We start from the raw sequence: 72,089 nt of genomic DNA, 5'->3' as shown, positions 1-72,089 counted from the left end.
TTTTCAAAACCGGACCGGACCGGATGGTCAAACTGGAAAAATCGGGAACTGATCAAGTGACCGGTTCCGTTTTTCCCAAAAATCGGATTCCCCCCCAAAACCGTTGATTTTGGTCAGTGAACTGTTGAACCAGACGGTTAACCGTTCGAATGGTTTTGATTATTTTTTTATTTTTTGAAAATTTTTAATTTTTTTTTTTATTTTCTTGTCAGAACGGGCGGAGCATTCGGTTCTAACGGTCGGACCGTTCGACCTGGTAACCAGACCCCTGACCGATTCGATCACCGGGTCAGTTTTAAAAACCATGTTCCAAACTGAACATGGGTTTCTTTTGTCTTTGATAATGGATGTCTCAGGTTTAGTAGAAGTTGGGTTTGCTTAAATCACTACTCCTAATTTGTTTCTTAAACATCTTTAGGTTGTATTTGGATGCAGTGTAAATCAAGAACCGATGTAAATTTTACATCGGTTCGCTTTTGTACGTGCTTGGTAAAGGAGTGTAATTATTATTGACGTAAAACTACACTCCACACTACAGGAAGTAAGACATATACCGACAAATTAGATTCGTTAGTATAGTTAGAAAATCCGTCAGTATAACCCAATATGGGCTACCCCGACGGTCATTCCAATCGTCTAGTTTATTATATTCGGTACAGGGGTATACGGACGGATCGAATCCGCGGTGTAGGTATTAATGGCTATGCCAACGAATCTACAACCGTCGGTGAAGACATCCGTCAGTATATATAGAAAAGTCATGGTAGGTATATGTTTCTATACTGACGGTTCCTTTCATCACAATAAGAACTAGCAACCATCGGTATAAGTCTTGGGTTTAGCAACGATTTTGTTCGTCAGTATAGTGCCAATATATAGCTGTTGGTATAGGTAGTGTTTTTTTTTTCATCATAACCTTAAATTTGTTACTTGTTACAATTAATTCCCTTCCACCCTGTTCATCCAAATTGTCTAACACATGCATCACACCTATACATTAAAAAACTAAACCAAATCCAAAGGGTGAATAAAATACCATAACCTGAAATTCCATTCAAACCAATAAACTTCGTTCTTGTAACATTCATTGAGTTAGTAAAACACATGACCAACTTTGTAAGAGATAAATACATGTAAATATTGTCCAATTAAGCCACAACAGGCCTAAATAACATTATCCAAAGCAATAACTGGATAAACCTCCACTAACTTATTTGCTCCAATATGACATATATAACTAGTTGGAAGCATGCTTATGGCTTCAACTTATTATTCCGAACTCAAAGCATCCATCCAGGAATGACGCCATTCACATTCTGGGTTGGGGTTGTAACAGTTATTTGATCTGGTCCCACATATAGGCAAAATGAAAATTAAATAGAAAATTAGATGAATTCAGAAAGCCAACCTTGAAAAAAAACCTTAAGGATTTTACTTCTGATGAGCTTACCCAATTTGCAATGTTGAATTGCATTCCAATGGTTGGAAGAACCTCTCTGATTGAGCAGCCTGGCGGCTATATGAAATGCTTTGCCCACCAGCTTCCCATGTAAGCCAATAAAAAAATTATATCAGAAACCATTTTCAGTGATCTGCTTGAATTCTGTTAAGGCATTATAAAGTATATGTACGAGTTTTGAAAATTCAACTACTTGGCTTTATGGAGCCCAGTTAAACTCTTAAAGTCAACCTTAAACTGGTACCTGGACAGTTGTTTGAAGGAACTAAAATTGAACCTTCAAAAAATAGTAGTAAGAGTGCATGACTTAAGCCCCCAGAAAGCAGGATATTAGTGGATATAGTTACCCAGACACTTGGAACTTGGCATTAGAAATGCAGAGTAATGTGCTTACCCTAATTGGGCCCTAAAACATTGCTATGTGGAAGAATTAAAAAAATTAAAAAAACCTAGTTACCAGACAGATAGGCAAGTACATTCGGACCTGCACCTACACCCAAATTCTCAAGCATTTTTGTAAGTTGCTCACATTTAAAATGCTAAGGTGGTGATATTCCTTCCTTTTTAAGGTTTTGTTTGCTTCTTGGAGCATTTGTTCTTGCATTAGCACAACATTAGACAAACTTAGAAGACGAAAAGACGGAAATATAACAACATTAAATCCCAAGATAAGTAAGACCAGTTAATCACCTTTCTTTGAAGATCAAATAGCTAATCAAACATTAATTGGGTTTGCAAATCATTTAAAAAGGGATTAATTACTTTCTTAGCATAAGAAAGGACCCTCAGGCAAATGTATATAAGTTGTATTACTCAAATCCATCCACATATATTATTTTACAATTATGGCTCCAACAAAGGGCCAATTTGATGATAATAGGTCAGCTTATTGAATAAAAGGAAAACCCTATTACAACTGTGGTTTTGAAGCTGTATGGGTGATATCAGTTAGGCCCAGCTTGAGTGCTTCACCCAGACCTGTTTACTGGTTGGGCATACAGTATGACGTATCTTCCCGTTCTCCCTAAAAGTGGTTGGCACAAGGGACTGTAACTTGCACATTTTGATTTATTTCTCCTTCAAACATCAGGTTCAATCTAATTACAAGACTTCCAACAAATAGACTCACATTTTCCATACAATTTCAATGAAATTGAACAACAAATAAATATAACTGGAGTATCTCTTCTACAGAAAATATGACCAGATATCAGTCCTTTCAACAACGGATTAGAGTCTATCAAGAATCAAAATATCAATATGCTCAATAGCAACACGTGGGCATCAGTGTGCATTGATATGACCAATATTCTACCTTTTTTATTTTTTTTGATTTTTTTTAGCATTAGAGGTATGTCTTCTATCATCCCAAACTTTTAAACTTCAAAAACCTTGTGTACCATTGTCTCCATCGTCAACGATGCAGATATGATACTCCCAATATGGGGCATATCATATCGATATTTTGATAATTGGAGCCTACATAAATAAAACAAGAATGCAGATTGCAGATCACCTAACAAAATACATAAGGGTCTCAAGTTTTAAACCTCCATTCTCTTTATAAAAAGCAGTGTTGTTAGTTCTAAAAATGTGAGAAAAATTTATTTTCAGCCTCTACTTTGTAATGACTTGACACAGTTTTTGCAACAGCCACAAAGTTCAGAGTTGCATGGATTAAAGATTTAGGACTCCCATTGCTATGTTGAAAGATAAAAAATGGTTCTCAAGAAAGCCAATAAGAAACAAACTCCTCTACAACATTGATTCTCTCCCTTATACTGACAAACGTAAATACCTATCAAAGAGCAGGAAAAGAAAAAAACATTCATTACCATACCCTTCTTATCTAAAACTTAGGATATGATATGAATAAATCAATGCACAAGTACTTCCACATCATTGTCAGAAACAAAATGGTGTGGAGTGGGAGACTGCAAACAACTTATGAACTGTCCATTCACAACCAAGGTGTGAAGCAAAGTTCTTGATACTTTCAGCTGGGAGGGCTGCTTTCCTTAATCCACATGATCATTTTTGATAACCTGGAAGATATGCAGTTTGAATTAAAGGGGCTGCTTCCTATGATTGTTTTTTTGGTGCTTGTGGGGGGAGAAGAATGCTCAGCTTTTTGAGAACGACAGTGGCAATGATTAAGTAGTTTTGGGAAGAATTACAAGAAGGCTTTGCTCCTGCCTATCAGTTCTCAATGTATTCAGAATTTTTCATTATAACAGAAATACTGTACAGTCCCAACTCTACCTGGGAAAAAAACATGGCTTAAAAGAAACAATCTAGTCAACACTATCAAACCAAAGATTAGGTTTTAAAGTTACATTTGTTGATCTAATTTGTTTCAAGAACATTTCAAGCTGCTCAAGCTCTTTTGTAGTTAGTGGACCCAGGTCTTCCCCAAGAAGGTTTCTACATTAACATGATTAAAGAAGAATCCGGTTAATCACTTCCTTGTGTTAAACAAGCAGTATTATAAATTCACAAAATTAGGATAGCTATGAGATCAAAGAAAGAAAGTTGGATTGCATGATAAGAAACTTGCCTCTGAGAACGCTGTAAGACCTCAACTCTTGCTTTGAGTTTCAAGTATTCCTGGTAGCTGCTCTGCATGAGGTAATTGTAACAATAAAACCATGTCAGAAATTCGGATATCAAAACCAGGTCTCAGCCATATAGGACAAGTAGATAGATAGAAGATATTAACAAGAACTATGACAACTTGGTGATTAGAATCCAGCAGTGAAAAATTGAAAGAAGCAATCAATTTAAACTAAAAATTATATCCAAGACTTTTGTCCCGTTGAGTAAATACCATCTCAACAAAATTTTGGTTAGGAATGAGACATTCGAAGCTACTAGTGTCTCCTTGGCGGGTTGGCTGGTTTCCAATGCACCGTAACTGCATTTTTGGTAGCACTCGAGGGTCTTGAGCATGCTAAAGAAAACAAAGAAACGAGTGTCATAATGTGAAAATTCGCTTATTAGGATGGCGTGAACATGCACACAGGTAGATATTAGGGGTGTTCACGGGTCGGGTTGGGTTGGTTTCATGGGATTTTCCCAACCGACCCAACCTAGTCGGGTTACCAGAGGTGGGAACCGAAACCGATCCACTGATAGGCCAAACCGACCAGGTCGGTTTGAGTCGGGTTGGTCGGTTTGGGTCAGTTTCGGTTTTGCTCCTGTACAAAGCTGAATAAACTCTGAATTAGTTGAGGACTTGAGTTGAGGGGGGCGGACCAATCAAGTTAAGTTAGAGAATAGAAGATTTTAAGAGAAGACAAAAGTGGAATTAGAAGATTAGTAAGAAATTAGGAATTCTAATTGTAATTGCCTAATCTAGGTAAAAAACTAAAAAATGACACCTAATTAATTGAATTCTAATTGTAATTGCCTAATCTAGGTAAAAAACTAAAAAATGACACCTAATTAATTGAATTCTAATTGTAATCGCCTAATGGGCCTTCTATTTCTAGTAGAAGTCTAGAAGACTAGCAGGAATTAGAAAACTACTCAAACTAAGAAATAGGAACTACCAAACTAGTAGAAAAAATACTAGTTTGGTTCGGGTCGGGTCGGTTTCGGTTTTCACATAAGAAAACCGAAACCGACCCGAGATATCGGTTTTTGTATGTGCCCAACCCGAAACCGACCAGTACGAATGAAAACCCGACCGATTCGGGTTGGGTCGGTCTGGGTTGGTCGGTTTGGTCGGGTTGGGCATTCTTATGAACAGCCCTAGTAGATATTCCGCAAACCACCACAAAATCCCAGGGCACCCCAACTGATTATAGCAGATTTTGATTGTGGAATATGTTGGGTCCAGCCCATTATGGGATATTGACCCATGTTATAGCCCACTCTCCTTCAGCCCACTGTTTTTTGTTTTCAAAAATAAAAAAAAAAAAAAAAACAAAAAAACTAGGGTTAGACCTTTTTGCGCGCGGCGTGTTGAAGAGAGAGAGAAAAAGAGAGAAATCGAAATACTGTGCAGATTTCTCAGTGCGCAGAGTTCATCAAACGGCCGGAACTTTTTGATCCACCGTCCGATCGAGCTGAAATTTGGAAAGTAAGTGGATGATTCATTTTTCCTCATTCGGAACGGTTGGATCTATGATCGGAGCTCTAAATCGCCAGTTATTTGAGGTCGAACAGAAGCAACTCGTAGTTGGTCGGGAAAAGAAAACATCCCGCGGCAGTCTTCATCAATTACTCTGGTCAAGGGTCATTTTTGGTCTGATTTGGCTGAAGTTTGGTGGCCTGAACAGTAGCCGCGTTTGTGAGTTTTTCTGACTGTTTTTTTCACAACTTTTGGTATTCTCATGTGTATGTTTGAGAATCTGTATTTACTTAAGTTTGTGAGCATATTGTGGTGTTTGAGTTGCTGTAATTGTTACCTCAAGTTATTAGTGGAGATTTTTGGTTGAGTCTCCTTGGCCCCGTGGTTTTTACCTTTCACATTGGAGGGGTTTTCCACGTTAAATTGTGTCTCTCTTTGCTTGGCTTGTGATTGTTTTTTGTTGATATCTTGCTTGGAATTGTGCTAGTTGAATATCTACAAGTTTTTTATTTTGGGAGAGAAATAGTTTGTGGATAAACTTAGTTTCTTCCCAACAAAGTGGTATCAGAACTAGGTTATTTGATTGTGGATTTGTCTGACTGCAAGATGGAGCCTAATTATGGTAGAATGATTAGTTTGAATGGCACCAATTACCACAAGTGGAGAGGAAAAATGAAGGATCTACTTTTTGTGAAAAAGTTACACTTATCAGTTTTTTCTACTAAAAAACCTGAAAATAAATATGATGAAGAATGGGCTTTTGAGCATGAGATGATTTGTGGCTTTATTCGACAATGGGTAGATGATAATGTTTTGAATCATATTGCTAATGATTCACTTGCCAGAACCTTGTGGGATAAGCTTGAGACTTTGTATGCCTCTAAATCTAGGAACAATAAATTATTTCTGTTGAAACAGGCTATGAATTTGAGGTACAAGGAAGGTACTCCTATTTCCGATCACATAAGTGAATTTCAGGGGTGCTGATCAATTTTCCGACATGGGTATTAAATTTGAAGGTGAAATTTTGGGACTTTGGTTGCTTAATACTCTACCTGACTCTTGGGAAAATTTGCGCGTGACTTTGTCCAGTTCTGCTCTTAGTGGTGTAGTGACCTTGGAATATGTAAAAGTTGTTGTTTTGAATGAAGAAGTTAGACGACGAACTCAGCAAGCATCATCTTCTCAATCAGAGGTTTTGATTACTGAAAACAGGGGGAGAAGCAATGATAGAGACCGATGACAAGGTAGCAGAGGTAAAAGTAAGGCTAGAAGCAAATCAAGGTCTAAGTACAAAAACCTTGAATGCAACTATTGTGGTAGAAAGGGACATATCAAAAGATTTTGTTTTTAGCTGAAGAGGAAAATAAAGGTAACAAAGGTAAGCAACAAAGTAAAGATAATGACAATGATGATCGTGTTGCCACCACCACTGCAGGTGATCTTGTGATTGTCTATGATGAGAATTTGATTAATGTTGCTTGTGATGAGACAAATTGGGTTGTTGACAGTGGTGCCTGTTTTCATGTTACATCGAGAAATGATTTTTTCACATTTTATACTCCAGGTGATTATGGGGTTTTAAAGATGGGTAATAATGGTTTGTCAAAGGTGATTGGCATTAGCACTATTTGTCTAAAAACAAGTAATGAGACTGAATTGATTTTGAAAAATGTCAGACATGCACCAGACATTCGTTTGCATCTGATTTCTACCAGTGTTCTTAATGATGATGGTTATGTTAGTACCTTTGGTAATGGATAGTGGAAATTCTCTAAAGGTTCTTTGGTTGTGGCACGTGGAAAGAACTGTTCTGGTCTGTACAGGACCAAGACTTCAGTTTCCATTGATGGTGTGAATGTAGTTGAGTGTGATAACCCATCAGTGTTATAGCACAAGAGACTTAGCCACATTAGTGAGAAGGGACTTGATTGTTTGGCTAGGAAGAATCTACTTTCAGGTTTGAAATGTGCAAGGTTAGAAAAATGTGCTCATTACTTGGCTGGGAAACAAAATAGAGTCTCTTTCAAGAGCCATCCTCCCTCTAGGAAATCAGAGTTGCTTGAGTTGGTGCATTCAGATCTCTGTGGTCCGATGAAGACAAAAACATTTGGTGGTGCACTTTATTTTGTTACTTTTATTGATGATCATTCAAGGAAACTTTGGGTTTATGTTTTGAAGAGTAAAGACCAGGTACTTGGTGTCTTTAAGCAGTTTCAGGCTTTTGTTAAGAGGGAAACAAGGAAGAAACTGAAATGTATTCGCACTGATAATGGTGGTGAATGTTGTGGACCATTTGATGAGTATTGCAGGCAGCAGGGCATTAGACATCAGAAGACGCCTCCTAAGACTCCTCAGCTTAATGGCCTAGCAGAGCGGATGAACAGGACGTTGATGGAGAGAGTTAGATGTTTGCTTTCAGAAGCAAAGTTGCCTGAATCTTTTTGGGGTGAGGCTTTATATACTGCTGCACATGTTATTAATTTATCTCTTGTTGTTGCTTTGCAAGTTGATGTTCCTGATAGGGTGTGGTACGGAAAAGATATATCTTATGACCACTTATGTGTCTTTGGCTATAAAGCATTTGTGCATGTGTTAAAAGATGAAAGGTTCAAGTTAGATGTTAAGACAAGACAAGACAATGTATCTTCATTGGCTATGGTCATGATGAATTTGGCTATAGATTGTACGATCCAGTTGAAAAGAAGCTTGTAAGAACTCGTGATGTTATTTTTATGGAGGATCAGACCATTGAGGATATTGATAAGGCAGAGAAATCAGAATCTTTGAGTACTGATGGGTTGGTTGATCTTAATCCAGTTCCTGAGACATATATGCCCAGTGTAGCTGAGTTTGGTAATCATGATGATGGCCAGAATCATATTCATGATGATTTGGTTGAAGATAATGATGATGATGTTGCTGATGATATTGATGCTTTTGCCAGTGGTGCTATTGGTGAACCTGTTGCCCCACTTAGAAGGTCTTCTAGACAGCATATTCCCTCTACTCGCTATTCGTTTAATGAATATGTGCTTCTCACTGATGGGGAAGAACCTGATTGCTACAAAGAGGCTATGAAGTCTGAGCACAAGAAAGAATTGGTTGCCGCTATGAATGATGAGATGAAATCTTTGGTTGACAACCATACTTTTGAGCTAGTCAAGTTGCCTAAGGACAGAAAAGCTTTGCAAAATCGGTGGGTTTACAGGTTAAGCACTGAGGAGAATACTTCTAATCCATGATACAAAGCTAGATTAGTTGTCAAAGGCTATCGTCAGAAAAAGGGAATTGACTTTGAGGAGATTTTCTCGCCTGTTGTCAAAATGTCTTCTATCCGAGTTATTCTTGGTTTGGTAGCCGGTCTTGATTTAGAGGTTGAGTAGATGGATGTAAAAACTGCTTTCCTTCATGGTGATTTGGAGGAGGAAATTTACATGGAGCAACTAGAAGGTTTTGTGGTGAAGGGTAAAGAAGACTATATTTGCAGATTGAAGAAAAGTCTATATGGGTTGAAACAAGCCCCGAGGCAATGGTACAAGAAGTTTGAGTCTGTTATGATCCAGCAGGGTTTCAAGAAGACAACCTCAGACCATTGTGTTTTTGTGCAAAAGTTTTTTGATAATGACTTCATCATTTTATTGCTCTATGTTGATGACATGTTGATTGTTGGTTATAACTGTTCTAGAATTGACAAGTTGAAAAATGAGCTTAGTAAGTCTTTTGCAATGAAAGACTTGGTACTACCAAGACATATATTTGACATGCAGATTACTCGTGACAGAGAGACCAAGAAGTTGTGGTTATTTCAAGAGAAGTATATTGAGAAAATACTTCAGCGATTTCATATGGATAAAGCTAAAGTGGTAAGTACACCTCTTGCTTTACACTTTAAGCTTAGTACTAGACAAGCTCCTTCTAGTGATAAAGAAAAAGGAGAAATGCAACATATTCCTTATGCATCTGCAGTAGGAAGTTTAATGTATGCAATGGTTTGCACAAGGCCTGATATAGCTCATGCAGTTGGTGTTGTTAGTCGTTTTTTATCCAATCCAGGTAGAGAACATTGGACTATTGTGAAGTGGATATTGAGATATCTCCGGGGTACTTCTAGTTTAAAATTCTGTTTTGGAATTGGGAAACCTATTCTTTGCAGTTATACAGATTCAGACATGGTTGGGGATGTTGATTCTAGAAAGTCTACTTCTGGGGGAGCTGTGGCCTGGCAGTCTAGGTTGCAGAAGTGTGTTGCATTGTCTACGACTGAGGCTGAGTTCATCGCTATTACTGAAGCATGTAAGGAGTTGTTGTGGATGAAAAAGTTTGTGCATGAACTTGGTTTCACTCAACAGATGTATGTCTTATATTGTGATAGTTAGAGTGTTATTCATCTTGGTAAGAATCCAACATTTCATAATAGATCGAAGCATATTGATGTAAGATATCATTGGATTCGAGATGTTTTGAACTCCAAGTTGATTGAACTTGAAAAGATTCACACTGACAAAAATGCTGTTGACATGATGACAAAAGTGGTGCCTCGAGAGAAGCTTGAACTGTGTGCTGGAGCAGCCAGCCATAAACTTGCATAGTTGCCTTTTTTTGAAGTGTCTCCCTTCTCTCATGGGCTGGAGGGGGAAAATTGTTGGGTCCAGCCCATTATGGGATATTGACCCATGTTATAGCCCACTCTCCTTCAGCCCATTGTTTTTTGTTTTCAAAAAGAAAAAAAAAACAAAAAAAACTAGGGTTAGACCTTTTTGCGCACGGCGTGTTGAAGAGAGAGAGAAAAAGAGAGAAATCGAAATACTGTGCATATTTCTCAGTGCGCAGATTTTATCAAACGGCCTGAAATTTCCGATCCACCGTCCGATCGAGTTGAAATTTGGAAAGTAAGTGAATGACTCATTTTTCCTCATTCTGAACGGTTGAATCTTTGATCGGAGCTCTGAATCTCCGGTTATTTGAGGTCAAACAGAAGCAACTCGTAGTTGGTCAGGAAAAGAAAACATCTCGCAGCAATCTTCATCAATTAGTCTGATCAAGGGTCATTTTTGGTCCGATTTGGCTGAAGTTTGGTGGGCTTGTTCGAAACTCACAAACCTACGATCTGAACGGTGGAGATCTGATTCGGAGCAGTGGAGGTCTCCATGTTGTGGCCTAAACAGTAGCCGCATTTGTGAGTTTTTCTGACTGTTTTTTTCACAACTTTTGGTATTCTCGTGTGTATGTTTGAGAATCTGTATTTACTTAAGTTTGTGAGCATATTGTGGTGTTTGAGTTGCTGTAATTGTTACCTCAAGTTATTAGTGGAGATTTTTGGTTGGGTCTCCTTGGCCCTGTGGTTTTTACCCTTCACATTGGAGGGGTTTTCCACGTTAAATATCGTGTCTCTCTTTGTTTGGCTTGTGATTGTTTTTTGTTGATATCTTGCTTGGAATTGTGCTAGATGAATATTTACAAGTTTTTTATTTTGGAGAGAAATAGTTTGTGGATAAACTTAGTTTCTTCCCAACAGAATAAAATCAAATAGTTGAAGCTCACAAGAAAAGAGCATTAGAGTTGCTAACAACTTTTGCAATTACATAATAAATATGGATTCACACGACAGTTTGGCAACATAACCAGTAATAGCAGTGGAAGCGATAATTTCATTTCTTGATTGGTTAAGCCAGCCACTAAAAAATTGAATCCGACCCACCACCATTCCCATCCGCCCTCGCCCCCGTACCCCCTATCTCTCTCTTTCTCTCTCTTAAAAAATGAGAGACCATAGAATCATCTAGCCCTTTATGTTACCATCAACGTAGAACGATCTGATGGACTGCATGATCTCAATTCTTAATTATAAAGATGATGTGAACTCTGCTTGCCGTGTTGGGTTCTAGCCAAATGAAAAAAAAAACGACGCAAAGAAACCAAGTAGACAACCAGAATTCACTGTGTAGAGACATAGTCATGACGCTGCAAGGAGACTGGAGAACATCATCAAGCATCATATATGTCTTCAAATCAAAATGTTAGGGCATGGAAATGGCGTGACCTGTTGTGGTGATTGTCCTAGGGAGAAGGCAGAGGAAGGATAGGGTTTTAGTGGAGGAAGTGTGAAAGAGAATGAGAACAAACAAAAATCGGAGGGAGAAAGGAGAAGGGTGTAGAGAGAGGTGGATGGTCATATATACTTAAACATCTTTTTGCATCGATTTCAAAATACAATGGTCATATATACTTACGGTTCAATGTAGACCGTCATCAGTATTTTTTTACACTGATGACATTTTATGCCTCTTCCAAATGCAGCCTTACATATTTTTTTACACCATGTGAAAACTAGAATGCATTTATTATCCTCTTTCCCCATCCATACTCAAATAGTAGATACAAAACTAACAAACCTTCAAGCTGATAGTGGCTTAGTTGGTAGGATCTCTAACTGGTTGTAATAGAGACCTTGGCATCAAATCATATTGGAACAAGGATTGGGGGTGTTAAGGGGGGGGGGGGGGGGGGGGGGGGGACCTGATCTAATAGACACAATATAGTAAGCACGCTAAATGAGCATTTGATAAATATTCTGACAACTATCAAAAGTGGTTTTTAATATTTTTCAAGGATAGGTTATTTTAAGGGACATGTATTGTTTTACCAAAAATAAAAAAGGGATAGGTGTCAAAAAAAGAACATTTATAAGTGCTCATTAAATGTGCTAACAACATTATGCTTACCTGATTGGAACTAATTAAGAGGATGGGTTGTGTAGCCCCATGAAGCGAAAAAGAATAAAATAAACCACATGGACACAAACAAAGCTTGAATCCATAAAGGCTTAAAAAAATGTGTGAGTGAGCCCATAAAGTGGATCAAAATCAAACCAAGTGTTTTATCCTTTTTAACGCGTTTCTTTGTGTTAAGACTTCATGTGAACCGCCAGATCCCTGTACAAATACATAATTGGATCAAACCAGCATTGAAGCTTCTAAACATTAAGGCTATGTTTGATGACCTTATAAGGTAGGGAAACCTACCTTTACAAACCTTGAAGTCTGATGACAATCAATTAATTTCTTGATTGCTTTCATTGATCTCTTCAATGGTATTTGATGGTGCACGATCTAGATGCTTCTAACTAGAGGGTAGCTCGAACGTCGATTGCCTAGCTAGCTAGTCGAACTACAAGAAAGGAATGCTCAGAGAACCCGGGGTGGTTGTTCCGATGTTTACGTTAGTATCTTAATGTGTGTGAGCTGAAAGCTTGAGAGTAAGTAGGCTAGTGAGCAAATAATCGTGTGTACCTTGTATTGCTGGGGTCGATGCCCTTATATAGATGAGATGTGTGTCTCACAAATACCTCTGAGATCTCTGTGTGTGCTGTTAGGAATCCGTTTAACACCAGGAGGTAGACTTCACTCTAGTTGTTAAGGATTATCGAGTCCGTCCGATCCGGGGGGGATGAGGATAAGACCTAAAGACGTGCGACATGATGCCATGAAGCTCGGAGACAGGTAGGTAGTTTCTAGAGGTTGGCTACGTGTCCCTTTGGCGGGTTGGGCTACCACGAGCTACTCGGCCCTCGGTCTTGGCCGAGGTACCTGAGGTAACTCGAGGTGGCCTGGCCTACTGAGGTGGCACTGAGTGCCAAGTAGTTATCCAATCAACAGGTCACCTCCACATGTCCATGTGTGAATTGGTCGGGCCAAATCACCCCTCATCATTATCCACTTTCTAATTCAATACAGCAAAAATGATCCAAGTCTCCGTAGCTTCGCCTAAATCTCATACCTGTGAAATATAAATAAACAACTAGAATGAGATTAGACAACTGGAACAAGTCATGCAATTTGTATATTATTTCTTAAACGTCACTGAGAGATCAATATATATAATGTTAATGGTCTAATGGCGGATTTGCCCTCATGTTGTTATTACTTTTAGTTCTTAATTAATTTGAAGTTGTAAACTAAAACTGCAGTGGAAACAGACAAGATAGAAGCTAGAAGCATCAGATTTTCAAGTTAGGTGAGGCAAAGATACATAACTACCTTGAAAGTAAGCTTCAAGAGAGAATGGAGAAGAGAAAAAACATATTTTGGTGGAACCCAACTATCTCTTTTCTCCTTTCTTCTCCTTTCTTCTCACCCAACTATCTCTTTCCTTTCCTCTTCGTGTGCCACTCAATTAAGTTCTATCTAAAGTGGTTCCAATTTATGCATAGGTTTGATAAGAGTCCAAAATGTACGAACAAGACAATATAATGGCGCCAATTAAGATAAATGAACTGAAAACAAGAAAATAATTTGGGATCAAGAATAATTTTGATGGTGCTAAATACCATCAGACGTATGGTATTTATAGATGAGTTGTTTACACTGAAATGGAGATCTACAAGGACTGGGATAGTGTACAGATAAGAAGATAATCATAGAGTGGGATAGTTACAATAGGATTAGGATAGAGATTATCCTAAGTAGCAGATAGGGATTACCCTAGGTGGATAGATCTAAATCTCCACAGGACTCTTGATTCCCATTATCCTTAACATGCCCCCATAAGCGAAATGGCTTTGTGAAGACATGCAGCTTGGACTGAAGATGAAGAAACCGTGGTGTTGGAAGAGCCTTAGTCATGATGTCGGCTATCTGGTCTTTGGAGGAGATGAATTTCACCAGTAGTTTCTGTTTGAGAATTAAATCTCTCAAGAAATGAAAAATTGACCTCTATATGTGTTTAGTGCATGCCTGGAACACCGGGTGTAAAGCTAGGTGTGTAGCACCCACATTGTCGCACCAAGTAACTAGAGATGATGTGGATGAAAAACCCAGATCTGCAAGGAGGGACTAGATCCATATGAGTTTTGTCACCGAATCTGCAAGAGCTCGAATTTCTGCCTCTGTACTAGAACGAGCTACTATTGCTTGTTTCTTGGCACTCCACGCAATGAGATCGTTTCCAAAATATACACAATAGCCACCTGTGGATTTACGATCATCAGGGCATCCAGCCCAATTTGCATCACTAAACGCATGAAGCTGAAGAGAACTGGATTTGGTGAAATGGAGACCAACATCCAACGTGCCCTTTAAATAACCAAGAATCCGTTTGACAGCAGCCCAATGAGCATCTGTGGGAGCATGAAGAAATCTGCAAACCTTATTGACCGAGTAGGCTATATCTGGTCGAGTGATGGTCATGTACTGGAGGGCACCCACAATACTTCTATATTTAGATTGGTCCAGTAGAGCTACACCCTGGAGGGAAGACAATTTGCATGATGAAGCCATGGAAGTGGAGTAAGCTTCTATACCCAAGAACAAGTGTAGATTACCCAAGTCCTTTAGTGCAAAGGTCTCCGAGAGTGAGGAGATGATGCATGGGACAGCATGAGGAGAGGATCTAGTGATTAAGATGTCATCAACATAAACCAAAATAAATATGGAGACCTTACCTTGCCTGTATAGGAATAAGGATGGGTTATCCTGGGAGCATTGAAAATCAAGACTGAGGAGAGCAGAACTCAGGCGAGAAACCAAGCTCGTGGAGCTTGCTGTATAGTTCTTTGCGTAGTTTGTAGACATGAGTGGGCTTCGAAGGATCTTCAAATCCCTTGGGTTGTCGTACATAGATGTCCTCAGAAACAAATCCATTCAGGAAGGCATTGTTAATATAGAGCTGTCGGATATTCCACCCAAAGGATATGACCAAGGCAATGACTATACGGACTATAACGGGTTTAACCATGGGATTGAAAGTATTAGAAAAGTCAAGACCTGGTACTTGGCTGAATCCCTGTGCCACCAGGCAAGCTTTGTGACATTCAATAGGGCCTTCGGATTTACGTTTGATTTTGTAAATCCATTTTGTTCTAATTACATTCATACTGGGATGGTACGGAACAAGATCCTAAGTGTTATTGTCCATGCGGGCACGGTATTCTTATTGCATAGCGTGTTGCCAGTGTGGATGCTTGGCCGCACTAGAATAAGTGGCCGGTTCACATTGCTTTGGTGTGATGTCAACAAGAAGGGCAACCGGAATAGGATACCTGGTGGTAGTTGTCATAAGGGATGCTGTGGAGCTCATCGATCTAGTGACCATGGTATGAGTTCTCTGTGGAGGTGGATGATGAGACCAAAAAGAATCATATTTTTATCCTCTAATATTCACTCTTTTATATTTATTTAGCACTTAAATGGATTCATTACTCTTGTATTTCGATTCAGGGATATAAAGAAGGCAATTGGAAGAAAACAGGGCAAATCAGGTGATTTTGCACAGTTTCGGCAACAGTCAGTAATCTCGGCCCAACTCTCAATTCCGGACTCTGAATTGGACAATTCAAGAAGCATTAAAAAGATGAAAGGAAGATCCACAACTTTTGTGTTCTGGGTTTTGACAGATTTGGCCCGCATCAAGTATGAAAATGAGCTGAAGTCGGAGTAAGTTCGTAGCCAGGCCCATTTCACAACTTAAGCCCAACTCGCAGAGGTAGCTTGAAGTAGCCCAAGTTTTAAAGCAGCCCAACTCGAATTCAAGAGTCAAGAGTCCAAATCTCGAATGTAATCTCCAAAGAGAGAGTCTTATTAGATCTAAATTCTTGAATGTAATCCAAGAGAGATAAGAAGATTAAAATTAGATCATTAGGTAAGAGATAGGATAGGATTAGTTCAAAGAAGATCAAGACTCCCTAAAGATAAGATGATCTCCTAGAAGGAGTTGGAAAATAGCCCTCCCCTTTGACTATATAAAGAGGGGGGCGGACCAGCTCCAGCATCACTCATTCCAAGATCCAAGAGATCATCAAGAGGCCAAGAAGCTCAAGAAAGCAGTTCGACTATGGAGAAGAAAGGCATGGAGATTGCCTAGATCATGAGTAGCTAAGCTTCTTTTTCTGGTTTAAGGGGGGAGGTTCGATTGTGTCATTGTGAGATTCTGTAGTTAATTTATTTTCTTGCTTTTTAATTCAAGTATTTATTGATTCTTGAGCATATTTTTTATTGGATGTTAATGTTAATTAGTCTGACAAACTGAATTAATGTTGATTTTCCTACTGCTATCCATGATTTCGGTGATCCGTAATTGTCACGAATAGTGGTACAAGTAGCAATTAGGTTAATATCTTTCTGGGTCAATTGTTCGTGACAGCCTTTGACCAATGTATTTACATGGTTTAACCTAAAAGGAATCGATGGAACAAGATTCAATAATTGCAGCTATCTCAATTATTGTTGTTTTGGTTTAACTGTTTTCACAAATCTTAATGCTATCACTGTTTAACATGGAACGCTATCGTACCCAGTTGAGTGGTGAAAAGTGTTGATTGAATGCTGGGTTTGGTCAACTGAATTAGGAAAACACAAGGTTTATTATGGCTATCCTAAATAAATCTAAAGTTAAATGCTTGAATTGCGAGAATGTTGAAGTGTACCTAGGATCGATGGCCAATCGATTCAACCCGAACCCTTGAACCAGAATTCGGTAAGACTGATTTTCTCTTGTTTGTTTAAATTGCTATTTATTTTCTTTTCTTTTAATTTTAGTATTTAAATTCTCTCACTTAATCACATTACCCATTCGGCTAAGAGATTATTGATTTGCTCCCTGTGGGATTCGACCTAGAACCACTTTTACTGCAAATATTTTATTGTGGGACTAGTATTAATTTTGAGGGCTTCGACAAACCCATCAAAGTTACTAATACTCAGCAATTTCAGCAGGAAACAAGAGCCAGCATTCAGAATTTGGGGAATCAAATCAGCTAACTTGCCACTTCCATTAGCAAGTTGGAGGCGCAGAGCTCCAGGAAACTACCATCACAAACGGTAGTCAACCCCAAGGAGAATGTAAGTGCAGTGGTGTTGAGAAGCGAGAAGGAACTGCAACTAGAACCTACCTCACCAAGGAAGGCTGATAAAGGACAAGAGGAGGTACAAGACTCAAATGAGAACCCCATTAAGGTAGGAGTTGGAGAGAACGTTTCAGCCATGATCAAAAGGACCTTACCAGAAAAACATGCTGATCCAGGTATGTTCACCCTACCCTGTGTGATTGAAAATAAGTGAATCGAGCATGCCATGCTAGACTTAGGTGCATCCATCAATGTCATGCCATACTCGATTTACTATGCTTCGAGATTATGTCCTTTAAAGGAAACTAAAGTTGTTATCCAATTAGCTAATCGTTCTAACACCTACCCAGAAGGGATTGTTGAGAATGTAATGGTGCCAGTTAACGATTTAATTTTCCCAGCTGATTTTTACATTCTGAAGATGGAGGAGGACACGATCGAAAGTTCAGCCCCACTTTTATTAGGCAGGCCATTCATGAAAATGGCCAATACCAAAATAGATGTGAATGAGGGTACCCTCTCCGTCGAAATCGGCGGGGAGATTATTAAATTTAATATTTTTGAAGCTATGAAGTACCCAAATGAAGATCATTCGGTTGACACTATTGATCCAACTGTGTAGGAAATTTTTGAAAAAGACACGAATGAGGAGCTAGAATCGAGTGCACAATTGGATACGAAGGCCCCTATTCCAAATTTGAACCCGCCCATGATGGATGGAAGGAGAGCACACTGGAAGCTGCAACCACGAGAGTTAAAATAGCAAAGGAGGACGTCGAGCATAACGATGTTAAACAATTGCGCTTGTGGGAGGCAACCCATTGTGTTTAGTTAATTTTATTATTTTGTTTGAATTTTGTGTTTAGCAGGAACCTCACAAGGCGAATAGGGAAGTACCCCTGAATCCCTATACTTTATGCATAATCACATACATTGGGGACAATGTATAACTTAAGTGTGGGGGGATTAGGGAAATCTAATGGAAATTTGAATAACCCCAGCATGCTTCGATCATCACTTCTTGACCTTATCTTCTTGAAATTTCTGCTCCTTGGAAACTTATCCTTGAACTATTTCAACTTATCAGGAATCATGTGCTTAGGCTGAATAGACAAGATAGGATGCAAGCATGACTAACTGAATCTTTATTGGCTGCATATGGTACCTCATGATTTTAATCGATCAATAGGCAAGATGCATAAGGGTTTGATTGATTTTCTCATAATTATCTGTCAAACATGGTTTGATTATTCTAGAACTTGCTGTGTTAGGCATATTGAGACCACGATCAATGAATTCATGGATCAGGTGGAGAAACCCTGTGATTCTTGTGAAAAAAAAAATAAATGAAAATAAAATCGTGACTAATGTGAGATGGAGCATAAAATGCACTCATATTTAGAAACAAAAGCAAATGTGAGATGGAGCATAAAATGCACTCACATCTAGAGACAAAAACAAGTGTGAGATGGAGCATAAAATGCACTCACATCTAGAGACAAAAACAAGTGTGAGATGGAGCATAAAATGCACTCACATCTAGAAACAAAAACAAAGGTGAGATGGAGCATAAAATGCACTCACCCTAGAACCCCAACCCCATTCTCACCTTTAGATCCTAGGAATTCATACTAAGTGGTGGAGATGTGATACATAACAAGCTTATGGCAATAAGCACACCTTGTTTTGGCTTAAGAAACAAAGGAAGGTAAGTGAATCTGGCTGTATTGGTTTGTTAAAGCAATGAGTACCCATTCAGCCAATGATGTTTTCAGCCCTGGAAGGCTTGTCTCATTGACTATCGATTTAACTTGGGACCATGAGGAATGGTGATTTGCGATCACTCTTGGACAAGAAAAAGCGGAGAAAGAGATGAAAAGGGAAATGTTACAAAGTCTGAACTAAAGCATGAAATGAACCAGGCCTCATGTAGAGAAAAAGAAAGATTGAAAATCAATAGTTAGTCTCTCTTGTGTTACTTGAGTTTTTGCCTTGCCCGAGGACGGGCAAAGTTTAAGTGTGGGGGGATTTGATGAGACAAAAAAAAACCCTATTTTTATCCTCTAATATTCACTATTTTATATTTATTTAGCACTTAAATGGATTCATTACTCTTGTATTTCGATTCAGGGCAATAAAGAAGGCAATTGGAAGAAAACAGGGTAAATCGGGTGATTTTGCACAGTTTCGGCGACAGTCAGTAATCTGGGCCTAACTCTCAATTCCGGACTCCGAATTGGACAATTCAAGAAGCATTAAAAATTTGAAAGGAAGATCCACAACTTTTGTATTCTGGGTTTTGACAGATTCGGCCCGCATCGAGTACAAAAACGAGCCCAAAGTCGGAGCAAATTCGCAGCCAGGCCCATTTCACAACTTAAGCCCAACTCGTAGAGGTAGCTTGAAGCAGCCCGACTCGAATTCAAGAGTCAAGAGTCCAAATCTCGAATGTAATCTCCAAAGAGAGAGTCTTATCAGATCTAAATTATTGAATGTAATCCAAGAGAGATAAGAAGATTGAGATTAGATCATTAGATAAGAGATAGAATAGGATTAGTTCAAAGAAGATCAAGACTCCCTAAAGATAACATGATCTCCTAGAAGGAGTTGGAAAACAGCCATCTCCTTTGGCTATATAAAGAGGGGGGTGGACCAGCTCTAGCATCACTCATTCCAAGATCCAAGAGATCATCAAGAGGCCAAGAAGCTCAAGAAAGCAGTTCGGCTAAGGAGAAGAAAGGCATGGAGATTGCGCAGATCATGAGTAGCTAAACTTCTTTTTCTGGTTTAAGTGGGGAGGTTCGATTGTGTCATTGTGAGATTCTGTAGTTAATTTATTTTCTTGCTTTTTAATTCAAGTATTCATTGATTCTTGAGCATATTTTTTATTTGATGTTAATGTTAATTAGTCTGACAAACTGAATTAATGTTGATTTTCCTACTGCTATCCATGATTTCGGTGATCCGTAATTGTCACGAATAGTGGTACAAGTAGCAATTAGGTTAATATCTTTCCGGGTCAATTGTTCGTGACAGCCTTTGACCAATGTATTTACATGGTTTAACCTAAAAGGAATCGATGGAACAAGATTCAATAATTGCAGCTATCTCAATTATTGTTGTTTTGGTTTAACTATTTTCACAAATCTTAATGCTATCACTGTTTAACATGGAACGCTATCGTACCCAGTTGAGTGGTGAAAAGTGTTGATTGAATGCTGGGTTTGGTCAACTGAATTAGGAAAACACAAGGTTTATTATGGCTATCCTAAATAAATCTAAGGTTAAATGCTTGAATTGCGAGAATGCTGAAGTGTACCTAGGATCGATGGCCAATCGATTCAACCCGAACCCTTGAACCAGAATTCGGTAAGACTGATTTTCTCTTGTTTGTTTAAATTGCTATTTATTTTCTTTTCTTTTAATTTTAGTATTTAAATTCTCTCACTCAATCACATTACCCATTCGGCTAAGAGATTATTGATTTGCTCCCTGTGGGATTCAACCTAGAACCACTTTTACTGTAAATATTTTATTGTGGGACTAGTATTAATTTTGAGGGCTTCGACAAACCCATCAGTGGAGGTGCAACAGGAGTGGCATCAAGAAGCTCTTGAATTAGTCTGGTTCGACGAGGCAACTCAGATGCAGATGATGGATCATCACTGGGAGCAGACTCAGTTGATAGAGTCAGAGCAATAGGGGTCTCCGACGACACCAAGGGTTGTCAGTGGAGATCTGATGATGGAGAGGAGACGTCACCAGATGGAGGAAAGACGCCAACTGATGATGAAGCTGCTGATCACAGGTTCGGTGGACCTGTAACTGGTCCGATGGACCTGTAACTGGTCCGATGGGGGTACCTGAAGGAGAGGTGGTATTATCAGTATTGGAGCGGTTAACTGGGAAGAGTTGCATACCCAGAAACCGTGATTCATCAAAGATGACATGCCGACTGATGTATTCACGTCCACTGGAAGGATGCCAAGACCTGTAACCCTTATGAGTAGCACTATATCCCAGAAAAATACACCATTGTGACCGAAATTCAAATTTGTGACGATTATACAGTCATAGAAGAGGATAACAGGCACAACCAAAAATTTTGAGAAATGTGTAACCCGGGGTTCTTTGAAGCAGTACCTCATATGGAGAGCAAACGCGAAGTGTCTGAGTGGGAAGTCGATTGATCAGATATACTACCATATGTGCGGCGTCAGTCTAGAAGGAAAACGAGAGAGAGGCGGAAGCTAGTAGAGATAATGCGGACTCAACAATGTTTTAGTGCTTCCTTTCAACTGTACCATTTTGTTCATGAGTGTGTGGGCACGCTAGACGGTGATGAATTCCTTCAGAGTCGAGGTATTGGGAGAGAGAACGAAATTCCCCTCCCCAGTCAGATTGAAAGGTTTTTATTTTTGTGGACAATAAACATTCCACATGCCGTTTGAAGCTTATAAAAGCATCAATGATTTCAGATTTCTTTGTGAGTGGGTATAGCCAAGTGAATTTTGAAAAACCATCCACAAAAATAACATAATATCTGAAACCTTTATTAGAAATAGTTGGGGCTGGTCCCCATGCATCAAAATAAACAACTTCTAATGGTTGTGTTGTAGTAAATTGTGAAACTGGCAAATGTTGTCTATGACTCTAATAAGGTAAACCAAATTTTGAGATAATCTGACTCACTACTCTGAATGCAGCATGACCTAGCCGTTGATGCCATTCTGAAAAGATAGTGTGTTCTCCGATGAAGGCAGTTGCTTTATTGTTGACTTGAGTCCCTCTAGGAAATTGATAGAGCCCATCTCTACTGGTTCCTCTGATGAGAACCCTCCCTGTATAATCCTTCACAAGAAAGGAATCACGATGGAATTCAAGGTAAATATCATTGTCTTTGGTGAATTTGCTCACAGAAAGCAGATTCTTGGTGATGTGAGGAACATGATAAATGGAGTTGAGAGAAAATGTATGATTATTACGTGTCAATGATGAAGATCTGGAATGTAAAATTTGCAAACCTGATCCATTACCAACAGTAACCTGATCCGAACACATGTACTCAGACCGATTCTACAGATTGTCTACATCTGGAGTTAGATGATGAGTGGTGCCTGAATCTATATACCACGTGGGTCAAACTCATTCCCAACACTTGTGTGATACGCAACAGTGTTTGAAGGAGTTTGTTGTTCTCCCTGATATGATAAGTTATAGCGCCTCCTGTAGGTAAGAGCACCATGGTCTGGTTTGTTGCAGATGATTTGGGAAAAATTTCCTTTCCCATGGCTACCACCGTTATTTTCTGCCGCCATTATGCTGGTTAGGATAACCTCTGCGGTTGCGGTCACCGCCGCGACCTCTGCCATTGCCGGGAGAAAAACCACCCCCTCGATTTGTATTTTTGGAGTTCCAATTTTTTTTCCATGAGCGGCAAAATTTGCAAAAGGGGGTTATTAGTGGCGGGCTGATTGTGTTGTTCCAACCATGCCTCATGATTTAAGAGAAGTCCCAGTATATCATTAATAGTAAGAAAATCAAAATCAGTCCTATTGGTGATCACAGTGACTAAAGGGGGTTATCAGAAATAGCTGCTAGGCTGTCGGCAATTACCTTGGCACTCTTAACATACTCGGTTATCAATTCTGACCCTTTCTTGATGCTCTGCAGTTGTCGCTTTAGATGAAGAGCTCTCGTCCTTGAGATGGTGGAGTAGGTTGCAGATAGGGCCTTCCAGACTTTGGCTGATGTGGTCAAACCGATCACTTCTGTCACCACACTCTCAATGATAGAAGAAATGATCCACCCGAGAACAAGTTGATCCAGCTGCACCCAGTTATCATATTCTGGGTTCATCACTCTCTATCCATCAGGACCATCGATGTGGGTTGGAGGAGCTTGCATGGTTCCTTCTACGAGACCAAGCAATTTGTGAGTTCTGAGGACTGGAATCATCTGCGCCCTCCAAGGTAAGTTGTTGTCATGACTCAACTTGATGGGAAGTGAATGGGAGATGTTGGGGACGTTGATCACTGATGTTCCCAACACAAAACTCAAGAACTGTTTGGAGCTTCCTGTGTTTGAGCTTGCTGCCGAGTGCACACCATTATGAGCCATGGGTCTAATACAAAGTTGAGATAAAAGAACTGAAAACAAGAAAATAATTTGGGATCAAGAATAATGTCAATAATGTTAAATACAATCAGACGTATGGTATTTATAGATGAATTGTTTACACTGAAATGGAGTTCTACAAGGAATGAAATAATCACAGAGTGGGATAGTTACAATAGGATTAGGATAGAGATTATCCTAAGTAGTAGATAGGGATTATCCTAGGAAGATAGATCCGAATCTCCAGAGGACTCTTGATTCCCATTATCCTTAACAGCACCGAGCTTCTATTCTCTTGGATAGTCATTCAGATTAGCTAGGCACAGTTTGGAAAAAATACAAATACATACAAATATGTACAGTTCCAATACAAGGTTTTACACTATATTTTTATCTTTACTCCTTCCAAACTGAGTCTTAATTCCAAAATCACCTATCACAATTCACTAACTTAAGATCACGAGCCAGTAAAATACCCTTCCATGCATGTATGTGGCCTATATTGCATTTGAATCTGGCCATTTACAGTAATGACAAATTTAGCTAAATCAATTAATGTAATTAAGCATACATATATAATAACCTTGTTCCACCATCACAGTTAATATTAAAATAATTCAGTTTCTTGTTAGTTGGATGAAATATGAGAGCGTCCCCCTGGTTCATATCATGAGTAAGGCATCCGTATATATTGGCCCTGTCAAATGTCTGTCAGATGATAGAACACCAACCACCAACCAGTTAATAAATCGTGAAATCAATCAAGTGGATTAAAACTGGTATTATTGTATTAAGAACTAAAGTTCAGAGTCCAGAAACAAGAGATTTCCCGAGTTACCTCAAGAACTAAGTTTGCATGGACCGTTAGCTGGCAGCTTAGACTGATTCTCCTCAACCATTTTGATTTTCTTGTTTAATACAAAAATTAAAATTAATTTTTTGGTATGTGAAAAATTGTAACCGATTTCTTAGAAAATAATTCAACCTAAAAGTTTAACTGTTAGGTAAGATCCCTGAATAAGTTATTATATATTCATAATAGACTTATTTTAATTGATAAAGATATTGTAGTTATTTTGGGTTCTGATGAATACATGATAAGAAACAAACTATATATACTTCCAAAAAGACACGATACGTCGAACTGTACTTGATATATAGATATGTATGAAATGTTAATTTTAGCTGTCTGATAGCTAATTATCTGAAATTTCCCTTCTTTTTAAACTTAACCAGACTTTTGGATACCTCCAAAGGCCCCTCTCCCCAGGTCACACACTTTTATTTATGATAATCAAATACTTCCATTTATGATATGATATACAAACCTTTTGTCAAGTCAATATCAATGACCAACTAGTCCACGTGCCATTTTCATTTTTTTTCACAACAAAATTAACCTTGACCAGCTAGTCTGTAGACTCTATACCCTATTAACTAATTTTAATATGATATAATAATACCCTTGGTATATTTCTCTCCCCTATTTCATGCAATTAACTCATCTCCAAATCTACCAATAGTTCAATTTGAGTGAATGGATGTATTTTAGGATTTTGGTTCAAAGAATGCAAAATGAATAGAGGTGCACCGTTGTAATTAATTAATCTTGCAAATATTGTTGGTATTTTAATGACAACTGTTGAAAGAGGGGTCTTTTTTTTTTTTTTTGTAAGAAGGGGGGGGGGGGGGGGGGGGGGGGGGGGTTCTGGAGGTATTGAAAAGTGAGAGTAAATTTAAGAGAAAGAAAACAGAGGGGTGTTTCTGATAATAATTCAAAAATTAATCCATGGCCATCCCATAAAATATGCAACAACCACACCTACCATTTTGTTTAAGATCAATCTGATTTGGGCGGCTTTTTTTATTTAGGAAGTTAAATCAAATTTAATATGTAATTGACGATTTATTTCATCTAAAAAACAAGACCGCCACATCATCTTTGGTGAATCTTTTATTTGAATCAAGAAACTTTATTGTTAATATGATAAATAACCACTTGTCTAATGAGAATCTCTTCAATTTGGGTGCATCCAATGACATTTGTCTAATTTAAGAACTTGATTGCTAGTCATACCACCCAATACAAACTGTGGGCTTCTTTACATATAATTACTAGAAGAGACTCATGCTATATATGCATGGACTGGTGTTAAAGATACACATGTTTTCTAGGAGAATGAATACATTTAAGTTATGTTTGGTTTGAAGAAAAAGTAAGAAAAGAAAAGAAAAGTTAGGGAAACGTTCATAGGTTTTCTTACCTTTTCTTTATTTTTCTTACATTTTCCTTCAAACCAAACATAGCTTTAGTTTCTTTCCAAATAAAATAGAAACAAGGCTAGCTCTCACTTTTGAATTGAGCAGCTGCATACAAGGCGCATCAAAAATCTGTTAAATAGTTTTAGTTCCACATTTTTTGTTCATATAAATAGGGAACGAAACCTTGTTGCTCATACATTTGCTTACACAGTTTGTAAAGGCAATATAGCCTTAAGCTACTCATATAACAATGGAGCTCATGTCAAGTTTACTAGCATATAATAAATAAAGCTGATTCTTTTGACTACAAAAGATAAATAATAAAATAGAAACAGAATTTACCATAGGTGAATTTAAATAGCAATTTTTATATAGGAAAAATGTATGATGCCCCCAAATGTATGATGCAGGAAGAGTTTTGACCAATGAACCATGCATCCCTGTGAATTTTGATAAATACCACGTACATATCCATTAATACAAAAAATTCACAAAATTCCAAGGGATTGGGGAATTAATGTAAGTAAGCTGACGTGGAGAACTACATGTTAAGTATATATTGTATGGATAGAGAAAGGTTAATATGAAGGGCTATATACACAAAATATGATTTTTAATTTTTTCAAAGAAGAAATTTAATTAATATAATCTTAACAACGCAAATAGTGGTAGAAGGGGACCTCGTTTTTGAGCCTACCCAAATAAGTATTTGGGGAAAGTTACAACTTACAATACCTACCGACTTGGTCAAATCAAACCTGTTTTTCAAAGATTCAGCAAACTTTGAATCATCACCTACGATTATTGGACACAGAATTAACTTAAGGGACTACTAGCTAGAGATGCGATAAGACCGGCAGGTTTAATTTAGAGAACCTGTAAGATGCAACTATGAGTTGGATCAGTCTAACCCGGAAAAAAATTGGATTGGCTTTGTTTTGGGTTGAAAGTTGAAACCATTAACCCGATTCAACTTCAGATTGGATGGTTATTGAAAGCATGAAAATAGATTTAACTTTTACATATACACATATATCTGTATGTAAATGCTTGTATCTATGTCTAGATTTCAACAATTTTGAATTTATAGATAGGTATTTTTTAGGCTGATATTAAGAGACCATTTTCTAAAACATTGTTTTTTTATATGTGATACCTACATGACTCCGTTTTTACAGAAAGCGGCATCGATGCCAAACACCCACTTAAATTGTGTTAGGGTTGACCTTAACCAGACCCAACCCGGCTCAACTTGCACCCAGATATCGGAGGTGAACAAAGGCCGTTATTCTAGCTGCAATCATCTGCCCTAATAAAAATGAACAGGATGGAGGCAAGCAATAATCTCCAAATATTCTATTTTCTTTATAAATACTCACGCACACCAGCGCATACCGTTGTTTTAACATAAAATCCATCTACATCTCTACTAGCTTCCTTGCTCCACTAGCTGTTCCCACGACATGTCTCCCAATCACAGTGATCACTATATCCCATTTTGCTCTCCACCACCTTCGCCGCTGTCACATGATAACCCACCTCCTCAGTTGACCCCACCACAGCAGCCTCCTCCTGTGACACCACCAACACCATCTCCTTCTCCTCCTGTGGCATCACCCCCGCTTCCTCCACCTCCTGTGACACCACCACCACCATCTCCTTCTCCTCCTAAGACATCACCCCCGCCTCCTCCTCCTCCTCCTCCTAATAAGACATCACCCCCGCTTCCTCCTCCTGTGATACCACAACCACCACTTCCTCCTCATAAGACATCACCCCCGCCTCCTCCTCCTCCTCCTAATAAGACATCACCCCCGCTTCCTCCACCTCCTGTGACACCACCACCACCATCTCCTTCTCCTCCTAAGACATCACCCCCGCCTCCTCCTCCTCCTCCTCCTAATAAGACATCACCCCCGCTTCCTCCTCCTGTGATACCACAACCACCACTTCCTCCTCATAAGACATCACCCCCACTTCCTCCTGCTGTGATACCACCACCTCCTTCGTCTCCGGTAGCACCAGCACCACCCCCAGGAGATCATACCACAATCATTGTTGTTTGCGTCTCACTCGGTGGTGTCTTCTTCCTTGCATTTCTCGCAATAGGACTCTTTTGCTTATATAAGAAGAAGAAGCGGGAAATAGTGGAAGGAACCGAATGTGCAACCGTAGAGCAACACTTGGAGGTGCAGGAGGCTATTGTACCGGGGCCTCATGGTGCAGAAACAGTGATAGTTTCAGTTGAGGAGGACGTGCATATACAGAAAGGAATCGAGAGGGAAACAGTTGGCGAAAGGTCACAAATATAAGTAAGTAGCGCACACTGCACAGACGACGATTCTTGTGATACTTGATCGGGCCGGCCGGAACATCCTTACTCCTATCTGGTTCTGGTTATCATCATGCATATGCTTCCTGAGCACAAGAACATCCGATTGCAAATAATTTTACTTGTCACATATATGGTTAAGGCTGTCTAATTGGCTTTCCCTTTTAAAAGAAGATAGCATGGCATGGTTTGGTTTGATGTGGTGAAGTTTCATATTGTGTCTTGTGCTATTAATTTGGAAGTATATATACGTTTTTAATTCTTTTCTTTTTAGGATAATTGGAAGTGTAATTTGATACCATATATATCCGTCAATTATATATGTTGTTGTGGGACATTAATTGTTATATATGCTCATTTTCTTTATCCTAATAATCCATGTCGCTTTGTATTAATTTCATCAAATAAAGGTGGTCTGAACTGTTTAGAATATACTTTAGTACTAGCAGTGTTTCCACACTTGTTACTCCGGCCAGATTCTTGCACATTTGGGTCGGGTCTGCCCAATTGAACTAAATCAACAGATTCGATTATATCAGTTCTGGTTCTAAATTTTGTGCCCTGATTATAATTGGGATGGGACTATTTCTGTTCTTCTGAAGCAATTGTTAATTTAGCTAATAATATGTAAAGGTCTCCCTTGTTTTTTTTTTTAAACTTTTCTTGTCATATGTTATATATTTAAAAGAGTAAATTCCATATACGATCGTATATAAGATAATTTTGGATAAAACGTAATTGAATCGGTTCTAGGTCTATTTTATAGAACTGATTAATAATTGGTTTGGACCGGGCTAGTTCATCCTGCCCCGAATAACTACACCTAACACATTGATATTTGATAGTTCTATGCACATTCTCTTTTTGTTTTGTTTCGTCCAGCACTTCCTAGCTACGCTAACCAATCATTACATGACAAGTGTTGTGTAATAACTCTTGATTCCCAACCACAACCAGTTCAGGCCTCCTACCCTTAACGTTTTATATTTAAAAGCATACACTAACCAGTGGAAGGAAATTCATCAAAAATCAGGGGAGGAGGGGGTTTCTGATTGGTCAAATTAGTTCTTCTGATATCATACCTATTTCTCATGTTCACGTTTGACCAAAGAAACTCCTCTGTGAATTTTGATAAATTGTCATTGATTAGTGCAGGTCATAGTATAAAGCATCAAGTGTAAGAGACCCAGACTTGCAATATGGTCTGTATTTTTACAATATTTAATCTTTTTTAGGGCAATTTCTAAGTGTATATATAATACCAGAAGAACTTTTGCCAATCAGAAACCCCCTTTTGTTGAAAATTGATGGATTGATTGGTCATCTCATTTATGATACCGATTGATTGGTTATCAGATTAGTAATACGTATGTATGCTGCTACCATAAAAATGAAATCTGATGATTTTTCAGGGTTATGGGCTTGTGCTTGTGCCCCCGTTGTGTGGTGGTGTGTATATAGAGTTAACTTTCATTTCTTTTTTGACTTTGGCTATGGAGGAAATGGTCGTGTTCAGGGTGATGTTAAAGCCACTTCACACATTGAAAAGCACAAAAGTATATCCATAATAAATTAGGAGGTATGGTGGTGTGTAAGAGGATTGAGAATCAATATTAATTAGGAGGTATCTACATCATCACCATCATCATCATCACCCAACTCTTATCCTAACTAACTACTCAACTGTTTCCGAATGTCCCTTACCAAGTTATTCAAGTAAAAGTTTAAGAAACATTTACTCAGAGTAAGTTTATTTACCCATATTCTTTTAATTTCTAGATAAGTTAATTACTCACTCGGGAGATAGTTACATATCACTTATTCGGGAAGGAACCTCCCTTAGAAATAGAAATTAAAAAATCTCTTTTCGTATTGCTTTGCCTTTTCAGGAAAGATTTCTCCTCAAGAGAAAGCAGTAACCGCCTGCCAGGTCTTTTATTACTCTATATGTTTTCAATGGCTTCTTCACTTCCAAGAGAACTTTAAACCTCTCTAGTTTCTTCTAGAGTGTGCTTTGTTTGCCATTACCAGCCTGCAAATCCAAACTTCTTCCTTATACCATCGTTCTATGCTTCCAAGAGATTTACATTGTTTTGCAGGTAACAAATTCAAGTCTAAATGTTGTCCACTCTGTTCAAGGAAAATAAAACAATACAATGAAGACAACAATATTGGCAAAATGCATGGTAGTAGCTCACCTTGTTCTCCAACTTAATGGTCACTTGATGCACGTAAGGTGAAGAACTCCTTTCTCATCTTTGAAAGATCAAATTAGGAAGACAAAGACAAATACATGCATAAAGGGTATTCTAAGTATTTAAAAACTTCTAAAGGCTTAGTTTGTAAAGAGAACAAATGCAAATATGTACAATGTAAATACTTACAAAATAATACAAAAATGCAAGGTTTTTCACTTAAACATTTATATTTATACTCTTTCCAAACTGAGACAAAAGGACACATGATGTGTTGTATGTTTTCTTGACAAAATAATGATACATTCTTAAAAGTACCCTTAAGGTTTAGGAAATTAATTAACTCTACCCTTATTTGTTTACATATTGTCTTAAAGTATACCCATGTTTTCTGACAATGGTCTAAAACCTCCCCTGCCATTAGCTTTCCATTATACACCATTCACATGTAACATCACGTGATTGATATACTCTTCAAAAATTCCAAGAATACCCTTTTGTGGTTAAAAGAACCTCTATCCCGTTAGAGATCTTCCACAGAGAGAGAGAGAGTGAGCAACGAGGAGCATAGCAGAGGTCATATGTTGACGACTGTGATGAGTGTGACATATAGAGCAAGGATGGGAAGAACACTTGGCTGAATTCCACTGCAAAGCTATAAACATTCAAAATGTCAAAAACCCCATTCTATAAACCAATGCACACCCATGAATTGGCATCAATTCCAAACTAGCACCTACCCCGACTATACTTTGGGCCTAAAAATTCTGACCCTGGGCTGAACCGTCATTCTTCCATTTTGTTTCCAGTTTTAATAAAGGTATGTACCATGGAAGCTCATTCTCGAATTAGAATCATTGGTTATAGACATTGTCTTATAATTAGATCTATGTACGTAGGTTAGACATATTCTATTTCTATCAAGTAAAAGATATGGACAACAACCGGTAACCCCATTTTGATCACAGAATTATGTGTACTTGTATATGAATGTAATTGTTGTTATGGCTTTGACAAACGGCCAGCACCCTGTTTTTTGTTTGGGGTTTTAACCGTTCAGTCCACCCCTAGAAATCTAGAGCTCCACTCTAGGGGTGGACTGAATCCTGACCGTGGATTGATGCCAAATCCACAGGCGGGATGCGGTTTATAGGGGGCTAGTAGTAGACTAGGAGGGGGCTGCAATTCAGATTTCGGAGGGAAATTACAGTCCAAAAATCCCTTTTTTGTTTTAGTTTCCTTTTTTTCTTTGATTTGTTCATCTTCAATGATCAAAGACGATGTGATATACAAGCGGAAGGATCGAAATAAAAGAAGAAAACCTAAAACAAGAGCAATAGTACTCTATTGTTATCTTTTACCCTGTTTATTTCAGGGTGTTGTTGTTGTTGTTGTATATGAATGGAATTGGATAACATTGAATGTGTCTCATCCTTGGATGGGATTGATGAGGAAGAAATCCATCATCATCAGCTCTCCAAGCCCCACAATAATGTGTTTCCTGTTAGACAGTTTTGTATGCCTTTAGCTTCAATCAGAATGATGTACACTATGAGTTTATTGTAAATGAATAAAAGTACATATTTGATTCATGTTCCCTTGGTATGTTTCTGTGTAATACCCTTAAACTGGACACTTAATGAGACTCGTGTTAGTTTAGAATGTTCACAACCAGTGGGTCGGTCTGGGGAGACCTATCCTGATAAGGCTGACACTGTTGTGCCACCAAATCGGTTGGGGTGGCCTGTCTCAGCTGCCAGGGTGAGACCCTAGGCGCATATAGTGTAGGATTAATTGAATCTTTGAACTGGACCAGATTTCCAGTATTGCCCTAGACCTTGGAGATTGATGGGCAAAACTAGAAAGTTACACCCGACCCCTAGACTCGATTATGATACTGCACTAGGTGTTGGATTGGGCTGTTTTTAATGTACCAATCAATGAGATCCTTAGCGGGGGTCAAAACTTGGGTATGTTGGGACAATCTGAGAATTCATCTGAGTGGGTGATCATAGTGACAGGATCAGCCCCTTTGTCGGACAAAGGTAATGATCGGGGATGCACTCTCACTGATGGAATCCAATATTGCCGGCAGCCGATCTCAATCGTTGAGATTTGTTTTGTAAAGTATATTTTATATGAGATATAAAAGTATATATATTATGGTTTCTAAAAGGTTTGCAAAAAGGTTTTAATTCCCGGGATCCATATAAGTAGAGAGTGCAACATTGTTCCTTGCAGTTGAGGGAGAGGTCCTCTCTTGTCGGGCAGTGTATGATCATTATGGGCTGAGAGGTTAAGTGTAAGACCATTGAGGATAATACCTGATGGGCTAATCTTGCATCTGCCCACAGCCCCTGGGTGTTACAAGGTGGCTTGGCCCAGGGACCACTTAAGGTAAGTGTTGGGCCCATAGAGCCCATTTGATGGGTTTTAGGGGGTGCACTGTCCATAACAGTGTATTCAGCTAGGCCTTGTAACAAAGGCTAGGCCGAACCCATGTGGTTGATGTGTAGATCAATGCTTGGGTCCCATGCCATACAAAGAAGTTCAACTGGGCAGCAGTTAGGAAGATTAAGTGAACACATAAGCTTAATGGGCCTAAAGCCCATTTCAAATTGGGCTATTTAATTAGTTAAATATGAGGTGAATTCTAAGATGGATAAGCAAATAGGATAGGGTCTTGACCCTATCCACTCAGAGAATCCAGATCTGAATGTGATTCAGATCTAGAAACCTCCTAATGAGATTAGGAGAAAGCTAATCTAATCTGCAGATAAGATAGGGGTTAATCCTTATCACCTAAAGAGATGTTTTGATCCAAATAAGATTTGGATCAGCAACTCCTAATTAGATTAGGAGTTAATCCTTTGGGGTTAAAACAAATAAGGAGGGGGCGGCAGCTTTTAGAAGGGACATACTCACATTCTCTTGAGTGCAAAAAAACACAGAAGAAAGAATTAAGGAACCTTGCAGAATTCTTTCTTGCCGCCTTGTTTGCCAGTTCGATCTCCAGTTTTGGGAGAAGTCAAGATTCGATCTTGACATCAATTCTTTGAGAAAGAATAGATAGGAAGTTGTGCTCGCATGCCATTCTGTTGTTTCTTGCGAAGGACAGAATTCTTGGAGAAGAATACTATTGATTCTGCTCCAGCCTGCACTGCGCCATCTTTAGTGGGAGCGGTCTTTGGATCCTTCCTTGGGTGTGAACACCTTCGTTGGGAGATATTACTTTTCCGTATCAGGTATAATCTTCTCCTACTACTTTTGGTTCAGATCTGGTTCAGTTTATGGTTCAAGATTAATCCTTGAAAATATGATTTTCTAAATAGGGAATGCGATTCCTAGTTGAAAGGGAGAGAGAAATTTTTGAAATTTGCCCCTTTATTCCGCAAGTTTTGGGCGTCCATACGATGGATCTCTCATCCCTTCAGTTCCCTCCATGGCTTCTCCCCACTAGCATCCATGAGTTGCTCGAATGTCCCATACGTCTACACCAATTCAATTTACCCATCTATCCACTAGGTTTATGTTATTTACTCTCTCTCTCTCTCATATATATCATTATAAATCTATTAACCTGAAACGTAAGAGGGCCCGAGGATGAGGAAATAGAATCTAATAGTATTTTTTGCCTTTTATCATTGAAATTACAAGAATGCCACTCTCAATTCTCTCTCTTTTGCTTTTTTTTCTTTCAAATTACAAGAATGCCATTCTCTCCTACCAACTCTCTCTCTCTCTCTCTTGCTTTTTTTTCTTTCAAATTGCAAGAATGCTACTCTCTCTCCAACCAACTCTCTCTCTTTTTCTTATAAATTACAAGAATGCCATTTCTCTCTCCTTATAAGTTACAAGAATGCCACTATCTCTCTCTCTAACTGAGGGAGACCTCAGCTCGGCATCTCAACTGTTAAGGGACCTACAATCAAAGGTAGTCGAGTTCGAGCCGAGCCAAGCTTGAACTTCTGAGCTCAAGCTCAAGTCTTTAATTCGAATCAAGCTCGAGCTAGACGATACCTCGACTACTAAGGGAGACCTTATCTTAACACCTCGCTTGCTAGGGAAACCTCAGCTTGACACTTCAGCAATTGAGGGAGACCTCGGTTTGGCACCTCGGCAATTGAGGGAGACCTCGGCTCGGCACCTCAATTTCTTGAGAGACCTGCAATCAAAGGTAGCTGAGCTCGAACTTCCAAGCTTTTAACTCGAGCTCGAGCTCAAGTCTCGAATTCGAATCGAGCTCGAGCCTGATAGTTTATGCGCAAGCCCCTGCAATGCAGGGCCCCCTCCACTAGTATATATATTAATTTTGAAAACTTGTGGGGTTCGAATACTGATTACTATATCTGATGTTCCTAAAGGCTCTTTTTAAAATGAGGATTTCAAATGATTTCTTGATCCATGGTCTTTCTTGCTTGATTTTGGCCCCAAGAATATGTACTTTTGCCTAGTTTTGTTCGAATTTTGATGTTGTGTCTGGGTTGTTGAATTTGATGACTTGGGGTCGAATCAGAATGGTTGTTGTTGAATTAGTAGAACTGCTAGCTCCACCCTTGAAGAATCGCCATATAAAACCCCCATGGGAGAATGAACCAGAGGAAGATTGATAAAAATACTTTCCCTGGTTTGCTAAGAACTTCCACACCTCCTCCGCCCGGAAAATGGGTCGGTTACCACCCTTGGTGGCAAAGAGCATTGCCGTAATCCAAAGCCTGTTCCAGTGGCAACGTCAAAATAATCTGCTACTCTTGTGTATGGATTTTGGAATTTGGTCTTGAGATCTTGTTCTAGGTAAGCTAGGGCTTTTCTTGAGAGGATCCCTCTCATTTCTCCGCTATCAATGCTAAGAATGCAGACCTTACGTCTATGTTTCTTGGTCATCCCCATGCCATTATGGTTGTTGCCAAAGATGTAGTTTTGGATTTTGCTTTTATGGTTGGAGCGGGAAAGGATGTGAGAGATTTCTTCTACTTCTTTTTCATCTTCTTTATCTTTTTCTATTCTTCTTATTTGTATTCATCACATAAGAGTTTACGATTCTTTACTATCACACTATTGGTTGTTGCAGGGTAACTGTTGCAAGTCCGCAGACCACAGTGGATATCCTTTTGAGATAGGATTTAATGGAAGGGCAAAACTGAGATTTTATATTTCTATCAAGATTTAATAATAACGACAATTGTCAGAAAACTTGGGGGTATTTTAAGACAATATGTAAATAGTAAATGTAGAGTTAGTCAATTTCCTAAACCTAAAGGGTACTTTAAGAAATGTGCCCATTTTTCTTTGCTTATGTTTTGAAAGAGGTGTAGGGTATATGACGAAGTAATGAACACCCCCCCCCCCCCCAAGAGGGGGCTTTGATTGGTCAATGCTCTTCCAATAGCATTCCTTTCCCAGCATCATAAACAATATAATATAAACGTGGTTTCCCTACATTTACTTTTGACATGTCACTAAGGCCCCGTTTGCTTTTCGGTAAGTTACTTATCCATTACCTGGGTAAGTTTTTTCTGGGAAACACTTACCTAGGTAAGTACATTGACCCATTTTTTTTATTTCCTAGGTAAATAAGGCAATGACCATATTACCCATAGAAATCCATTATTAAAAGGGGCACTTTTGACCTATTCAAGTGTTGGCAATTTTTCCCCTATGTAGGAAAGTTATTTACCCACCTAGGAAATGGGTATCACTTTTCTAGGTAAGTGATAAGTGATACACAGTAAAATAAACTTTCCCTAGTCCCCACATAGCTGAAACAAAAACATGGGATTTTTGGTCAATGAGATCCAACCCGATCCAACATAAATCCATTAAAAATAAACTAGATCCAATTCATTCTGATAAATATTTTGGACTGGACTAATCTAATTCAATGTTTTATTAGATAGTCCAATCTGTTCAAATTGGCTTTAATTCAAATTGTGTCCAACCCAAACTGCTTCAAAAACACCCGTACTCTTATCTTTTGCCAATTAACAATATATTAGTTCAACCGAACTCAATCCAATATAAACCCATTATAGATGAACCAAATCCAATCCAATAAACATTTTACCACTTTGGGCCATTAAGTCTAGAGTGATCCAATTCATTCAACCATCCAGTCTATTCTATATTGATTTTAATTTGGATGGGATACAACCCAAACCCAATTCATTAACAACCTTATTTGCACTCTTCTTTTAAATGAGATTTAGTTCAAAACGCACTTTATCCAGAATGAACTGTCCCATATCTATTTGATGCGATTCAACCCAAACCCAGTCCTTTAAAAGCCCTATTTGTACTCTTCTTAAACTGAGAATTTAGTTCAAACGCACTTTATCCCAGAATGAACGGTCCCATAACTATTTGATGGGATCCGATTCAGAGATCATGAGAGCCTAGTTTTGGGAATTCGAAATATATGGTTCACATTGCAGTAGAAAACTAACTGATTCATAAAGTAATGATCCCGGAGATGATACAGAAGACCTAATTCCCATATTAATTAATGAATAGTTTATACACTGTATATGTGTATATGGAGTGGGGGGGAAGAGGATATAGAAATCTGGGCCCCCATGTGCTGAGTTAGACTATATTAATGTTAGTTTGATAGGGCATATGACTTCACCGATTACCAATACTCCACTAATAACAATTAATAACCAGGACACAGCGGTGCTACGGAACCTAACTATGTTGATTATCCAAGCGCACTTCGTACCAACTCAAATAAAAAAATCAAATGCCCACACCAAAAGCTAATACCCTCCATGCACCAGCATCAACCCCTCTCCCTTTCCTTGAATACCAAAACAAGAATTAAATGCCTAAAAGTAAAAGCCGTACTCCTTGTAGTTGCTTGTGACTCAACCAAACATTGGATACGGAGTTTACATACCTGAATTTCCCCGCCGGCGCCGGAGCTATGTCCTTTTAAACCAGGACGTGGACCGGCGGACGGCAGCAGGATCCAGACAAGACCATGTGGTGCCGTGGTGGCTTCATGCTTACCCGTTTGATTCGTGAATCGATCGGTGGTCTAAGATTTGCAATACCTTCAGACGTGGTATCTGGCAAACCGTTTGAGTGGGACCTACTATCAAGTAGACCTGGCAAACAATTGATCCAATCCGAAAAAATAGGGTTAGGGTCTCATATTTAGTTATTTGAATGCAAGAATAACTTGATCCTACCCAACTCGAAAAAAACTGGGTTGGGTTGAGTTGGGTCATGGGTCAACCTGCTGTTCTGATTGTCAAGTCTAACTAGGACTAAATAATGCATTGTTAAAAGTTTTCACTCTTTAATTTTTTCTATTTAGTCTTTAATCTTTATTGTTTATTCTTTAAATTGTTAAATGTTCAAGTTTTTTATTTTATATTTGGAATTTTAAGGTTAATTCCTTTAATTTTGGCATTTTTCGTATAATTTTTCTTTATTTTTTTAAAATTCAGTTATTTTTTAGTTGATCCAAATTGACCATGGGTCAATCCTAACCCGAACATTTATGCTATGTTTGGTTTAAAGGAAAAGGTAGGGAAAGGAAGGGAAAGACAGGAAAACCAATATAAGGTTTGTAAAGGGTTTCCTACATTTTCCTTCCTTTCCCAACATTTTCTTTCAAACCAAACATAACCTTAGGATTACGGTCTAGCATTTGACAACCCAATCCGAAACTCGATCCGACCCGAACCCGACCCACCCAAATATCGAGTCAAGCTTCAAGACGTCTTGTTCGTAGCAAATATCGAGTCAAGCTTCACGTGAAGTTTGGTTATTGTAGGAAGCGTAGGAAAACAATTTTAGGGAATCTGGACTCGTCTTTTGAGTTCCCGTATTGCGCATTGCGCTCCGTCATTCTCAATTCTCAAGTCTCAACCCAAAGGCCGCATCAAACTCTCAATTTTGAGTCTGAGAAACAAACCAGACATCTGCACCCTCCTCCATCATTATCTTGTTGAATTTCTCCTTCGCCATGACCAACATATTTGCAGAAACCGAGAGAAGCTCCCAGAAGCTCTCCAAACAACGTAGTTTCTCAACCAATCTCTTTTCACCAAAGCTTTCTGTTTACCTCTTAGCCGTCTGCGTTATCCTTTTCACTCTCTTCCAAATGCAAGCTCTGAAAACCCCCTTTTCTCCCCCCTCTCCTTCATTGTCTTTCTTAGAAAAATGGGAGAAAGTTGTCCATACCAGCCTGAGTTTAAATTGTTCGCAGGAGTTGAGATCCATGATCGCCAAGCTACGCGACTCCGTCACGTTTCTCCCGCTCAAGGATTTAAGATATTCCGAAACCGCCATGCAAGGTCACACGTGGTTCATGAGCTCCCTGTACGACACACAAGAGGAAGGGGAGGTGCAGTACCAATACTTCCCTTCGGAGGCATCGAAAGGGAGGTTGCTTTGCATACTAGGTCGTGATAAGCACGACGGTGCACGAAACTCGTACGCCTTAGCATGGCCGGAGGCTTTACCGGAAAACGCGACGCTCTTCAAGGGGCTGACGTTCGTGTCCTACAACCACTACGATTACGACAACATATGGCACGGCTTATCAGCCATGATGCCGTTCGTGGGGTGGCACCGGAGAATGGGTTGCGTAGTGCCTACCAGGTGGGTACTATACCACTGGGGAGAGTTGAGGTCGAATATTAGCCCATGGCTGAGTAACCTAATGGAGGCCACTTTTGGTGAGCCTCTTAATATCGAACTGTTTGATGGGGTTGATGGGCCGGCTTGTTTTGAAGAGGCCGCTGTGATGAGACACAATGAAGGTGGGATGTCGAGACAGAGGAGGCTTGAGGTGTATGATCTGCTGAGGTGCAAGGCCAGGATGTTTTGTAACGTGAGCCTGGAGGGTAGGAGTTCGGACGTTGACGAAAAGGGGGCACCCATTATTGGAATGACGCTGTTCATGAGGACTGGGGCGAGATCGTTCAGGAACGAGTCTGTGGTGATCGATATCTTCAAGAGGGAATGTTTGAAGGTGGAGGGTTGCAGGTTAAGGGTTGCCTACTCCAATAATCTCAGCTTTTGTGACCAGGTTAATTCATTGCTTAATTATTTGTTGCTCCTTTAAATTTTCTCTATATATATGCAAACTACTTGTAGAAATGTGCACTTTGCGAGGATATGCATGGAGCAAAGCCGAGCGAGCATTCTTTTATATGAGATCGATTATATGAATTATATTATATCTTCGACTCCGTATGTTCTGGGTGATCAGATCAGTCTCTGATATATCCCAGGAAGCATATGAACCAGTACTTTTTTTGTGGTATAGAAAGAACCTGGATACTGTGTGAACACTAATTAGCTGTAAGACGGTTTAAGATTTTCAAACCAGGACTCTGATCTGGGGGTGGGGATTCCCAACCCCAGTCTGCCCAGAGCCCCAGCAGGCAGCAATATATTGCCCTTCCTGCTGTCATCGTGTGAACGGAGAAGTTATAAACTAGAGCCAAACATAACTTTGGGCATGAATATTGTTTGTGGTGATTGATTGATTCAGGTGAGGTTGATGGGGTCCACGGACATCCTGGTGTCCCCACATGGGGCCCAGTTGACGAACATGTTTCTGATGGATACGAACAGCAGCGTGATGGAGTTCTTTCCCAAAGGATGGTTGAAACTGGCAGGAGTAGGGCAATACGTATACCAGTGGATCGCGAGCTGGGCAGGGATGAGACATGAGGGTGCATGGAGGGACCCAAACGGCGATGCATGCCCGTACCCTGAAGACGACCGCCGTTGCTTCAACATATATAAGGGTGGACAAATCGGCTACAATGACACCTATTTCTCCAAGTGGGCCAGTGATGTACTCAAGGTGAAGCTGAGCAAAGTAGAATTACAACAAGTCTCGAAAGATGCAACAATGAAGGAACAATTGAAGTCAAGTGGTTGTTCATGTAATTAACTCCATCTTTGGAGGCATATAAAGCCTACGTGGTGGGTACAGATAAAGAAAGGGGGTTTTTACCGTTCAGTCCACCCCTAGGTCACAGTGATGAGTGTATTAGTCATTAATGGTTGGTCCTGTATTTGTAATCTTCCAAGAGGAGAGAATATCGAATCAAGAGATTAAAACTTTAAAATAAAAAATATATATATTTACTTACCAAAGACAAAAGCAACAACTTCTTCATCTCATTATCATTACAAGGACGCATGATCGGTAGATAAATTAGCAATTTAGCATGGCTGTGTAGTTGATTGTAGAACCAATGATAATTAATGCCCCACACCAGCTACAGATGTGCTCCCCACACATACCTCACATCATTAGGAACATCTCTCGTATTTGTATAATTAAGATGTTTTGAATGCACAATGGGATGTAATGTGGAGTTCGTGTTTTGTGAACGCATGGGTTTACAGGATGCTTGAACCGGCCTACGAAAAGCGATCACGTTGGTCGTATGACATTAAATGTAATGTTAACTGGCTTCCATGGAAGTCGAAATGCATCTATTTTGTTAAATCAGACACAAAATGACAAAAAATGCATCTATTCTTTCAGTTCGAATTTCCACTCCTTTCCTCCCATTTTTTGTTTCTCCTCCATGGAAGTCGAAAAAATTTTAGTTGTTGGGGGCCAGCATCCCTAGAAATACCACGTTATCATGAGAATGATAAATTAATAATTATATCTTAATTTATTTTAAATAGGTGAACTGTTTATTACATGTCCAGCCCATAAACTCTCTCAACAGTCTATGCTGTTCCGCCCCAACAACCAATGTTAACCCCACCGAGCCCTACCCCACAATCACCTGCGTCCGTCAACATGGAAGCCACCGGTGGCGAGGGGAAAATCATCCAATAGTACGTTCTCTGGCCATTCTTCTTCTTCCTCTTCCTCTTTCTCTCCCTCTTCTTCTTCCCACAAACCTAATGCTCTTTCTGGTTTTCTATTTTCAACAGATTGAAGAACCACAACTCACACCAATGGTCTGTTTCATCCGAACGAAGGTGAGTTACCCGAACCAAGTAATATTGGTTAAGCTACTAAACCAACGCAGAAGTGTTACTTCTGTTTCTTCTTCTTCTGAAGTAACAAACAGGAGAAAATTTACTAATAACTAGGGGTTCGGGTAACTCACCTTTGTCCGGATGAAAATTGACTGCCGGTGTGATTTGTGATTTTTGATCTATTGAAAATAGAAAACCAGAAAGAACATTAGGTTTGTAAGAAGAAGAAGAAGAAGAAGAAGAAGAGCGGTCAGAGAATGTACCGCCAAATGATTTTCCTCTCGCGGTGGATGGCTACCACGTTGACGGACACCGGTGTGGATTGAGCTCATCGGTGTTTGTGGGGTTGGGGTCGGTGGAGGAGAAACAGAAAATGGGAGGAGTGGGAGTTTGAACTAAGAGGATAGATGCGTTTTCTGTCATTTTGTGCCTAGTTCAACTGGCCACTTCAGTTAATGGCCAAAGGACCATGTGCATTACATTCAATGTCGCCCAACCGACGTGGTCACTTATCATTGGCGGGTTCATGCATCCCGAGAACCCACGGGTTCACAGAACACGAACTCTGTAATGTGAGGAGCAAATCCTATATATGCCCATATATCATTGTTGACCCATTAACCTAGATAGAATTAGCTGGAGGGAATAGGGGATGGACATGTAACATATTGTGTAATCAATTATAATGTTCCACACCAATCATAAATGATAACTGAAAACTTGAAAACTTGAGTGGTTGTGGGCCATATACATTTTATAACCGGCATGGGGCATTGTCATTGGTTCCACAGCCCATTATACAGCCATTGTGTTCAGTTAATCTACATTCCCTTTAAATTTCCATGCGGAAGCAACTTGGTTAGGACTTGCACATAATATTGTTTTATATGAGTAAGGATTAGCTGAAAACAATAGCTGCTTAATGGGCTGTAGAACCTATGATAACTCTCCATGCCAGTAATAAAATACAAGGGACTCACAACCATTTAATTTTTCACTATGGGCCCCATATATTTTATCACTGAACAGCTATTGTGCTCAACAAATTTAAGTTCATTTAATATGAACCTCTTTACTAGCGAGTTAGCCAGATGTTCATAGTGGTGGAGCCAGGAATTTTCTTTTTTTTTTTTTTTTTGGGGGGGGGGGACCAAAGTTAAGCAATAAATGAGATAGAATTTGGAGAAAAATGAGGTGGAAAGGTTTGGGTTTATTACAGGTTTTTTAAGAAAAACAATCACTTTTTTTTTTATTTTGGGACTAGCATTTTATCTCAAGCTTTTTCTTTTATTTTTGGGAGAGGGGAGGGGGGTGGCAAGTACCCACTTTATTAATTTTTTGACCCTGCCTCCATTTATTGACTATATAAATAAGGTTGAGTTTGGAAGGAATACAAATGCAAATATGTAGAGTGCAAAACCATATATTTTGTATTTATTTACGCTGTATATATTTACATCTGTACTCTTTGCAAATTGAGCCTAAACGTTTAAACAAAATGTTTTGGGGGGCCAAAGACCCCCCACCGAAATACTTGACTCCGCTGTATTTCATTGATGAATTCACTGTATCGAGAAGTTAGCTTGATCATAGACTTCAATGCTGTAACAAAGCTCTTGAAAGGAGTCTGAATGGCTGGAAACGAAATCATATATGGTGGGCTGAGTGGGCTAGGCAAACCTATCATGACTAGACCTGTTCACAGGCTGGGCTTCGGGCCTAAATTTATACTATGTCAGGCTCGGAATTTAAATTTGATCTATTCAAATTTTGACAAAAATCAAGCTCGAACCCGGCCCATGAACAGGTCTAATCACAAGTGAACATGTCAGTATTCTGTACATATAAGATGTAGGTCCCACATGGGCCCTATGTACATTGAACATGGAGTGTTAGCTCATGATATGACTCCGGATCTCCTGTTCACACAAACTTTGTGCACGTCTACCCACGTAACATCGCAACCACACATGGAAAACATCTCATCCTCCTGCGTAATATTACATATTGCCCAATCAATTGTATATGATTTTGTCTCCAGCCCATCCAGTCCAATAAGGCTTTCTATCGTGTCATATAGATAACCCGATGGAAAAGCGATATCTGAAGGTAATTCAAATTAAAAGAAACAAAAAGGAAGAAGAAAAGCTTATTACCCTTTACATGAAAAAATGATGCATCAAAATCTTGCCCAAGGATGAATGCACTAGAATAGATCGTCCCAATTAAAGAAAAATTTTAATATTTTTTTTTAGTTTCAAGAAAAAATTAGTGTCTCTTCTCTTCCTTTCATCTGGATTTATTTGTAGTGTCTATTAAACGTCCTTAGTTTTTTGAAAATTTTCTTTTTCTTTTTGCTGAATCATTTGAACATTTTTATGTAAAATTATAGAACAATTCTTTTTTGAAGTGTAGATAATAGAGAACTTCACCTAGCTACATGCATAGGCAGTACAAGTACACAAGTTTGACATCCTCGTATTAAGGCAGAATTTCTGGCTTGTTAGTCCTTAGCCTTAGCACCCCACTGCGCGTGCCTGACAGGCGCATCTCAGTGTGGTTTGCGAATATCTCCCATAGATGTTTACAATAAAAAGCTCTCAAAATCGAAAACAACAAGATATTCCTTCCTTCAAAAAAAATCAACAAGATATTGAAATGCATTTTCATTTTTCATATTTTCTAAATTAAAATCTAAATGCATGTATTTAAATTTAAAAATTTTCAAATTATGAAATATAAATACATTTAGAATATAAATCACACATGCAATAAATGCATAATAGGCCCAACCCGATCAAGGACATGCCTATCCAAGCCCAAGGTCCAGGTCGGGCCGACACTTATCCTAGACTAAAGCTCTTAGCACAGGTGTTAAGAATGGCCCATCATGATTGATCACCATTACTCTAGGCTGTGAGAAATAAAAGTAAGCGATGAACATTTGACAGGAGTTGCTTTTAAAAATATAACAATATAAAGCAAAAACACTTCTAACTTCTAATCCCCAAAGAACAAAGCCTAAAATACGGATTAAAAGCATGAATCCTGAATCTTATTCAAATACAACTTCTTTTATGTATACCATTATGCCTTTTTTTTCTTCTTCTATTTGAATCTGGATATGCTGTGCGTACGCTATGAATGGGACACTACAGGCCAGCAGATCTGATGCTCCTATTAACTATTTCACTCAAGGTTCTAAATGTCGATATATCTGATATGCCGGTAAGGATGTATCGGGCAGTATCGGTATTCTTTTACTTTTTTTTTTAATTTTTTTTCAAAACTAATTCAGAAAGGAGGCCGATTTAAGGCTCTTTGCCCCCTGAATTAGTTAAAACCCTGATACATCTTATAAGGGCATATCAGGATATTCCCAATACCATACATAACATGTAATACGGGCCAATACATATCAATACTTTTAACCTTGATTTCACTGCACCACTACGGAATTTGAACGTGTAATTTAATCCACCAATACTTGCAAAGAGTAGTTGTATTGAAGAAAGGACGTAAGATTTGTAACGGGTAGACGATATTTCAATGATAAAGAAGATTTGTATAAGATTTTAGGAAGGGAAAGATAGGCTATTTGTTTTAATGGGGTGACAATTGGTGGGACATGGTACTTAATTATTTATGTAGCATTTTTGCAACACTCTCTCCAATGATACGGAAAGAAAAAGTTGTTGGTTTATATATATTAGATTTTAATTAGTTGATCAAGGTTTGAATTGGGTTTGTACTTTAGAGATATTTTAAGCAGCAGGGAGTTTAAGAGTTTCTAGTAATTTTAACAAAGATACTACTAAGAATTTTTAAACAAGGGAATAATCCGTAGCGATGGACATATAATCGGTATTATAATGAGTTTGATTTTTTTTCCCCTTTTATGGCTGACATTCAACTTGACTACGTGTCTATCAGTGGAGTGTTTCATGATATAAGGCGTAAATTGAACTTGATCGTGTTTATTCAGAAGGAATTCGGGGGTTTTAAGAAAATATGTTTTTTGCAAAAGTAATTGTTTTAGAATTTTGGAGATTAGAAAGATTTAAAGAGACTTCAAAAGGTAATGGAGGCCAGCTACTTTTGGAGTAGAAATCAAGGTGCAAGGTTTTCAAATAGATCTTTGTTTTGAGAAGGCTTCTGTGAAAAAGTGCAGCTGAGTGAAGAAGAGTAAGGAGAATATGATTGAAGTGTATGGTATCATGGGGACATTGAGATCTGCTGGTTACCAATTGGATTGCTGATTGGAATGTACCTTCAAGCATGTAGATACAGGTAGGGGTGAGTAATTGGTTTATTGGTTAAAAATCGAATCGAATAAATCGAATTTTTAAATCAAAATTTAAAATGTAAAATTGAATTAAAACCGAAATTTTTTGTTCGATTTTCAATTATTTCAGTTCAAATTAAATTTATTTAATATATTAGTGTACATATATGATGCCAGTAGATCCAGATGAGGTGTAAAGCTAGCAAGAGTGTGTTGTATGATGCCGTTGAGGATGGGCCAATGTCTTTCATGAGCAAATCTGATGTGGTCAGCATCTTTGTGAATATGTTTAAAGGTGGTGGATTGCAGGCAATAATTACAACCAAAAAATAAAACGATAGCAGGTAATGTTCAAAATATTGATTGCAGGTGGTGGATTCATAATTTTTTTTTTTCTTTTTTATCAAGCCCAAGAAAATGATACAACCTTTTTGGCAGCAAAAAAAGAAACTAAGAAAAAAAGTTTGACTTTAGAGAATAGCCAAGGTACTATGAAAAAAAATTAAAAAAAAAAATAAAGTCTTTACAAAGTAACCTGCATTCTTCCAGAGACCCTTTAAATTTCAAAATCAATAGTTTGGCTTTAGAGAGTAGCCAAGGTACATAACTATTGGAAAAAATAAAAATAAAAAAAAGCTTTACAAAGTAACCTGCATTACAACCTTTGGTGATTACTTCCTGAGATCCTTTGAACTTCAAAAGCCATAGTTTGGCTCTAGAGACCAGCCAAGGTACAGAAAAATTAAAAAATTAAAGAAAAAATAAAGCTTTACAAAGTAACCTGCATTACAACTTTCAACTTTTGGTGATCCATCTATTACTTCCAGAAACCCTTTAAACTTCAAAATCCATAACTTGGCTTTAGAGAGTAGCCAACTGAACTCATCTTTTAGAAAATTTGGACCATAAATAGACTAAGACGAAGCAAAATAATGCAAACAAAATCACATGGAAGACATGGTTTGAACCTTGCTGGATGATGCCCTTATTCAACCTCCTCATGTTGTTTTTCACCCCTGCTTGAGCTTTGATCAAGGTCATTTGCTGTTTTAAGAACAAAAACCAAAGAAATTATTAGAAAGTAGCATCTATCATATCCTTGCTAAGAAGAGAAGATGCTAATAAACTAGTAAGAATATTCAAGATATACATATTTTGTATTCTGTACCTAAAGTCTAATAGTTGTTAATAAATGAACAAAAGTTTTTTCAGCAACCAAGATTCAGATTTTCAACCCTACCAGCTGTGTGATGAAGTCATTCTGAAATTTTGCTTCTGACCCTATGTCTTGAGCTACCTGCAGTGTTATATTTGAGTAAGAACATATATAATGAAATTAACTCAAAGGGAAAGCAGTATGGCACTAAGATGATAACAACTAAATACAAACACAAACAGACAGACAATAACTATTATTTGAAAAAAATAGGAAAGCACTTAGTCATGGAGGAATTATGTGAAACTGATAATTATGCAACAGTGTTATATTTTGTCATGGTTCTTTTGTTTTCAACATTTAGCTTGTTTCATAGAATTTAATATAAATTAATCCATTCAGACAAGATTCCATTCATGTTGCACTGTAACATTGGATTTCCACAATATAAGAGCTTAGGGGGATTCTGTTGATTCTATTATGATGTTCTACATCTAGCCAGTCCAGTTTCTTGGTGGAATTGAAGCAAACTACTTAATATTAAGATATCTTTTGATCAATGAGAGGTCAAAAAAACCAAATTCTTTACATCAGGAACATTTCTGAAGAGTACTAGCAACACAGAAGATAAATGCAACCCACAGATACCTACAGTACTAGTAGTGAGCATTTAAAAAATACAAAAATAACCAGAGCCGGTATATTATAAGAAAGCTTGTGGCTCATGGAAAAACTTAGAATAGCATTTTCCACATTCCCCTATTTAAAATTCTCAGTTATTCATTTTATTATTTTATAAGTAAAATATTGGGCAAACAAGCATGAGAACACAGGTTTAAGTGTCAGAGTGATCACTTTGTAAAAGAAAAAAAAAGCCAGATATTAGGTCCATACCCAATCCACCCTTCCCAAAACTGCAGATAGCTGGAACAAGCACTGGGTAGTGACCTCTTTGTTTTGAAACTGATTTCTAGGTCTGGATCTATGGGCCTTCAAAGTTAGCCCATGAACAAATCCCCACCCCTCACAAACAAAATAGCCACTAAATAAGAGATACTGAAAATAGGATGCATTATATCAACTTCCAATTATTCTGTTATGGCTGTTATAGCTTCCTCATAAAGACACTTAGCAAGTTAGAAATTCTGGTTTTACAAGTGTGCGTTGAATACACCAATCCATTTGTTTAAGCTGGAAAGTAATGGAGGCACGCAATAAGATCTTGGAGGTTGAAGAGAGGAGCAATATCAGGCTATCAGCTGACTACAGCCACAGCCCTGATGTTCATACAGTCTAAAACGAGAGAGAGAGAGAGAGAACAAAAGAAACAAATCTAAGGAAATTATAAAGTTAAGCCTCACAAGGGTAAAATTGCTGAAAGGAATATTTGGTTTCCCCAGCAAAAAAGGACAGAATCCTCTAGAAAAGTCTCTGTTTGACTCCCTGCCCTTTAATTTATGTTATCACAACTTGTAAAAATGCCCAACTTATAGTAAACCTGACCTGGGTTTTCATATTTTGTACGACAATTTGAATTTTATACATCTCAAGAATAGAATGATTCTTTTAATTTTATTATTTAGGTCGTAATGATGATATGTAAATATTATAAGTAAAAGGTCTTATAATATTAGTTCACTTGTTGACATCAGGTTGGTAAGTTAGTTGCTGTTCAGCTTAGAGTGCACCTGATGTTGGAGGAGATCTTTCTGGCCTTTCAAAGCTAGAAAGACTTTTGCCTAGTAAGAGTTAGATTTACATACTATGGAATTGATCAGAGTTTCATGAGAATCCAACACCATCTTCATGCTAGGTTCATGCTAGGAAGAGATTTGGTGAAAAAGTCTGAAACCATCATAATGCTTGGGTGGAATTTTAAGAGCATTAAGAAAATTGAGAGATGCCCCTTTTAATGTTCTGACTTCAGAGTATTTAATAACTACATTATGTTCCGAGTATTCGATTGGAAACTTCCATACAACTTTAGGATGTTCTTAGTTCTTACAATAAGAAAAGATTACTGATTGATCTGTATTCATGAGTTAAATCTCACTCATAGTTGATTAAAGAGAAGTCTTGCTGAGAAGCCTTATATGTAATTTGCTAATAAAGAAAGTCTAATATCTAAGTAAGGGAGATGAAAGTCGAGGTCACAAAATTCGTGTATATTATCTTCTTAAAAACGCATGTTAGGATAGTTTTCGCAATCTAATAATGGATATGGAACAATTGGTTATTGTTGACAATCACAAAATATAGCATAAAAAAGACAAGAACTTTCACTATGAAGTAGATGGTAAAAAAGAACAGGCTTTTAGATGGCTTTATCTCCATAAATGTGAGATCCAAAATAATATTAGCTAGCAGGAAAAAGTCTTTAGACGTATAAGTTATAACCCATAAGAGTAAAAGGTATTGTATAAGAAACATTTCAGACACATCCCACTTACATTTCTGCCAACATAGCTGACAATGACATACATCGAAGTTTCTCAAGTATGGGGTTTAATAGCAAATGGATGGGTATAAAACAACAGTTAAAGGTAAAGGGCAGCCCAGTGCACAAGGCTCCCGTCAATGTAGAGTCTGGGGAGGGACAGACGTATGCAGCCTTACTCTTGCACATACAGAGAGGCTGTTCCCAAGGCCTGAACCCTGGTCATCCAGGTCGCAATGAAGCAACCCAACCATTGCGTCAAGTTTCATTCTCAGAACAACAATTAAAGGTAAATATGGAAAATGGAAAATGTGCCATTTGTGGTGGTGATAAATTTGGCGTTCTTATTGTTGCATCACAAAATTGAACTTCACATATTCTGTTCCAGTTTTTCTTCCCCTAATTGTGGTGCTTCTCCTCTAGACGACAGTGAGAAACATCCATTCATGGAAAACATGGGGAATAACTCATAAGACAGATATGCGCCTTAATTTTATTGAAAGATTCGCATTGAAAAGTTTCATTGGGAGCAAATCTAAAAAATTCAGGGAAAATATCCAAACAAAAAAGATTCGCCTTAACTTTCATTGAAAGATTCGCCTTAATTTTCTTGTTTATGATCAGAAAAGAAAAACAAAAAAAAATAGATGAAAAATCGAAAGCAGAAGAATATGGTGAACAACTGGATTTTTAATTGGTAATAAACATTCAAACACTAACTTACCCGTGAAAAATTCTCTTTTCCATAAAACAAGTTTCTTAACAAAACACGAACACAAGCCAGAAAAATAAAAATCGCGACCATTCTCCAAAGTGAATCTTCAATTTATGAAGAACAATATTGTCATTATCCATCAATAGAAAAGAACAAATTGTCATCTATGTCCAATACAATAGAACCAACAAATCAACAATAACGGCAGCAAAAAAGAGAAATAAATAATCTTACATTTTTCAGTTGTTTAATCTGTTTGCGGAGACCAGTAATCTCTTCGTCCAAGTCTCCGTGCACAGGATCGATCTGCAACTGGATTTCATTTGAATTAGGCACTGCTCTCGTGCTAAGACCATCTCTGCAAAACCAAAATAGAAAATCAGCGAAAACGAACTCAGGCGTCCAATAATTGCTAACCCTTTCTCATGAGGATCCAATACCTAGATCTGAAATGAGCAGAGCCGTATGGGGCATTTCTGTGGGAATTCGACATAACAGGGATCAAAAGAGTCCAATAACTGCGTGTCAGGAAATAAGAAACCCTAGTTCGAAGAAGGAAATTGGATCGGAGACGTAAAGTTCATGGTAGGATTGATAATAAGAACAATTCAGATTGCAGAGACCCCTTCCGGCCAAGAGGGGTACGAAGAATTCTACAAGACTTACGAGTCCACTTTTACGTATCGAGGAATCGAGATCGGGATCAAAGGAGGAGACGATTCCAGAAAAATGTTTTTGAGGATGAACCGTACATCATGTACATCCATTGCCGGTTCAAACGGTCGGACGTCATGTCTTTACTTTTTTTTTTATCCAAGTCAATGTAGGCGGATTCATTAAGGATAACACCGAAGTGATACAATCACGGCAAACAGACCATGTGTGTACCGTATGGGCTTTTAAACCATACTTGGCTAGGAGATCTGGAGATGCTCATCATTGTTGGCACTCCTTGGAATGTAATACATACACTGAGAACAGGTTGAAGGAGTTGAGAATGGCTTTGCACTCGAAAATTAGATGTTGTTGTATTTGCCACGGCCCACGGAGGAGAAATGGCAGTCTCCAACAAAGTCTGAATTACCTTCTTTGCGATTGCGTCTCCCTCAATTACAACTGAAGTGATGTCCAACTCTAGGATCTAGGTAGAACTTCAAGCTAGCCTTCATGAAGACTTCTGGCTTCCGATTCCGCTGTCATCAACCATTAGGCGATTATTTTATCCATCCATATCAACCATATTTAATAGAATATCATCACTGAAATAAAGTGATAATCCTTGCAAGAATGTCATATTTTTCCCTCAAAATAAATAACAAATAAATTATTATTTGTACCATTTTTGCATTTCTTGTTCCTTATGAAAATAAAAATTTTGGAGTGTTACAAGTTATATAAGGGCATTAATCTGGCCTGGAAGAGAGTCTATGTAGTTAGGGGTGCATGTCGGGTATCCATATGTACCTGATCGTTAATGCATGAGAAAGTCCAATTGTGTAATTTGATGAGACAAAGGATCATAATATAAGCTTGAAGTAGTAATTTAAAAGTGTGAGTTAAAATCTAGATCTACGTTCAAGTCTCCTTGTAGAGTTTTGTAATGTAAAAGCTAAAGGCAAGTTCATAGGGAAATTCGGGTTGCGCCAAGTTAATATTTTACACTACTTTGTAGGAATTGGGCGAGTTTGGAGTGGGGATCATATCCCTGTCTCCGATTTCAATCAGGATCCAAATTCCTAAAATTTTTTAATTAATTGAATTTTTTGAAAAATAAATATATTTAAAATAAAAAAATTAAAAATGTAAATAATATTTTAAATATATTTTGATATATAATATAAATAATATCATATATAATATGTACTTAATATATATATATATATATATATATATATATATATAAAATTGGGGTCGGGGTGGAGCGGGAACAGGGTGGAGGATTTCTATTAATCTCGTTTCCATCTCCGCCCCACCAAAACAATCCCCATCTTTGACCCCATCGGGTCAAGAAGGTCAGGTACCAGTGGAAGTGGGGAAAATTAACATCCTTATTAAATTGGGTTCAGTTCTAATTCAAATTTTGACAAGAGCCGGATTTAAAAATTAGAAAAAGTAAAAAAAAAAAAAGGGAAATTTTAAGTTGACGAGAGAAATTTGAATAACTCGTAACTCTAACGGATTGAATGTGTTTGACTGGACTATGAGCCAACCGAATGGACCTCAGGGTCAATCCCAAACCGAGGCCAAAGCCCAAGTTTTCCAATCTAAATCTCACCTAAGCTAAACCTGCTAACATAACTTGGAATGGAATATTATTGAAGTTTAGAAGCCTTCTCACTCATGTTTCTCACTTTTCATTTTGTATTTTGGCGTTGGACTATGATGCCGAAAATGGTATCATGCCTCAAACATTGATGACCACCATGATTTTGATAAACTGCTGAATCGAGTGTTACTTTAGGTAACTAAATCCTATAATTTAAACCGAATGGAGATCCTATTTCACTAGTGTTTAAAATCTAAAATACATGTCATTGATTTATTTTTCTCCATTAAACATCATCATCAGCTCTGGCTTCAGGTTGATGAGTCAAATACCAGTAACACTGATTATCATGAGAACAACCAAATTATGGTATTCAAGCCCTAAGTATGGAAACCATCTTGGGATTTGTCTAAGAATGGTAAATGGAACAGGCCCTGGGTGGAGATCATATTCTTCATCTCTGATCCTGATTTTGAAACAAATCCATGTTCTTGACCCCGATTCCTAATAAAAATTATCATCCGTCCCTAATCCTTGACAGAGACGAATTCCCCATGGGGAGCCAAATCATCAAAACATTTTAATTGAAAGTATTTTTAGAAAATAGATTTATTTAAAATAAAGGAAAAGTTTAAATATATTTTGATATATAATATAAATAATAATATAATATAAATAATATTTATTATATATAATTGGGGCTAGGGCAGGGCGAGGACTTCACTCCCCTCCCAGATGGGGGATCCCTATTAACCCCATCTCCAACCCTGCCTCCACCAAAAGGCCAAGTACCTTGCTATAATGGGGAAAATTGCAATCAGGTTTCTCCTATTTGATGGTGTTGAGAATTGACACCATGATATGACCCCATATTAGACTTTGGTTGACCTCTTTTTAAGTAGAAGCAACTAATTTTGTGTGAGAAGAGAGAGAGAGAGAAAGAGAGAGATGCTGACAATGATTAGGGATGTCAATTAGACTGGATTTGGTCCAATTCGATCCATTCCAATATGAGTCCATTATAAATGGACCAGGTCCAATCCAATCCAATGAGTGTTTTGGATTAATTTGGACCAGTCTAATTCAATGTCTGGACTGTTGAATTGGACCATCAAATCTGTTCAAATTCATTTTGATTTAAATTGGTTTCAACCCAAATCCAGTCCATTGACACATATATTCTTATTTTATATCAATGGACCGGATATTGGCTTAATCCAACCCAATCCAATATAAATTTGTTACCGACAGACCAGGTCCAATCCAATCTAATAAATATTCAGATTGGTCCAATCCAATATGTCTTGTTGGTCCATCCAATCCGTCCAAATTGATTTTGGTCTGGATGGGGTCCAATCCAAAACCAGTCCATTGACACCATTAACAATAACAATATTAATAGATGGATGTAATTATAGTCAAGGAAGATTCAATTAAATAGGGTGCATAGGTTTTAATTACCTTCCATATTCTTTTTTGCCAAAGGCAAATTTGGTTTGAAGGAAAAAGTAGGGAAAGGAAGGGAAAGGTAAGGAAACATTTACAAAACTTGTATAGGTTTTCCTACATTTCCCTTCCTTTCCCTACCTTTTCCTTGAAACCAAACATAGCCTAAACATTGCTCAAATCACAATCCAAGTACAAAGCCTCTAGCATGAAAGAGGATAGGACATGTAGTGCCGTAAGATAGATTAAGGGCACATCTCTGCAATACAATGTGCAACATTTAAATTACATTGGAGATATGCCAAGGATCGAATTCTTCCTCCAACAGGATATGAATAACAATCTGAGCATACCCTTCAAGCGCTTCAATCTTCAAAGGTGAACAAACCTCAAAACTTTATTCCTATGGCCACTAAGAGAGAGCTACAGTAATCCCTTAGGGCAAATCCCACACCTAAAGAATGAGCCCCACAAGTCTCGTCAAAGTTAACTTTAACACTATTGCAAGGAAGTTAGTACTAGTGCTTACTAGTAGGGGTGTCAATTGTACTGGATTTGGTCCAATCCGATCCAGTCCAATGTGAGTCCATTATAAATGGACCATGTCCAATCCAATCAAATGAATGTTTTGGATCAATTCAGACTGGTCCAATTTAATGTCTGGATTGTCCAATCTGTTCAAGTTTATTTTGATTTAGGCTGATTTCAATCCAAACCCGATCCATTGACACATATATTCTTATCTTATATCAATGGACTAGATATTGGCTTAATCCAACCCAATTCAATGTAAATTTGTTATGGATGGACTAGGTCCAATCCAATATGTCTTGTTGGTCCGTTCAATCCGTTCAAATTGATTTTGGACTGGACGGGGTCCAATCCAAAACCAGTCCATTGACACCCTTAGTGCTTAGGGAGTGAAGCCAAAGTAGAGGAAGGGACATCACCACTTGAATGGGATGTTATCAGAAACTAATTAGCAATGAGCTTTCCATATCTTCCAAAGTAGCAATAAACATTAAAGAAAAACTAAGGGTCCATTTGGTTTGATGTTGGAATTGGAATCGGAATGGTCTATTCCTATAATTTGTTTGGTTCAAACAAGAATCAGAATGGGATTTCATTCCCAAGGGAGGGGGAGGGAATGTGGAATGGACATTCCCTCAAATGGGAGAATGCCATTCCACCACAAATGTAAATGGGATTCCGATTCCACCCAACCAAATAGTTGGAATTGGAATGGCTCATTCCAACTCTGATTTTAGACCTCTATCCATATGAACCAAATGGGAGCTGAGATCAGACCCTTTGGGTGGGTCTTAACAAGAAAACCTGGAAGGGAAGTGTGCTAAATGATCTTTACACTAGGGCACTGAAATAGTAAGTGTTCCAATAAATCTTCATTACTATGACAGATGGGGCAAACTATGTAAACTTGTGCATGAAGACATCAAGTTTATTGAGCACCAAGACATTATGATTAATACACTTCTAAATGAAAATCTGGATCCAAGAAAGTAAAAGTTTGAAGCACCAAAACTTACTCCAAGAAGTATCACCAAAAGCCACCTGGGCTACAGAAATTTGAGGGCACACATACACTAATGACTTGTATGCTGAGGAAGTATAAAATTGGTCATGAGGTGTTTGCTACCAAAGAAGAGAATCTTCTCTCACAATTCCCACTAAGGGGGCATTCTTTTTTCCGATTTTGAGAGGGGGGAAAGTTGGTCAATGGGATTTTGGTTCCTATTGACTAAGAAGCCCATGTTTTTTTTTCAGATATATGTGGGACCGGGTAAGTGATACCTATCTCCTATGTGGGTAAATAACTTTCCCACCTAGGGGAAAGTTGTCAACACTTGAATGGGACAAAAATGCCCTTTTCAATAATGGATTTTTATGGCTAAAATGGTCATTCCCTTATTTACATGAGAATAAAAGAACATAGGTAAATGCATTTACTTGGGTAAGTGTTTCCCAGGAAAAACTTACCTAGGTAACTGCATTTACCTGGATAAGAAACTTACGAAAAAGCGAATGGAACCTAAAGGAAGACTAGTATTCAAAATTGTTGCAACAACTTCTAGGGGATATAAGGAATGAACTTGATTTACATCCCAATAGTGCCTATTATGTTCAACTAGTCTTGCCACCTTACCATTAATAGAGATTCTAGTAGCTTTCAAGGATATTTTATTCCAACCCTCAATCTAGAGATCATTTAATATATCCATTTGTCATAAACCCATTATATTTGGGTCTTAACCCTCATATGATTTTTTGTCAAGCTCAGGTCTCATTAATTGCTAAATCTTTATTTAATTGAACGATTTCATTGCAAAAGTTCTTTACATTTTTAAAATACTGACTAATTGTTATCAATCATTAAGTAATCGATGCAAGCACATTTTCACCATCTGAAGCTAAGATTCATTTGTCTTGGAAAATAATTTTGATAAAGTTTAGGCTTTTATAGGTTTTTTGCTTTCATTTCAAATTCCCTGTCCTAAACCATGTTTCGTCTCATTCATTAAGTCCTCATCGGTCCTTTAAAATTGGTAGTTTAGCACCAGATAAACCTAGTTGGCTGGTGATGAAGGATTTTGTTTTGAACCTTCTTCAATCAAGTATCTTTCATCACAAATCCTCGTGTTAACCAAGAACTATGACAGTTTTCCATAAAACCCTGGTGTTCCCCAAAGCGAATTTATGATCGTCTCCTTCACATTTTCAATGCACATGTTGTTATAATTGCCAAGGTTTCGATCATCTTTTTTGGAAGAGGGACAAAATACTTTTATCTTCTACTAAGGTGTGACGTTGGTTCCTTTGGACGTAATTGTTCTGTCATGAATCAATGCTAGTGGCATCTCCTTTTTCGGTTTCATAGATTCCTAGAAAAAGAGAGTGATCAAGTGATCAAGTGATTCCCAACAAAGAAAAGCACAAAGTGTAGTAAAAATATGAAGAGAAATGATTCCCAACAAAGAGAGTGGTCAAGTGAAAAATGACAAAATAAGCTAAATTGAGTTTGTTGAGATGATAGTTTTTGAATTTTTATCACATTTTGCATTTGGCATATTGTTGGCATTTTTGAAATTTCAATATTGTCATAATTTTCGTGATTTTGTGTTAGTTTTATGTCTTCATTATTGCACATTACATTGAAAATATTGGTTTCCATTATAATAACTATATCATTCTCATTGTGAATCGTAGTTTTTAAATGCATCATTGACTATGTCATTTAATCGGATCACCAATTTTTTTCTCTCTTACACATCATAGTTCATATCAGTTTTTCTCCTCACTTTGTAGCACATTAGTTTATTGAGTTTAACACTTCACATGCACATTTTCAATTAAGAATTTTTCGCATTTTTAGCACATGTTTTTCCGCTTTATAACACATTTTTCTCCGCTTTATAGCATATGAGTTCTCTACTACATAGCACATGGACATTTCGCCCTTTGGCACATCACAAATCTGAATTTTTTGCTTATTTTAGCACATGCTTTTCCACTTTATAACACATGTTTCTCCACTTTATAGCACATGAGTTTTCTACTACATAGCACATGGACATTCCGCCCTTTGGCACATCATAAATCAATTTTTATTTTTTATTTTTTAGCACATGTTTTTCCACTTTAAAGCATATGTTTCTCCGCTTTATAGCACATGAGTTTTCCATTGCACAACACATGGATATTCTGCCCTTTCGCACATCACAAAGCAGAATTTTCCACTTTTTAACACATGTTTTTATGCTTTATAACACATGTTTCCCCACTTTATAGCACATGAGTTTTCCCGTCGCATAACACATGGATATTCTACCCTTTGGCTCATCACAAATCAGAATCTTCCACTTTTTTAGCATATGTTTTCTGCTTTATAGCACATGAGTTTTTTCGCCACATAGCACATGGATATTCTGCCCTTTGGCACATCACAAATCAGAATCTTCGACTTTTTTAACATGTTTTTCCGCTTTATCAACACATGTTTCTCCTCTTTATAATACATAAGTTTTTTGCTGCACAACACATGAACATTCCGCTTTTAAGCACATTACAAATACCACTTTTTTAGCACATGTTTTTCAACTTTATAGCACATGTTTCTTCACTTTATAGAACATGAGTTTTCCATTGCACGGCACATGGACATTCCACCCTTTGGCATATCACAAATTAGAATTTTCTACTTTTCAGCATATGTTTTTCCACTTTATATCACATGTTTCCCCACTTTATAGCACATTAATTTTTTCGCTACACAGCACATGGACATTTTGCTTTATAGCACATGGATTTTTCCGCTAAATAGCACATGGTTTTCCCGCTAAATAGCACATGGTTTTCCTGTTAAATAGCACATGGAATTTTTGCCTTTTGAGACATTTCAAATCAAAATTTCCTGCTTCATAACACATGTTTCTCCGCATTATGGCACACGCTTTTCTGCTTTACAACACAAGAATTCTTGTTGCATAGCATATGATTTCCCCATCATCTGGCACGTCATGAATTAGAATTTTCCACCACTTTGGCACATCATAAACCATTGATTTTTCACATTATAGAACATAAGCTTTTCTGCCTCCAATACATCATTAATCATGGTTTTCTGCCACTTTGGCACATCATAAACCACTAATTTTCCGCTTTATAGAACATGAGCTTTTTTGCTTCTAACACATCATAAATCATGGTTTCTCACCACTTTAGCACATCATAAATCGAGTTTTCTACTGCATATCACATACATTTTCTCCATTTGGCACATCATAAATCAGATTTTCTACTACATAGCACATATATTTTCTACCATCTGGTACATCGTAAATAAGATTTTTCGTTACATAACACAGATTTTCCACCATCTGGTGCATCATAAATCATTGATTTCCTTGTCTCATAACACATATGTTTTCCACTACTTTGGCACAACATAAATTATTGAATTCTTCGCTTTATAGCGCATAGATATTTTCCGCTACATTAGCACATCACAATTTTAATCAAGGCTTTATTGTTGTTTTCATCGCTACAAGGCACATTATAGTTTTTAATTTTATGCTTTCTCACCTCACAGCAAATACCTGACCTCACTCCACAAAATTATCTAATACTTGTTGGAAAGTTAACTATTACCAAAATTAAATAAATTTCGTGCATTAAGTTGCTTTTGTCATTGTTTTCTACTTGTTTTTAATGCTTTTCTTTACGATAAATGTACCCTAATTCCGAAGATTCTTGATACCTAAGAATGATTACTTTGCTAAGAAAAAAATGGCCTGAACACGATGAAACAATGCTACACGGGAACTCCTCTTTTCATCTCACCCCTCTTTCCTCATCTTGGTCCTATTTTAAGCTTGCCCTTCACAAAAATCTTTATGTGCTTCTTTTGGTCTTTGTTATTTCGTAGTTTCCTATTTCACAACAAAGAGGGGCAGCTATTTGCACCCAATTTTTGCTCAGTCCATTGCATGAACCCCAATTCACCCCAAACACCAGATCAGACCCTTCAAATCCTTTTGAAACACCCAAAAACCCAAAAGAAAACCCGAATTTCACCCCTAGAGCCCTCAAATCCACCATTAAACCTATCTGATAGCCCCAATCAACCCCCACTTACACCTCGACCACTACATCCAACTCCACCATTAAACCTATCTGATAGCCCCAATCAACCCCCACTTACACCTCGACCACTACATCCAACTCCACCATCAAACCTAGGACCTCCCAAAACAAGTATTTAGCAAATTTTAGCTCAAGATTCCTCTACTTACCCTTTTGTCAAGCCAAAATTCCCTTTTAACCCTCTTGTTAGCTTAAAACACCCATAACCCAAATCCCCTTGATTTAAACACATACGAACCGAACAAACCACACCATTAAACTCTGGATACATCAAAACACTTGCCCACAAGGTCTCAACCCTAGAATCCCTCCTTTTGCCTTTTCATCAAACCAAGACTTTGTTCTGAAACATCTCGTTGACCCAAATTCCTACAATCTTCTATCTTCCTTCTTCTTCCCCTCTTCCCCCCATTTTCTCTCTCCTCTGTTTCACCACCACTGCTGCAAATTGAAGTGGTGGTAGATCTAGATGTCCCCTCTCTAATATCTCTCTATATTTTTTTTTTTCCTTTCTTCTTCTTCTTCTTCTTCTTCCTTGGCCCTCCCTTGTTTATTCCCATCGTTGCAACTTTGGCAGCGGTAGTCTCTCCGCTTATTCATTCCCTCTCTCTCTTCTTCCTCCCTTTGGCACCTCTTGGAGATCGTCCTTCACCCCCTATTATTCAACAACAAAGAAGGCCAAATACAATGAAGCTCATTTAGCATTCCTTCATTTTCAGTGTTCATCACCATTTTCCATCACAACTCATGCTTGATGACAGCGGAACCAACTCCGTGAAATCACTATCAATTTCATTAATACATCAATGGTGTTAGAAGTCTGAAGTTAGTGGCAGTGGTGATTTAGGCTATTATGTTTCTCTGTTAAACCCGAATAGTATCCTCACACAGAGCGATTGTTCCCTCTCTCATTAATCTAGCGGTTACTTTGTAGTGATCATCATTGGTTGCAGACGAATACTCCGAATAAGAACTCTTCCGGTTGCAGAAGCCGATCATGGTCTCAAGCCATATTCCAATCAAGTAAAGTTTGTTTCAGCTCTTGTTATATCCACTTTTCTTTTGTTATATGTATTCTCTTTTCTCAGCGGTTTATTCATGTCAGAAGGTGGGAGGAGAGAGACTAGGCTGATTCAGCTCCTATAGCTCTCAGTACCAACCTAGTTTCACCGTCATTTTTCTTTAGGATTTAAATAGCTTTGTTTTAGTTGAATCTATCAATTATTTAGAAGTTTACTTCTAGTTTTATTGATTCTTTTTCTTCCTATCAATATTCCTGATGTTAATCTGTCATGACCTTGATGTTAATTAGTTGTTATCATAGAGATTTAAGTTTCACTTGAATAAGATGTTAAATATTATGAGTCATCGTATATCAATCCGCATTCCTTTCATTAACTAGATTTATCTTGTTTGTCCTGTCATTAAGATTTGGCTTGTTATAAATGTGAAGGCTGAATGTAAGTTTTTTCCTACTTGGGTAATGGTGGGATGTAGTACAGTCCTAGTTATTGAAACTAATCCTTTCATTAGAATAATAATAAAAATGAAAATATAAAAAAAACAGGAAGGAATTTTCTTAGTTTGTTCTTGTGATTTGCCTTTATTTGCTTTTTGCGTTTACACTCACCTGAGTTCCCATGTAGGCCCCACCTATTGGACCCAGGAGAGGGGTGCTTAATCCCTTCCCTTTCCCATTCCCATCCGAGTCTTACATGGACTGGTTAGCTGGTACCTCGAGTTGTTAGAATCATTATTAAAGCAAAATGTTTTTGAAAATCATTTTTGGGGGTCCCATCACCTCCATTTCCTAAACTAATGGGTGGCGACTCCATTTCCAACCCAAGTGGCAAGTGAGCCGTTTTCCCAACGCTCACACTAAGTATTGTGATTAGGAATGCATAGTTTATGGCAATATCTATGAAATCTCTTGCAAATTTTCTTCTCTTGTCTTTGTGTTTTTGAACAAGAAGTCCAAAGAGGAAACTCTGAGAGACTTAACCATCTAAAAGGGTTCCTTTCCATTTGTAAAGGCAAGGGCATTTCTAAAGAAAGTTTTGTTTTTATTTAATTTTACTTGTTGTTATGTATAGGTTCATTGAGTTGCAATTTCTAATGTACAACACTGATTGCAATTGCTATGAATAAAAAGCAACTTGGTTAGAGCAGAAAAATTTGATCTTCAAGAGGCTCAAAGGTACTTGAGTTTTCCCCACATTTTCTTCAGTATGATAGATTATAATGGCATTAATGTTTAGGAAAACATTGTTTGAAGTTTAGTGAACTCTATGTTTATATGAACTAGATAAACAGATTGTTTGAAGTTTAGGAAAACATTGTTTGAAGTTTAGTGAACTCTATGTTTATATGAACTAGATAAACAGATTGTTTGAAGTTTAGGAAAACATTGTAAGTTTAGTGAACTCTATGTTTATATGAACTCATTTTCTTATGTTTTTTATGTATTTTTCTTTTTTTTTCAATTTTTTGTATTTCTTTGGATTTTTTCTTGTATTTTTTGCAAACATATGACTAAAGAATCCTACTCACTATTTTTTATGTATTTGTTTTCAATTTTCTATGTTTTTTTTCTATTTTTTGCAATTTTATGTGCTTTTCCTGTATTTTTTGGATTGTTTTGTATCTTTTTATACATACTACTAATTAAGCACATGCATTGCACGTGAGAAAATTTTCTTCATGTTAATTACATGAATTTTAGATATATCATAGTTAAGATAAAAGTTGGAAATTAACAAAAGTAACAATATGATTAAAAATAAACTTAAATATTTGTTATTCAATTATGACACCATGGGTTTCTTGGAAAAGTTGGATCATTGACCCACCATCTAGATAAGAAAATAGCATTGCTTTTGGATTAGTTTTAAATCAGGGAAAATTATAGTCAAAGCCGTTGTAGATTTAAAATTAGGCTACAAGTTGGTCCATAAACCAACATAACTTTGACAACCTGCTCTACATTTCAAATTATAAAAACCCTCACCATGTCATCAGAGGCTTATGTGGCTATTGCCAATATGAAACTCTTAATCCATGTTGGACACAACAAAAAGCTTATACTGAAATTGCCCTTTAATGTTGGGTGATTGGAAAATAGAAAAAAAAAAGTTTTTACTCTCTCTCTCTCTCTCCCTCACACCATCTCACCCACAGTCATCTTTATATGCTCAACGACTATGTGATTAGAAAATAAATAAAAATGGTTTTTGGTTTCTGTATTTATGTTATCTATATCAAATTTTTACACCAATTTGATAAAAATTCATAAGAAACTCTTGGCTATGAAATTTACACCAACTGAAGAATGATAGAGATTGAGAGAGAATGAGATATTGACCGAGAGGGAGAGTGAGGGAGAAGAATGTGAAAGATTGAGGGAGAACAATGGAGAGAGAGGGAGAGAGAGAGGTTTTGATTTGGCTACAAACCGAATCTGAGAGAGTGGGAGAGACAAAGAGAGCGGGAGAATGAGAGAAGGTTGTAAGAGTGAAAGAGAAGGGTGGGAGATTGAGAGACAAGGGGAGTGGGAGAGAAACTGAAAACCTATTTTCGATATAGGTTTTTTGTTGTGTCCAACATGGACTAAAAGTCCCATGTTGGCAACAACCACATAAGCCTCCGATGAATGGAGAGGGTTTTTATAATTTGAAATGTAAAGCCGGTTGTCAGAGTTTTGTTGGTTTCTGGACCAACCTGCAACCTAATTTTAAATGTACAACCGACTTTGACTATAATTTTTCCTTTAAACTATATATTTATTTACATTATATAAAATATTTTTTACTTTTCACACTTAATTTTTTGTTTGTCTATGGTATCATTTAACTTAAACCACTAATCCACCATCTAAAAATAAAAATTGTTTGATTTCTAGGTTGACATTAAATTTTGTATTACATTTCCATCATTGATAAAATTATTTCTTATGTATAAAACTTATTTTTGTTTAATATAATGAATGCACAATATTAGAGATGTACCCAATATTTTATTTTTTTATAAATATGTAACAATAGATATCTGCCCAAAATTTTCTCTATCGTTTTTTTTTTAGTTTTGTGATTCTTTGTATTTTCTATTATTAAATTTTTTATTATTTTACTATGACATCATTTAATTTCTAGATAGATTTTGAATTTGGAATTCCATTTTTATCATTAATAAAAATACTTCTCACATTTCATAGTTATTTATTTTAATTTTTTATTATTTAATTATGACATTATTTATTAATCCATTTGACTCCAAATGGTCAAATTGCTTGCCTATCACTGGGAGGGAAGAAAATGGTTTTGTTTTCTAATCACTTTTTAAAATATTTATTTTTATACTATTAAAATTAATATTATGGATTTAATTACAAGAATTTAATGATGAGAAAAATATATCTTAAATATAGGATTTAATGAGAGAGAATAGGAAAATATTTTTATTTCCAATTGGTTTTAAATTTTACATCCATTTCCATCATTAATAAAAACATTTCTTATTTATCATTGTTTAATATGTATGTTAAAAATGTTCCCAATTTTTTTAATTTTAATATTTAGTCGTGGCAACATGGATTAACCCATTTGACCCAAAATGATTTAATTTCTTATCACCTAGACGAAAACATAATTTTCTAGGTAGATTTTAAAAGTATAAGATTTTATGTTATTGGAATTATTAATTTATTAAGTATGGATTTAATTAATAGAACTTAATGATGAGAAGAAACAAAAATGGCTTATGGGCATTGAATGAATTGAATGCAAGTTAATAACTTAAACGTTGGATTTAATGAGAGAGAATTGAATGAATTGAATATCTTTAGATTACCTCTTTTCAACTCATTTAATATCAAGAACCAATTACCCTATTTTCCCTCATTTTTTATCAATAAGTTTAAATATAGAGGGGTAAATTTTGTCCTTAGAAAATTCTAGAAATATTCTTAAGGCCATTCGTGCTTTTAAAGTAGTACAGATATGAGTATGACTACATATATCCTAATTTCTGTTTTTTATTCCTGTATTTTTTAGAATTTGTCTACATTTTTGGTATTTTCTACAAACATATAACTACACATATGACTAAAATACATCCTACTTTCCTTATTTTCTTTTGTATTTTCTGTATTTTTTGCAATCTTTTTGTGTTTTTTCTGTATTTTATTGTTTTTATATTTAGATAGTTTTAATTTCCATATGATGTTTTTTTTCTATATTTTATTTAATTTTTATACTATTTTTATTATTTATAAATATTTTTTATTTTTAATTAGTTTATGACATCATGGGTTGAACCTTTGAACCAGAAAATGGTGTTCTATTTCCGAATCGGTTTTCAAAACCTTACTCCTTTTATTTGTAAATAGGAAGGCAAATACTTCTGCACATGAGTTTTCAGCATTTATCTTAAACTCACAACAACTTTTCAAAATGTCTAAACTCACCATGTCACTAACTTGACGTTAAATAGACTAATGGGTGTTAATATATTACCATTTTAACCTTCATAAAAAATATAAAATATATACAAAATAAATTAACGAGTGTTAATATATTACCATTTTAATATTTAGACATGAACAAAAAGAAAAAGTTCAAAAATAATATTTTCAAATATAAAATACATAAAAACATTGAAGTTACAAAAAATATAAAAAATTATAGAAATTGAAAATAAAATAAAAAATTGTTTTCAAATTATAGAAATTATAGAAATTGAAGAACAAAATCAAAAAATAAAAATTGTAGAAAAAACACCAAAAATTTTAGAGAAACACAGAAATTTCAAATAAATAATAAAAAATACAAGAAATATTTATGCTCACATGTACGCCTCTGTTAAGAAGTATTAAAGGTGCACGAGTTTTAGAAAATAAAACCTTATTGATATAGTGACATTTTAGAAAGTTGTGGTGAGTTTAAAAGCAATGGTGAAACTCGTGATGAATTTTAGACAATTTTTCTTATAAAAAATCTAAATTCAGAAAAACAGATACTTCCGGCCAAGCTTCGGTTGACTCTAGCCCTACTTTTCTTAATTTGCTTTGGCCTTACGCAGACGCTGACGTTATAAATGTCAGAAATATGATATTATAAATATCACCAAATAATTGTGCAGTTCTAGTAGCTGTTGACTTTGAATTTATAATTCCTTCTCCCTCCCTCACACTCCCTCTTATATAAATTTAGCGGCAAAACCCCCCACGTTAATCGGAGATCGAAGAAAACTAAAAAAAGAAAAGGGGGTGAGATGGGGATTGCGGAGGAGAGCAAAAGGCCGAGGTTTCTCTGTCTTCATGGCTTCAGGACAAGCGCCAACATCCTCAAGAAACAGGTTGGTAAATGGCCTGAATCCGTGCTCGGCAATATTGATCTCGTCTTTGTAGACGCTCCTTTTCCGGCCCAAGGAATATCTGACGTCAAGGGAATTTTCGACCCTCCTTATTACGAATGGTTCCAATTCAACGAGGTTGGCTCCTTTCCGGCTTATTTTCGTTTCATAATCTTAACCAAATGATTCAGAATTCCATTCCATCTGTCATGTTCTTATGATTTATCTCGTGTTCTGCTGTGTTTTAGGAATTTACGGAGTACAGGAACTTCCAGGAGTGCCTTGATTACATCGAAGATTGCATGATAAAGCATGGACCCTTCGATGGCCTATTGGGTTTTTCCCAGGTATCATATTTCTTTAATTAAAAAAAAATATATATATATATATATATATATTTCTATTTTCCTTTTCAACTCCAATTTCAATTGGGTGATATTTGTTATTGTTGTTCTTCTCGAATGATTTATGCTTAGGGAGCGATTCTATCGGCCGCTTTACCAGGTCTGCAGGCAAAGGTACTCCAATTAATCCAGATTTATTTTTCCACAAATTAAGCTAGATTTTTGTGTTTCTAGATTACCGTATACGTAATTGGGGATTGATTGTTTTTGACATATAGGGTTTGGCGCTGACTCGAGTTCCCAAAATTAAATTTGTTATAATAATCGGAGGGGCGAAGTTTATGTCGCCGACGGTGGCGGATAATGCATACGCGTCGCTCATCGAATGTCCATCCGTCCACTTTCTAGGTACTTTCTCTTCTCTCGTCGGTCCCATTTCAGACTTCATATTTACATGCTTTCATCATAACTTTCAATCGTCAACGTCAACCCTTTGGATTCCAATTTGTAATCCTTTCTTCCAATGGTCGCCGCGCGGATAGCAGAGCACGCGCCACACTGTGTTTACTGTTTACCAATTACCAGAAAAGAAAAGGAAAAGGATGCACATGCTTTGGGATTTTTTTTTTTAACTAGTGAAAGTGCAAGTGCCACGTGCACACGTTGTATTATTATTATTTATCACACATTTTATTATTATGAAAAATATATAATATGAGTGAATTTTTATAATTTGTGTATTATATATATTTTTAAATTTTTATAATATATATGTTTAGTGACCCACCAACCACTTTCTGTTTTAATTTGGTAATTAATAAAAATAAGCTTAATTTGTTTATTACAATCGATATATTATATTAGAGTCACACCAAAAATTGTATACGTTTTTTGTACTTTTATTTATTTTAAAAATATTTCTATTTCGTTATGAAATCATGGATTGATTGACCTATTTGACATTTTGACTTGAACTACTAACCCGCCTCTTAATGGGGAAACAGGTTTGCTTCTTAGTCAATTTGAAGTTATCATTTTCATTATCAATAAATATATTTCTTGTTCATTGTGTTTTTTTTTTTTTTGTTTAATATGATGAATATATAGTATTAGATTGTTTCTAATTTTTATAATATTTTATAATTATTTATTTATTTATTTAATTATGACATCATGGATTGAGTCACACCAAAAATTGTATACGTTTTTTGTACTTTTATTTATTTTAAAAATATTTCTATTTCGTTATGAAATCATGGATTGATTGACCTATTTGACGTTTTGACTTGAACTACTAACCCACCTCTTAAATGGGGAAACAGGTTTGGTTCCTAGTCAATTTTAAGTTATCATTTTCATTATCAATAAATATATTTCTTGTTCATTGTGCTTTTTTTTTGTTTAATATGATGAATATATAGTATTAGATTGTTTTTAATTTTTATAATATATTATAATTTTTTATATTCTATATTTTTTTTTTATTTATTTAATTATGACACCATGGATTGCGTCATCACCGTTTGTGATCTAACTCATGTATATTTTTATCATACTTATTTTTGTTTAGTTTAATATGACCAATATATAACATCGAAGATGTGCTAAAATCTTTTTACAAAATTTTTATATTTTCTGTATTTTTTATTTTATCTTTTTTTTGAGATTTTATTATTTAATTTTAACATTATAACTATAGCCTATTTGACCTAAAAGTTGAACCTCTTACCATCACCTAGCCTAATGGGTTCATTTTTAAAAATATAAGTTTTTATACCATTAAAACTACTATGTGTTGATTTAATTAGTGGTGCCTAAAATAAGATTAATGAGGGAGAATGGGAGTTAATATCTTGAATATGAGACTTAATGAGAGGGAATTCAATAAATTGATCAATAGTATTCAAATTACATTTTTTTGCCCTCATAAAAAGGGGTCATATTAAAAAAAAAAAGAGCCAGAAATTTAGACTCTATTCATACTTTTTGTTTCAAAGGGTAGTATAGATATAGATTTTTCATTTGGATTTTCAAGAAACTGTTGGAGATCTCAATTCCTAAAATCATATTTTAATATATTACTGTTTAGTTTAAAAATTATTCCAGAAAATTAGGGTCTTTATGATATTTCAAAAGTGTAGTATAGAGGTAGATTTTTCATTTGGATTTTGGAGAACTGTTGGAGATCTCAAATCCTAAAATCATATGTTAATATATCACTAGTTAGTTTGAAAATTAAAACGAGTCGAGCCAAACTGAGTTGAGGTCATCCCAACTCAGTTCGCTAGCGTAGTACCGAATTGAAATTTGAAGAGAGCCATTCTTGAAATATCGTAAAGACAACTTTGAGTTTCTCTGAACTATGAATTGTTTCAGGTGAGGAAGATTATTTGAGACCACATGGGGAAAGACTCTTGAAATCATTTGTCAATCCTGTAGTCATTCATCACCCCAAGGGCCATACCGTGCCAAGACTCGGTAATTTAACATCCTCTCTATCTTTCTTAATTTCTTACTTATTATTTTCTTGAATTCATATTTGCATTAGGATGGTATTTTGTTCTTTGTTCTTTTCTTTACCTTTTTTGTTTGATTTTATTCCAGATGAAAAGAGCATTGAAATTATGCTTAATTTCATTGAGAAGATTCAGATGAAGACAATGTCTAACAACGGAGCTACTGACGACGAACAGAAAGAAATATACGTGGACTAGAATTCTTTGTGCGAATCCAAATTTGATAGTATATATATTCGTTTTTCCCACTACGTTGAATTACCTCTCAATGGGTATTAGCTATTTTATGGCATTGCAATCATATCGAGAGATGAGTTTTACTCATGCAATCTGTAAAACCCTTTCGGTGGTAATGTTGTGATGGAACCCAGGGTGATGAACAAGAGTGAAATTCTTGTTAAGTCATGACTCAGAGCTATAATTGAAATCTGTCTTTCTTTTAGCCATAAATTTGCTACTAGTTGATTCACATGGCCGCTTGAGAGGTTAATTAGAAATGGAATTGAGGGTATTGAAATCTGTCTACTTTCATTTCTTTTCTTTTCTTTCAGCCACAAATTTGTTGGCCAATATGTTTTGATGTGGATGTTGTTTTCCTAGAAAGCAAAATCATATACACCAGAAAATGCCCCCTAAACGTGTTGGGGGAGTATTTGATATCAAAACTATGATTTTTACGAAGATACGTAAAGATGAAAGCCTTCTTTTTTTTTTTTTTTGGTAATACGTAAATATAAAAGTTACAAAGCAGAAATTGTAATTGTATTTGATGAAACTCGTAGGTAATTAATTTCATTGCACATTTGCACAAACTCATTCAACAGGTATTAAGAAGTTTGGACTTTGGAGTCAAAGATCACGTATGGGGTCTAGGTAACAAATAAACATGTTTTGTGTTGATGCTCAAAATGGGCTGAGGATAATACACTAAATTTACTTTGTTTCCCTGATGAGATGGCTAAAAGGATTTGAGAACTGTTGAGGACGAGGGCATGTAACCGAGGTATACTGCAGCCGAGGGCAGGTGGAGTCTGGTTGAAGACCAACGGGTTCCGAGGAAGGCCGAGGCCATAGATTGGCGGAGGCCAAGGTGTGCTGAGGCCGAGGACTCCGAGGGGTTTCAAGGCCGATGACTAGTGGGATCCGAGAAGTGCCAAGCCCGAGGACTAGTGCCTACAAAGAAAGGGGACGTCAGAGGCCTCGGGTTGGGGACCCGAGGCGGGGACTCCGGCGATCAAGTTAGTAGGGTGGAGCAAAGAGGGCAAACGAGGTTCGAGGGGTTCGGACGACGTTGCCTAGAAGCTAGAGAGCTAGAATTAGGAATGCAAGTTCCAAATTGGGATCAGATCCCTTACCTTGGGGGAATGTCACTCTATTTATACTTGAGGTTGCCTGATGGCAGACGCTGCGGATAGTCAGGATGCGAGCTTAGCCCCAGGCGGGCAAGCATTTGACAACCGCCGCGTGTGGTCGCGCCATTGATTCCGTGCTGGACGCTGACCTTTGCCCTATACGACGCACTGACCGGCTCCGAGCTCCGCCACGTGTCAATGCGCCAAAGGCCTGCCTAAAGCGACTACATCATTTGCCCCCCACTCTCAAGGCCGTGGTGGAGGTCTTTGCTGAGGACCTCGGCTTCAGCCGAAGAGATTGTCGTTCTTTATGGGAGGTGTTGAGTGGCCTTTCATGGCGAGGACGTCGGCTGAAGCCGAGCTGGAGAGAGCAGTCTTTGGGCGAGGAAGTGCTGGTCTCATTTTCCCAGTCGCTAAGGATAGCCCAACTTGAGAACGTAGAGTCGTCTAGAGCGGTCGAGGCCTCATTAGAGTTGGTCGGGCCTGCGCAGATGTTGTCCTTGGCTTCGATGGGCTTTCGTTAGCTATTATGCCGATTTCACTCCTTCAAGAGGTTGCGGAGGGCCAAAGAGCATGGAGGCATTGGCCTCAGCTCTAGAGAGCTCGGTACTGTGTTATCCACGGGTACGAGATGTGCGTGCCCCACAGTTGTGTGCTTTAGATGAACTGATGAGTCCGTGAGCGGGCCAGGTGTCAAACACCACTGTACAAGACGTAGACGACGAGTGGGTGTGTCATGGCCTCGCACGAGACGATTCTCGATATTGAAGGTTTGGATTGTGCCAAGGTGAGCATTAGGTCATAACCATACGTGAGACAGTAGTGGTACTCTGAGCTGAAGGGCCGCCAAGGTGTGGCCGCTGAGGGGCCATGGTGTGACCGCCGAGGTGTAACCGCCTAGGTGCGACCGTTGAGGTGCGACTTCCGAGGTGTGACCGTCGGGGTGTGAGTGCCAAATGGCTGCTGAGAGACCGAGGTGAGACCGTCGAGGTGTAATCGTCGGGGTGTAACTGCCGAGGTGTGACCATCAGGGTGTAACCGCCCAGGTGCGACCATCGGGGTGTGACCGCCAAGGTGCAACAACCGAGGTGTAGTCGTCGGGTTGTGACCGCCAAGGTGTGACAATCGGGGTGTAACCGCTGAGGTGTGACTGTCGGGGAGTGACCGCCGAGGCATGGCCACTAAGGTGTAACCATTGAGGTGTGACCGCCGAGGTGCGGCCACCGGGGTGTAACTGTCAGGGTGTGATCATCGAGGTGTGACTATCGGGGTGTAATTGCCATGGTGTGACCGTCGGGGAGTGACCACCGAGGTGCGACCTTTGGGGCGTGACCACCAAGGTGCAACTGTCGATGTGTGACCATCGAGGTGCAACCTTCGGGGTGTAATTGCCAAGGTGTGACCATCAGGGTGTGACTGCCAAGGCGTGGCCATTGAGGGGCCGAGGTGAGACCGTCGAGGTGTAACCATCGGGGTGTAAACGCCGAGGTGTGACCATCGGGGAGTGACTGCCGAGGTGCGACCGTCAAGGTGTGACCGTCAAGGTGTAAATGTTGGGGTGTGACTGCCGAGGTGTGACCATCGGGGTGTAACCGCAGAGGTGTGACCGTCAGGGAGTGAATGCCAAGGCATGGCCACCAAGGTGTAACCACCGAGGTGTGACCATCAAAAAATTTCACATAACAATTAAAATATAGTTCTTCCACTAGGACCATGATAACTGATGGTGCGCAATCTGGTCACTCCTAGCTGGTAGGGGCTACGCTCCTGGCTGGCGCCAAACAAGATACCTGCGAGGAAGAAGGTGAAAGATTCCCGCGGAGCTCTCCCAGCGGGAACACTCCGATGCTTAAGTTACAACTTGTAGAACTGAGGAAGAGAATTGTAGAGAAGTAAGCTAAGAGTGGAGATGCACAGTTTTCAAATTACCTTTTCTCTTTGGGGGTCGGAGCTCTGTCAAATTTGACATAACCGCCTCTGATTCTCTGCCGCAACCGTTACTTGCTAGGGCTGCGCAGGTTACTGTTGCAGAGTACGGCCCTGCCAAGCGGGGGACACCTCTCAAGGCTGGCAAGCACGACGCTGCCTGGCGAGAGACGTGGGTGTAGGGCTCCAGGTTTGGCAGGTATGACTATTAGAGGAGATCTTCCTGTGATACACCGAGCTGTCTTCCTGCAAGCTGCCTTGTACCGAGCTACCCTGTGCCGAGTTGCAAGTGTCATACTGAGGTGATTCTACCCGAGGTGGTCTACTTAGGTCTGAGTTAGAATAAGTTTATTAGGAGGCTCCCGAGCTCACCCCGAAGTGCCT

General features: G+C 37.7%; 3 protein-coding genes, 1 long non-coding RNA gene and 1 pseudogene across 6 annotated transcripts; 2 read left to right on the top strand and 3 right to left on the bottom strand.

Annotated features, from left to right (window-relative positions):
- Positions 1–1,093: 1,093 nt before the first annotated feature.
- On the bottom strand, positions 1,094–4,484 carry LOC104608686 (agamous-like MADS-box protein MADS2; annotated as a pseudogene). Its single transcript, XR_016081333.1, has 7 exons — positions 4,331–4,484; positions 4,017–4,078; positions 3,798–3,883; positions 2,152–2,193; positions 1,964–2,059; positions 1,448–1,556; positions 1,094–1,362 (listed from the first exon to the last, which is right to left on the bottom strand). The product of XR_016081333.1 is annotated as an agamous-like MADS-box protein MADS2 (transcript).
- Positions 4,485–38,038: 33,554 nt separating this feature from the next.
- LOC104608622 (uncharacterized) lies at positions 38,039–40,411 on the top strand. Its single transcript, XM_010274659.3, has 2 exons — positions 38,039–39,322; positions 39,791–40,411. The coding sequence occupies exons 1-2, from the start codon at positions 38,255–38,257 to the stop codon at positions 40,196–40,198; spliced, it is 1,476 nt and encodes a 491-aa protein (XP_010272961.2). The 5' UTR covers positions 38,039–38,254; the 3' UTR covers positions 40,199–40,411.
- Positions 40,412–40,970: 559 nt separating this feature from the next.
- Positions 40,971–41,631, bottom strand: LOC104608621 (uncharacterized). The gene is made up of 3 exons (XR_737127.3): positions 41,517–41,631; positions 41,385–41,432; positions 40,971–41,234 (listed from the first exon to the last, which is right to left on the bottom strand). It is a non-coding gene; the product is annotated as an uncharacterized LOC104608621 (long non-coding RNA).
- Positions 41,632–46,060: 4,429 nt separating this feature from the next.
- On the bottom strand, positions 46,061–51,214 carry LOC104608620 (bet1-like protein At4g14600). The gene is made up of 4 exons (XM_010274658.3): positions 50,287–51,214; positions 50,081–50,204; positions 46,779–46,835; positions 46,061–46,582 (listed from the first exon to the last, which is right to left on the bottom strand). Exons 1-4 carry the CDS (start codon positions 50,337–50,339, stop codon positions 46,421–46,423), a joined length of 396 nt encoding a protein of 131 aa, XP_010272960.1. The 5' UTR covers positions 50,340–51,214; the 3' UTR covers positions 46,061–46,420.
- Positions 51,215–57,964: 6,750 nt separating this feature from the next.
- Positions 57,965–68,877, top strand: LOC104608619 (uncharacterized). Of its 2 annotated transcripts, XM_088890980.1 has the most exons (8): positions 57,965–60,242; positions 61,313–61,416; positions 65,426–65,705; positions 65,816–65,914; positions 66,044–66,085; positions 66,190–66,319; positions 68,288–68,389; positions 68,516–68,877. In XM_088890980.1, the coding sequence occupies exons 3-8, from the start codon at positions 65,487–65,489 to the stop codon at positions 68,623–68,625; spliced, it is 702 nt and encodes a 233-aa protein (XP_088747106.1). In that variant the 5' UTR covers positions 57,965–60,242; positions 61,313–61,416; positions 65,426–65,486; the 3' UTR covers positions 68,626–68,877. The 2 variants fall into 2 exon arrangements, with proteins under 2 accessions (XP_088747106.1, XP_010272959.2); XM_010274657.3 differs by lacking the exon at positions 61,313–61,416 and having other exon boundaries at positions 58,865–60,242.
- The last annotated feature ends 3,212 nt before the right edge of the window (positions 68,878–72,089 follow it).

This window comes from Nelumbo nucifera, chromosome 1, assembly GCF_055504915.1.
Source record: "Nelumbo nucifera cultivar China Antique chromosome 1, China Antique-T2T, whole genome shotgun sequence".
Lineage (NCBI taxonomy): Eukaryota > Viridiplantae > Streptophyta > Magnoliopsida > Proteales > Nelumbonaceae > Nelumbo > Nelumbo nucifera.
Note: the sequence above shows the minus strand (reverse complement) of the source record. Positions and strands in the feature narration are given on the sequence as shown.

What these genes read in the sequence shown, in the direction of transcription:
- LOC104608622 (XM_010274659.3), top strand. Translation starts at nt 38,255, where the DNA reads ATGACCAACATATTTGCAGAAACCGAGAGAAGCTCCCAGAAGCTCTCC. An exon ending in ATCTCAGCTTTTGTGACCAG is followed by an intron (nt 39,323 to 39,790) that starts GTTAATTCATTG and finishes TGATTGATTCAG; the next exon opens with GTGAGGTTGATGGGGTCCAC.
- LOC104608619 (XM_010274657.3), top strand. Translation starts at nt 60,217, where the DNA reads ATGGTCTCAAGCCATATTCCAATCAA. An exon ending in GCCTATTGGGTTTTTCCCAG is followed by an intron (nt 65,915 to 66,043) that starts GTATCATATTTC and finishes ATTTATGCTTAG; the next exon opens with GGAGCGATTCTATCGGCCGC. An exon ending in TCCATCCGTCCACTTTCTAG is followed by an intron (nt 66,320 to 68,287) that starts GTACTTTCTCTT and finishes GAATTGTTTCAG; the next exon opens with GTGAGGAAGATTATTTGAGA.
- LOC104608620 (XM_010274658.3), bottom strand. Translation starts at nt 50,339, where the DNA reads ATGTCGAATTCCCACAGAAATGCCCCATACGGCTCTGCTCATTTCAGA. An exon ending in AGATTAAACAACTGAAAAAT is followed by an intron (nt 46,836 to 50,080) that starts GTAAGATTATTT and finishes ATAACACTGCAG; the next exon opens with GTAGCTCAAGACATAGGGTC. An exon ending in ATGACTTCATCACACAGCTG is followed by an intron (nt 46,583 to 46,778) that starts GTAGGGTTGAAA and finishes TTCTTAAAACAG; the next exon opens with CAAATGACCTTGATCAAAGC.